This window comes from Punica granatum, chromosome 1 (genome assembly GCF_007655135.1).
Source record: "Punica granatum isolate Tunisia-2019 chromosome 1, ASM765513v2, whole genome shotgun sequence".
Lineage (NCBI taxonomy): Eukaryota > Viridiplantae > Streptophyta > Magnoliopsida > Myrtales > Lythraceae > Punica > Punica granatum.
Window position 1 is genome coordinate 13,507,129 of NC_045127.1, and position 68,404 is coordinate 13,575,532.

At 36.7% G+C, this 68,404-nt stretch overlaps 5 protein-coding genes across 5 annotated transcripts; 2 read left to right on the plus strand and 3 right to left on the minus strand.

Annotated features, from left to right (window-relative positions):
* The first annotated feature begins 4,035 nt into the window (after nucleotides 1-4,035).
* On the plus strand, nucleotides 4,036-5,442 carry LOC116192278 (transcriptional regulator TAC1-like). The gene is made up of 2 exons (XM_031520781.1): nucleotides 4,036-4,496; nucleotides 4,602-5,442. Exons 1-2 carry the CDS (start codon nucleotides 4,242-4,244, stop codon nucleotides 4,884-4,886), a joined length of 540 nt encoding a protein of 179 aa, XP_031376641.1. The 5' UTR covers nucleotides 4,036-4,241; the 3' UTR covers nucleotides 4,887-5,442.
* Nucleotides 5,443-21,855: 16,413 nt separating this feature from the next.
* LOC116195619 (ethylene receptor 2-like) lies at nucleotides 21,856-24,963 on the plus strand. The gene is made up of 2 exons (XM_031524912.1): nucleotides 21,856-23,965; nucleotides 24,114-24,963. Exons 1-2 carry the CDS (start codon nucleotides 22,160-22,162, stop codon nucleotides 24,633-24,635), a joined length of 2,328 nt encoding a protein of 775 aa, XP_031380772.1. The 5' UTR covers nucleotides 21,856-22,159; the 3' UTR covers nucleotides 24,636-24,963.
* Nucleotides 24,964-28,626: 3,663 nt separating this feature from the next.
* Nucleotides 28,627-31,882, minus strand: LOC116187302 (bet1-like SNARE 1-2). Its single transcript, XM_031515958.1, has 6 exons — nucleotides 31,679-31,882; nucleotides 30,040-30,190; nucleotides 29,375-29,431; nucleotides 29,238-29,297; nucleotides 29,069-29,154; nucleotides 28,627-28,957 (listed from the first exon to the last, which is right to left on the minus strand). The coding sequence occupies exons 1-6, from the start codon at nucleotides 31,690-31,692 to the stop codon at nucleotides 28,936-28,938; spliced, it is 390 nt and encodes a 129-aa protein (XP_031371818.1). The 5' UTR covers nucleotides 31,693-31,882; the 3' UTR covers nucleotides 28,627-28,935.
* Nucleotides 31,883-33,264: 1,382 nt separating this feature from the next.
* Nucleotides 33,265-36,710, minus strand: LOC116187291 (bet1-like SNARE 1-2). The gene is made up of 6 exons (XM_031515948.1): nucleotides 36,486-36,710; nucleotides 34,908-35,061; nucleotides 34,404-34,460; nucleotides 34,268-34,327; nucleotides 34,075-34,160; nucleotides 33,265-33,966 (listed from the first exon to the last, which is right to left on the minus strand). Exons 1-6 carry the CDS (start codon nucleotides 36,497-36,499, stop codon nucleotides 33,939-33,941), a joined length of 399 nt encoding a protein of 132 aa, XP_031371808.1. The 5' UTR covers nucleotides 36,500-36,710; the 3' UTR covers nucleotides 33,265-33,938.
* Nucleotides 36,711-44,634: 7,924 nt separating this feature from the next.
* LOC116192157 (uncharacterized protein At4g14450, chloroplastic-like) lies at nucleotides 44,635-45,218 on the minus strand. The gene has a single exon (XM_031520617.1). It carries the CDS (start codon nucleotides 45,151-45,153, stop codon nucleotides 44,809-44,811), a length of 345 nt encoding a protein of 114 aa, XP_031376477.1. The 5' UTR covers nucleotides 45,154-45,218; the 3' UTR covers nucleotides 44,635-44,808.
* Between the last annotated feature and the right edge of the window lie 23,186 nt (nucleotides 45,219-68,404).

Consider the following 68,404-nt stretch of genomic DNA (forward strand, 5'->3'; position numbering starts at 1 on the left):
CAGGTGTCTATGGCATGCAATACGCATGAAGTCACGTCAACCCTAGGGATTAGTATTCCCCATGGTCAATCAAACCGTGAATTTCTATGTATACAGCTGCTATTTGCACGTTTCCATGCCATATAGATCATTCCTTTTATTTTCATGCGAAGGAAAGTGCTTACTGTTAATATCATGACACATTGAGATACTTTGTGAGAAAGTTCTCGCTCGCAATTTGGGAGTTGTAAAATTTTATCATTAACAGATTCAAAGACAGTTGTAACATAGAAAAATAGTTTTACACAGTAACAGAGTAAATAGAAAGATGTGGTATACACGACCGATTGCACTTCCCTAGTACATGTGGAGCACATATACATATGCGTGCACGCTAATATCCGAAAGCCTAATAGACTCCCAACTAATCCAATCGAATCAGGTCGGTCCATTAAGAGGTGAAACTCTTCCACCGTACATTTTTTCAATTCAAAAAACTCGAACTCAAGACCTTGTTTGAGGGGAACGAGTGCCAGATTGCTTGAAACAATCTATATTGGTATAGGCATATATATGATTATTTGATATATATGAATAATCAATCCAAGATGAATATCAAAAAGAAAAAAAAAAAGAAATTAACACTTGCTAGTTACTTTGCAAGATATGTTGGGGGAATGGCCTTGGGAATGACAACTGAAAGAGGGGATATTTCACTCATTGCATTCCACTTTATATACAAAGTAGAGCCATCCACATAATTTGTAGTACCCTAGCTGCAGTATGCATGCTTCGTGCTAAAAAGAGAGTTATTTCCTTCTACTGACCAAAAAACCATCTTTTAATTGAAATCCATTTTTCTCACTACCTAACAAAACAGTGAAAATGAAACAAAAAGGAAATAAGATAATAAGAATGAGGAAAAAGAAATTTTGGAGTTATTTCAGTCTATAAGACTATAAGTGGAAAGGAATTCCTAGATGGGGTAGACTCATGAGTCATGGCAACAATTTCAGATGCATTCTATTGACATTGCATTGTCCATATCATACCGTGTGTATGGTTGCAGCCGCATGGTTGTTAGGAAATTGACAATGATGTTCCTGTCCCATCCTCATCACATGGCCCGATCTCTTCTCGAATCCTATATACCTCGTATATATATTTTTCTAATGGAGATTATCATGGCCGTTGATTCTATCTGGATATTACGCGTTCGTTCTTCAACAACCTAATAGCATGTGGTAGTGAGGAGTACTATGGATATGGCTAGCCTGAAAAGACTAGACCGGTATGCACATCAAAGCCTAATATACATGGGTAGCGATGGGTTGTGATGACTTGTATTTGATGTAGTATATAACTCTTGGTTCTTTAGTTTTGGAAAATGAAAAATATGATCCTCCATTGGATGTTCAACTCCAAAGACTTTTACGTGCTCCATAAAAGTTACATGCCACTGGTTATACACTCGTAAATAGTCTTTGAATTACATAAATATGCCAGTGGTTATCACAGAGTTATCAGAATGAACATAATGGTTGAACCTCTTTAGTCAAACTTCTCAAGACATGTTAGTTTCTAATACTTGTAAATTTACCAATAACAACCATTGCAATCAAATAGGATAGTATTCACAGAGAGGAGAGGTAATGGAGTTTTAATTTGCCAATGGGAGAAGTCTTTGTTCTCTTGAAAAGAAGGAATACCTTCAAGGCTGTTATGATTTGTAAAGTTTGGCCCATCTGGGTCCAGCCCAAGGCCACTTTGACTGCCTGAACGATGAAGTCCCCATATTTTGATTTGAAATTGCCCTTAGTACGTATGAACTTTATCCATTTCAAATTAGACCTCGAAAATAACTGGTTCCCGTCATGAGTTTCAGAATTCGTAAGTCATATTCCCTAAGGACGGGGGTACCACATCATCGGATTTGAAATGTTCTTGAAATCAGTTTTCTGTAACCAAGAGCTACGATATGACATATGCTCGAGGACCCGCAACGAATTATCATTGAATATATATGAACTGGCACGTTAAGGATCAGCAAACAGCACTTATGTTACTGTCAATGATACCTCAGCTTCTTCCACTTGTCTAATTAAGAAACAACTCCAGTGAACGACATTAATTAATTAAATTAATTAATTCTTTCGGTCTCGTTCTTTTCTCTTTTTATTTTCTTCAGGACAGTCAAAGTATGAAAAGGGAGCCGTCTAATTGTCCTTGAAATGTCTTAATTATTGTGATGAATCGGGAAGACTTGGTCAAAACAACATAGCAACTCTTTCCTTTTATTCTCTTAAAACGCGTTTTCATGGCCGTCTTCTGATTTTGCCATATATGAAGAACTAGTAAAAGAAGGAACTAAATAAGGACAAGAAGCTAGCTACCTAGCGCACCTTAATCTTTTATACCTATATGTATTATACATCACATATTATATATGTGTATATGTATGTATGATGTCTTGTATAGATATATTCATATATATGGAGTGTGCGTCCGTGTGCAATTAACAAATCAAGAAGTGTTACGTCCATCCGTTATTTTAGTTTTGAAGGTTATATTGTTTATGTGGTAGGTTCTACTATCATAGCCTATTAAATTCGTAATGTGTGTAATATATATGTTAATGTAATATGACATCATACCTTAATCTAGTGAATATATTATGATCGATGATCAAATAAAGCATCGGGTTAAAAGAATGGTACAGCGCAGTAGCGCATGCTCTCACCTGGTAATTAAAATGTTCTATGTTCGATATTAAGTGAGCCTAATCATATCCTCTTTTAGCTATTATGATTTCTATTTTATTATATTAGGCCATGGGCCTCCCTTGTAATCAGAGAAAAAAACATCGATTTTATGGAAGTATGTAAATGGTAATTGTATAGTTTGGAGAGTGCCTGCCTCGAGTATTTAATATAATGAGAGGGATATGTCTTATTCAAATTACATATATACCTTTGACCAGATAATATACCACGATTACATTTCGTGATAAAATTGGACAATAAAACAAGAATATTATCTTTTTTCATACAAGATTAATTCGGTCGAGTCAGTGATCGTCATGGGCTTGGTTTCATTGTAAGTACTGCTTTGCGTTTACTAGCTAGTCAAAAAATAGAAGGATCGATATACATAATATCCTTGAATTAAGATGCTGTTTAGAGAAAGTAATTTGACTACATCCAAATTGATTGACATGCAATTATGATTAATTAAAACTCAATTAGAGTGGATATAAAATAAGGACTTGTTATATATCAACGTGTGTGAACACATTTTTATTCCACACTTGACATGTGGAATTCTAGCTAAGAAGACCATCAATTACTTGATACTATATACATACTAAATTTGTTGATGCTATCTCCCTCTAACTTAAATTAGGGCTTGTGATGAAACAAAAAGAATAACCCTAGTTAAGGATCACTCGTTGTACTGTGCTAAATTTGCATCCCCCTATGAAACAGAAAAGATAGCAAATTTGTTGCCTAATGGCAACACACCAAAGCAAAAAAAATTGACTGAAAGCTACGTGAGAAACCAATCACTACAGCAATCAAGCCCGATCACAATCAGTCGACGGGAGAGTGTTAAGGCATGTTTGGAGGATGCGATGTCGTTACGCGTACAGAGAAATAGTTAAACCGTAACCGTATCACACGCGCTGCTCCTCCAAAGATAATAGAAATCATTAAAAAAAAAAACTGATTATGTAACTTCGGCGTTTTTTCTATGTGATTGGACTTGTCAAAACGCTCCTGTTATCGTCTAGTGTGCACCAGATTGTGTTGTAGCATGACCTTTTGTGCATCTGATGGCCGAGATTTATCTGTAAAATCAACATTCGAATTTTTTTTTTTATATTCCGAGATATACGGCAAAGACCGCAATAATTAATTAATAATAATTAGATAGTACTCACTCCCCCAAACTAGGGGTCATGAAAATAATTATGCAATCTCAGCAATGAGAAAGGTGCCTGAGAGCCGGCCAAACGAATAGCCTCTCCCAGCAACAGCCAAAGTCCTGTCCCTATTTTATAACCTCACCAACGCCACGCTGAATTGCAAATTCTTTTCTTTGTCATTTGCCTTATAAATAAATCAAAACCAAAGCCATCCTTCTTCTTCTTCTCCTCCTCGCCCTCCTCCCTTCTCCTTCGGCTTCTTCTTAGCAATTAAGCAGCACCACCCACTGAGCTCGGTTTGGGGTATTAAGGTGTTAATTTGATCGATTTTGTGGTTATGTATATGGCGGAGTCCGAGAATCCCGGGGGTTCTGATTCCTCGAGTGGCCAGAAGGATCAGAATCATGGGAAGGGTGAGGACATGATTGTCAAGGAGGCTGAAGCAACTGGCAAACGGTCCTATGAATGCGTGTATTGCAAGAGGGGGTTCACCAACGCGCAAGCCCTAGGTGGCCACATGAACATCCACCGCAAGGACCGAGCTAATAAGTCATTCTTGTCATCATCTTCCCCGCCCAAGAACATTCCAGCAGTAAGCATATTGACTTGTTTTATTAGTCCCAGTAATATTATCCCCGATGCTCCCGTTGCTTCTGCCTCCCCTTCCATCGGCCTGATCCCAAGTGAATTGGAAAAGTTTGAAAGCAGGCCGAGCTTGGAAGCCCTATGGAGCAAGCTGTCCTCGCATTCCTCCACTGCATGTCCGAGTCTTGTGAGCCCGACTAATTACCTCGAGAGTTACCTGCAAGTTGCTATGAGCTCCACTTCTTCGAGCAGGGGTATTGATCATGAAGAGGCTCTTGGGTCGAATTTGAGCTTGCAAGTTGGTTCTCCCGATCATGTTGAAGATACAGATGAGAAAGGCGATGATAGGATGGAGGAAATTGATCTGGAGCTACGACTTGGTCGTCGCGATCCCTAAGTTGGTATTATCCGATTACAAGCTCTATATTATAAGCTTGTTTTTTTTTTTTGTCATAAGAAAGAATTAGATACTGAGTTTTGTGTACAGGGTGGAATTTTTTTTGATGGGTGATTAATTGCTATTATTGATCAATATGAAGGTGGAAATATATGGTCGAATATTCATGAACTATTGCTTTATTCTTCATTTTGGTGATCACCAGTGCTTATGTAGCAGTAACTTTACTGCTATACATCAATGAAGAAAATTTATTTAGAGATGCATCAAAACCGTCCGAAGAGCATATACATCAATGGGTATCGTCAAAGAATCCTAGGGGCTGGGGAAGAGAGTTAATGTAAGTGAACAAGCATGACATGTGCCTCATTGGCCGGATAATTAATGGTCGATCTGATTGATGAATATCATTTCGTACAGTCTATTGAGGTGATTACAGATGGATCATCTATTGCCCTATGAATGTATGTTAAAAGTAGAGATTTAGTTAGCTTAGTAATGCAGTCTTTCTATATATACTGCAAGCACTAGCACATGAAGCACATGATGTCCATTTGTTGCTTAAGTTTATCCTATGAAACCCATCAGTCAGATTACAGATTTGTAGTTTTATGATGAGGACAAATTTTGGTGCAATTGCTTATTTTTCTTCATTAATTTCATATTTCTCAGCGATGCTCCTTTTTTTTCTTCTTAATTTTGCATTTAATCGTGGAAGAAAAAATTTTCCTAAGCTTGTTTTTTTTAATAGATTTCTTTAGAACTTAGAAATCGAGGTACTAATTCCCTTCAAGACAGCTCATTTTCTAAAACGTTTCGTTAGAACTTAGAAGAGGTATCTGAGTTTCTTAGAGGAACATGACCGACTTGGTAGTGATATATATATACACACGTATGTATACCGATCACATAATTTTTGCTCTTTACTTGCCCCTTTTTTTTTTGCGGTGAAACTTGCCCCCTTTTTTTTCGGTAGATAACTTACCCCTTTTTATTATTATTATAAGAGATCAGGCTTAAGTTTAAGATAAAGAAATGGAAAATCTAATAAAGGGCATCAAATAATCCTAACTATTGGTTTCTTCAATTAAATTTATTCATTTATCAGAAAAAAAGAATCTCATAGCACACTCCCGACTTCTTAACACATCCATAGTTCTCTTCTTATCAAGGAATCGTACATTGGTCATGACTCGAATTTTTGGATTTATTAAATTTTAAAAGGAAAAAAATGGATTTACTACTTCTTAACCATATAGAATGAAGAATACATAACAGCTATGCTTCTAAAATAAGAAAAAAAGTAAATAAATAGATATTTGAAAATTGTTGAGCACTATATTTACATTTGGAAGAATTTTAATGTGAATTACTTCTTTTTTTTTTTTTGTCAAAGGAGAAAAAAGAGAAAGCTGTAAGAGTTCTAGTTAACAAATCCGTGGGGAGAAGCACAGGGCATAAACAGTGTGTTTGTGTCACTTGAATGATTGAAAGATGTACTTCCGTTTTAGCTTAGGAAATTTCCCAGTAAATTCTAAACCGCGAACGAGAAGCAACATATATATATATATATATATATATATGTAAACATATATGTGTGTATGTGTGTCCGTATGATAAAGTACATAGATTACTCTCAGTCTATACTAATACGTTCATCAAGTACAGTACTGGAATTGAACCGGATTTGTTTCATAGAGCCAAGATTAATTGATTCTTGAGAAAGGAGGATTGATTTTGGGAGGACGATGTTGATGTTGAAAATGGATCGATACTGTAAATTAGAAGCCATTGAGACATTCAGAAAGTTCAAACTGATACTTTATTTGTCTATTTGATAGTTTAAGCTCTGATGCTTTGAGAAGATCACAATCAACCAATCTCAAAGTTCAAGTTTTATCGCATGAAGAGGTAACTCTATGATTATCTGCTCACTGCTAGCTATAATACTTTCTGAAGGACATCTCATATCAAAACTGATGATGATGCTGATTAAGTAAATTTTCATGAAGTCCTACCGTTTGAGTGCACATCCATAATAAAAGATCGTTATATGGTTGTGTCAAATAGATTCAACTGAAAATGACACGACACGTGTATCATATATAGCATATTTCTTATTACAGGCTTGATGTTTAGGCGTCCATTCCAAGAAACATTCTCGTACAAGCAGAATGCGTCATAGGATCGGTCGGTGATGTTCTTTAGTTTTGCCCTAAGTGGTTAATGCAGTTAGAACAAATAGCTTTGGGCTCAACAGGCTGAATTGAACTGTATACACTTGGGCTTATTGGCCCACTCGTCGCTCTCACATAGGCCCAGTAAGGTCATTTTCTTCTTCCTCTTCTCTAATTCTTTTTTGATACATTCTAACAAATGAAAAAAAATCCCACCCGAAATAATAATAATAATAATAATAATAATCTCACCCGTTAATAGTGTCTCGTTCTCCTGGAGTTATTTTATCGTAACCAATTTTTTGTTTCATTTTAGAGCAATTAATATATAAGAGATATCTTATGAGTTTTGACAGATGAAACTAAGAAATTACTGTAATATTATCAATCGATACCGACTCAGCGATCCTTCAGATCCTTGACTACCCGCTGGGAGATCATCATTATTTCCAAGTACAATAACTTTTAACTTTGGAGACACCCACGATCTAAAGCCGCTTAGTGATTATTTTCTAAATTTGGTAACATTTTTTTATTTCTTCTTAAGGTAGTCGTAGGTGTCCAATGCCTATATAGATGCCAAAATCCTAATGCAAAATCAGTGTCGCATTGCCTCCTATGGGCCCATGAGTTATATCAAAGAGGCCGCCAGGCAAAGGATCCAATTTTTTGTCACTACTACAAATTAGAGAACATCCACATCGGAAAGAACATGTCAAAATTGAGAATATGGCATCAGTAGTATGGAAATTGCCTCTCTATCAAATAAATAAATAAATAAATAAAATGCAAGGGGAAAAAAAATAATCGAGTTTCATTGCTGCTTGGAAGTGCTTCTAGCCTACCATGTGATCCAAGAATTTACTACAACATAACATTTGTTAAACCGTTGAAAAGGGCAAACCAATTTATTTATTTATTAAATTGGCAGGTTGATTGATCCCAGTCACATCATTAATTATGCATCTTAAATTTGAAGCTATCTGGGGAAGGCGTGTTTTGATGTTTCCTCGTTGTAGCTTTACTTTTTGTCAAATCAACTCTCTAATAATAACTGTTACATCAAAAAAAAAAAAAACTCTAATAACTGAGAAGCGTTTGATTTGAAATAAGTATAAATCCAACATCAGGGGCCCCCACAAACATATTTTTGTTCGCAAATAGACGCACAGGTAATTTCCAAAAGGTGGCGCGGGTGGTGGAGTACGTCTTACACTCTCCTACATAGCATAAGAGAGCTCACCCACTTGATTCTATTCTATTGGAAAAACCCTTTGGAGGCTACTCCTTACGTGCACTAGCACCGAGGATTGTATTAAAATGCATACTGCTAGAAGTGACTAGAGCGAATGTTTATATTAATATCCATATCCTCCAAAAAATTACTATTATTATTATTATTATAATAAAAGTTTATTTTCAATTGACCATTATCATTTTTTCATCCAAAGTATTGATTATGGAATCTCGAGATGTTATCTAAACTTACTATAGATCACAACATTTTGTGTACGGAATCCCAAGTTTTAGGGAACGATCTAAAGTTTAATATAAGGCGGGTGAAAATTTAATAGAAGAGAGATATTACAATTTTCAAGTCAACGGGGTTAAATACAGTAATTTCATGGAAAGAAATTGAAAACTCGATAAAATTTGTGATTTTTCTTGAATCCAATGGACGGCACCGAGTATGGCTTCAAATTCTTAGCTTGCTCGATGGATTGGAAGATTTTTTTTTAAAAATCATGGTATATGATTGGTAGGTTCAATGAGCATGACCATTAATATATGTTGTCATTTACATCTCGTCCGCCGACTTTTTTTTTCCAATTATATGGAGTGATGAGATTTCACCATAAAATAAAAAGTCTAATAATTAATAAAGAAATATATAAATAATTCTATTACGAAAACAAACTCAAAATTTTTTAATTATCAAATAAGAGTCTAATGACTTGGGCCCACTTTTCTGGTTCCGCCAGCCTTTTGTTCATGCGTGAGATATCCTCTCTATCTTCTTTCCATCTCCCCTCGCTTTTGTTTCCTGTCCTCAGAACGTGCAGCATTTCCCTTCCCCTAATATATATATATATATATATATATCGAAAAATATAAATATCAGTGAAAAATACAATATAAAAATTATGTATAATCTATAGTAATTGCGTGAAACATAATATATTCCCAACATAAAACTTACCTTAAATCATGTCCAGCACTTAATTAAAGTCCTAATTTTACCCACCAAAATTGAATTGAATCGGACGAATTGTCGAAAGAAACCTCAAAAACAGCCATAAAATCTCATTGATTGTGTCTTTTTTTGATAAGTCATTGATCATGTCGTTTCTCTGGTTACCGTTGACCTACCACAGAGTTGCAAGGAAACGGTGTCTGTACAAAGTAATGATAGAAATATATATTTGAGCCCTGGTTCAATTAATTATTGGTTACTTCGTGGATGCATATTTTTCTATTTTTTCATACCATACATAATTAATTTGGGCCCTTAAATTTTCCTCAATCTAATCTGAATCTCATTTTTATAAGTTTTAAAATTTCAAAACACCCCTGAAAAATTACGATATGATCCATTTATTATATGAAATGTGATATAGTCTACGATAACGGAGTGTTCTGGAATAGAGCGGTTCATTAGATTAGCTCGTCAAGGTCCTCCCTTTACTTTGATGTTGACAAGGAATAACTCGGGGCAATGCCAAGAATTGCCGTTTCACATAAAAATATATATATATATATATGTAAAATGGACAGTACATATTAAATGAAATGGGATCTAAGAGCTCATATTGATTTTGTAAAGTGTGAAAAAATCAAAATTATACACCGTAGAATTTGGGTTAGTCAAAATGTATATTGTAGCTAATCAAATTTCTGTGGAAAAAAAAATTCACGCTATGAACAAACAGAAATGTATAGTAAAATATAAACTGCAATTCACCATAAAAAAATTATATAAACTTACAATAGTTTTTTAGTTTTTTTACCGAAAATTCTTAAATATGTATAAGTAGGTTGTTCTATGCAACCATTTTTTTCAGTATGAACCCTGGTATGCGGAAGCCCAATTGGGTCATGACGAATTCAATCAAGTCAGGTCAGCCCACTAAGAGGTAAAGCTCTCATAGCGTGGATTTTCTGCATTCACAAAAATTCGAATCCGAGACTTTACTCAAGCGGAATAAGCGCCGAACCGCTTGAACCAACCAACTCACTTTGGTTTCTATGCAACCATTTTTGTTCATTGCACAATAAAAATTTCCATCTAAAAATGTAGTACAAGTAAATAAATATTCGCTTCCTACCGAAGAAAATTAATATACGCTAAATGGTCAGTAAAATCATCGTGTATGGAGCTTTTTCAAATAAAATTAAACATTTTTTCAGTAAGATAAAATTAAACATTTCAATTTTGATTTTAAAAATCATAGCGTTACGTTGAACCATGGTTATCAAAACTGGACCGGGAAGGCCAGCTTGACCAGTGGACCGAGAATCGATACCATGTCCAATTCGATCTGCCTAAAAATCCAAATTGCATATTTGAACCGGCAAACCCATTGAACCGGTCAATTTTTTAGCAAAATTTCATTGAACCGGACGATTCTATGGGTTTCCTATTTATTGTAAAATTTGTTAAGTTGTGCAAGGATTTGAACTCATGAGCTGTTACTTTCCATATTAGCATGCTACCAACCAAGCCACCACTACTTTCTTGCTCTACTATACTTTTAAGCACTTATTAAAATCTAATATTTATTTTGGAGTAAGAAATATTAAATATAGATATTTTCTTACACTATTCTTATATTTCTTTGAAATCATCATACTTATATTTTAATTATCATAATTTTTTAATAATATAATTATTTGTTTTATTTTAATTAAACGTGCGGTCCGACCCATCGAATCCCCGGTTGGACCCACAAACCCATGAATCCATACCCATTCCGGTTCACCATCCGGTCCGGTTCTGATAACATTGCGTTGAACCATTAAATGTTGACGTGTCATTCCACTAGGTTTGCTGATGTGGAACCTATAAAGCTTCAAAGTTAAATATTATATATATTAATAAAATGGATAAAAAACTGCCATTTAATTTAAATATGTTAGAAAGAATTAATTTTTATATCCATATTTTATCTCAATATAACTAAATCAATTCTTCTCATGAATATTAAGGACATCTAGAAAAATAGATAATTGATTGTAAACAGTAAAGGTACTTAAAAGAATAAATAAACAAAGACGAAAAAGAAGAACTTAAATATGATTATAAGTACTCTACGGAAAAAAAAACTCTATGAAAAAAGACTTTACTGAAAAATATAATTATAAGTAAATAGATAAGAAAAGAAATATAGTAATTTGAATGTGGAAAAATACAACGCTCGATTGTCCTAAAAATTTGACATTATTTGAATGTGAGCTCTAAAAGTTTTATTTTGCAAAATGAATCCTAAATATTTGCTAAATGAGACACTTATAGTCAATTCCATATCTGCCCGTTACAGTCCTGTTGATGTTGACTTCACACCTTAAAATATCTTCCAGCTGACCATTAATTATCTAAGCGGTGATACTTTGTAGATAGAAAAATAAAAAATAAAAATAAAAAAATCGAAGAACCCCCAGCCTTTTGGTTCGTCGGCAACCTCATCCTGGGAGTAGGGGTCATTGACGGGCCCCCATCCCTAGCAACCACCCAGATTGATTCGATTTTTGAAAATAGAAGGGAAAAAAAAGAAAATACAATGGCAAGGACGGGGCTGTATGGCCTTGTCGATGGCCACCACCCCTCAACCGGGGTCGCCAACTACCATTTGAGGGTGCCAAAGACCTCGGATGAGGGGGTGTGGAAAAAACGTAATTTTTATAACTTGTCCTTGACCTCACAGTTCATTCAGCTATTAATATGAAGTCTCGGTTGACTAGCTTCGATGTGGTCTAATTTAATCTCCATACGTGTCTTGGTTTATAAAATTTCTAGAGAGTATATTTCGTTCAATACAATTCTATTTGAAAAAAGTAAATTACGTTTCGAGCTCTATTTCAAATTCCTCTTGGAATACAGTGTATATGTTCTAGCGTGTATTGATATAGCTAAAATTGTGACTTTAATTTTTCTGCTTTTCTTTATGTTTATGCAGCCGATGATAAGTAATTGCACTACTCGAGCGAAAAAAAAAATGAGTAATTTTGTAATGACAAAAGTGAAAGAAGGGGCCACTTGATTGAGAGAAAAGGCAAAGACGACATAGGATTGGTAGAATATATGATTAAATTTTGAACTATGTTTAAAGTTGTCTACGCGGCCCACTTAGAATACTAGCGCAATTTTCATCAAAAAGAATAATACTGCATTCTACCGAAAAAAAAAAAGAACATTACTGCATGAAACATAAATCCGAATAAGTGTTAAAGGGGCACAAATGGTCCCACCATGAAAATTGAACTTATAATCTATAACCTCTTCAATGATAAATGAATGCCTCTGTCACTGCGCTACGCCAAGATTAAAGAACCACGTGTGTAAGTTGAGCTATTTTTTTTAATAATAAAAGAGGCTCATGAAACATATTACAAGAAAATGGAAAATGGAAAATGGAAAATCTAATAAAGACATACTACCAACAAGGGTGGATTCAACCGGTTCAGCGGTTGTTCCTCTTAAACAATGTCTTGGATTCAATCTTATAAATGAAAAAAAATTCTTGATAGAGAGAGCTTTAACCCTGACTTTAGCGGACTAATCCTGCTCAAATTAGATTAGTTGGGACCCGTTGAATTTTCGGATTCTAAGATACAAAAAAAGAAGAAGAAAAAACACAGGTAATCTCACTATGACATACGTCATTGCATTATACATTTTCTCTAGTCAAGCTGCTTTTAATTATTCAAAAATCAGACGGAATAACTATTTAATTTAATTATATGCAAGTAACATGTTACGTATACATATATTATATTTAAATGTAAAAGCCGAAAATTGATATCAGAATGCACCATCATTCACTTATTTCGAACTCTCAGCTCATGATTGATCGTTTTTTAAACTGCTCGGATAATTTGATCTTTTCAACATAGTCGTGTATTTGCCCATTTGCACCATCGATATTTGAAAAATACATAGGTGTTTGGTGCATTGAATTCTTCAAAAGAGATTCAAGATGGCCTCTTCAAAGGAATACTAGGTTTGATCGAGTTTGGAGCAAGAGAGACATCATGGTTAGTCCTTTCATTTGAATTTCCGTATTATTCCAAATAAGAATTTCACGAAAATTTATTACTAATTAAGAGGATACTAAGCCACCGCATTCACTATTTTTGTGGGTCTTTGCAAAGTAAATGATGCATTTTCCTTTGTGCAGTGCGAACTATCATCACCCCTTCCCATCCGATTGTGCAGCGTCTGTCGTTATCACCATCTCCATCGTGTAATTATTGATGTCATCCGAGAAGTAGAGGCTCGAGTGGCTCCTCTTCCTCGATAAGCTCCACAATGCCATTGACCATGTCGGCCGATGTTATGCTCGACAATACTAGATACATATCAATTATTTGATAATAAGTCAATAATATTACTTCATCTTATGTGTGTGTGTGTATATATATATGTATAGTTTGTACTGGGTCTTCTTCGCTTCTCCAAGCCGATCTAATCTCCAAATACTCTACACCGGTCGATTGAGGTTTATGGACATAGATCAGTTAGGAGACTTTCTGTAGTCGACTAAGGTATGTCGTTTGTTTTATTGAGTTTTGTTGTCTTAATTCCGGTTTAAGAACAATTTTTGGGGAATTGATTAACTGCTCAATAGTTTTTCCGATTCAATCATCAACTTAAACCGACAAGTATTGAATTTCTATTGATACTCATATAAACTCATAGTTATTCTTTTAACATGTGGTCCCGCCCTCAACAACTGACCTCGAGCATAGCTCATCTTCCGTGCTTGGGTGAGAGGGACTAATACGAGGCGCTCTTTTTGGAGCAGGGCTCATCTTCCGTACTTTGGGTAAGGGGGACTAATACGATGTGCTCTTTTGCCTGCTCTCGGACATATTAGGCTTGATGTGGTGTTGGTGTGCTTGCGCTCGTACGCGTAACTTAAGCTCTGATATCATATTGAATTTTCAATGAGCTCATACGGGTTTTGGCTCATTTTCACTTAAAAGATTAAGCTTATAAACAGTGGTACTCGATTCTTATATAAACACATGATTATTCTTTTATTTTTTCCATATAGGATTAACATTCTCAACAAGAAGTTGATATTTTGAAGTATAGTAATTTTCTTATTTCATTTGTCATCTGACTAATTGTCAAAAGTAAACAACTCCTAACTTATTCCCAAAAAAATCAAAAAGATCTACTAACTTATATTTTATCGATCATCTTCCAAGTATAAAGAGCACACGTTGAATTTATTAGACAAAATTAATGGCATAGCTTCAGTTTCTTGACATTTCTTTCATACCTTTTCTAATAATAAATACAAAGTCAAAGTCAACAATTTTTCCAAGAAAAGAAAAAAATAAAAATAAAAATTCTTTTTGATAATTTTTAGCAGTGAAAATATAAAAAATATATTTTCTAAATTATTCTGCAATGTTTAAACTGTTGCTATTACGAAATAGAGATATTTTTGTGATTAATACAGCACGACTGACATTTCAGTAAACTATATAACAAATTCTTTGACCTTCATAAATTTAATTTCTAGAAAAATAGAGTTGAGAGAGCAAACAATCCCTTTACCTTTTGTTGAATTTTACGGAATTGTTTCATTATCTTTCATATAAAAAAGAAATAGTAAAACTAGGGCATTATTATATTATTCAAATGGTAAACACACACTTCTTTCGTCCCCCGAATCACACGTGTTCCTCCCTGCATTTTCAATTTAAAAAATTTGATATCATTAAAATCTTTGTAGTAAAGCGGATGCTGACGTATCTATCTATATCTATATATAAATATTAATCCGGGAACATCGACGGGAGCTTTCTATTTGTTTATTAAGAAGCATCCACGTAGATATTTTGGGTAAAATCCTCGTTTTGCGGTTGACAATGAGCTAATTAAGTACAGATAATACTTATATGAAAGGCTCTTGTTGCGGGACAAAAACTCCTCAATGATAGGATCCAACTTTAATTAATTTAATAATCTATACATGTATATGTGTGTTTTTTCTTTTAATCTTGTCATAAAAAATTTATATCACTTATTTAGAATAAATAATTTCTTTTGTGTCAAGTAATTTTTATTACAGACTTGATCCCACTAGAAAAAATCTATTGAGAATTTTGAAAAAGGTAAAACCATTATAAGGTAATTAAATAAAAGTGTGTGTGTATATATATATATATATATAATTAGGTGACTGGAAAAGACGATGGACTACGAGTAAAGAATTTTCGTAAGACATTTACTTGAAAACTTCTCATTAGCCAAAGCTCACGTTAGAGGAAACTAAGATTAATATAGCCATAGATGGGGCTCCCCTTGAATATTCTCCTTACATTAATATTCCTTCAAATCCCTTTACAGTGTGTTTGGGAGTTTTTTAGGGAGGGAGAGGAGTGGAGAGTGAAGGAGAGCAGAGGAGAGGAAATAGAGGGGAATGAACTCTCTTATTTGAGAGTAATTAGTAAGGAAGATGAGATGAGATAAGTGAAAATTATAAAAGTTTTAAAAAATATATCATAAAAGTTTTAGAAAAAAATATTATAAAGAAAGTTGTGTAGATGAGGAATAAAAAATATATGAGTTCCTCCAAATTTCTCTAATTTGAAGGGTTAGTAGATTCTTAACAATGGAGGGAGTGTTTCCCTCCAAATCACTCCTTCTTCCTTCCTTCTCCCTCAAATATATCTCCCAAATAATGAAAACACTCTCTCCAAATCCTTTCCCTCCCCCTCCCTCCAAATCCAACGCCCAAACACACCCTTAAAAAAACAAAAGAGGAGTAGAATGTAGCGCAATATAGGGGTACAACTCTTGCCTATGATAAGGCTATGTTTAGTTGCCGGGTTGCGATAGGATTTAGAAGTGGGATGGGATTGAAACTAGTCTTTTTTGCATGCTCATTGTGCGGCCATGGTGAGGGAAAAAAAAGAATGAAAATGAGATAATTTAAGTTCTTTAAAACATGTGAGAAAAAAGAGATGAAATAAATGGGAAAAAATATAATTTGACTTGAGATTCGAGCATATGTGTTAATATAGATCGTGAATGGACGCTTTACCATGAACTAGGGGTTTACGAAAAACGCCTATATGGAAGGATCTCGTAAGAGTAACTTGAATTACATTATATATAGATATATATTCTAATGACATTGGATATTTCAATTGTGTATTTGTTGTAGAACAAAGCTTAGGATTAGGATATTCGAGTGAAATGACCCAACACGTCCTAAATTAATATTTTATTAAAAATGTAAAATTTAAAATTATTAAAAAATATAGAAAAGGAAGGCAAAAGTATCGCAGCTAGGATTGGAGGGAGTGACGGTATGGTCCGACCCATCCACCACCGCCCCAAGCTAAGTCACCTGCGACCCTAAAGATTGCCATTAACCTCACCTTGGCGGTGGTGGTTTGTGTCGGGCCCCCACCGCCCCCCTCTCTCTCTCTCTCTCTTTGTCTCATCTTTCTCCTCTCTCTCTTCAGTAAGAGGGAGTGGAGACAAAACTATGGTAGTGCAAGCTTGGTGTTGGCCACCATCATCCAAACAACGTCCTAGACAACCTTCATAGATGCCAACGATTTTGCTGGTGTGGTGGTGGCCGACGTTGGGCCACCGCCGATACTCTCCCTGCAGCAAAATTTTGATCGACTTTTTGGCAAATTAGAGTGGATATCAGGGGCATTTTTGTCTTTATAAGTACAGTACTATTCTAAATGTAATCTCTCCCCGGGATAATCTTCCATTCATAAGTAAAATTTACTTGAAATCAATTAATGTACTTAAATTTAAACTTCATTTGAAGTCATTAAATGCTCCTCAAAACACTTTTCAATTTCATTAATTTTAATTTTAAATTTAAATTTTTATTAGAAAAATAAGTTTTTAAATTATAAAATATGAAAAAATAAAAAAGAATATAGTTGTTCCCGGTGCTATCTCTAGAAAAGAAGAATATAAATTGGAATATTAATATAAAAAGGAAAAGAACAATAAGAAAGACATGTGGTAATTAATAAATTTGATTTATAACAATAATACTCACATTTGTTATATCTATTTCCCGCGCGTAGCACAGATGATGCTCTAGTGATAAATAAATGTGAAAATAAATATTGGATAGGTTAATATATAAAGTAAATTGGCCACATTTTGCAATAATTGTTATAAATAAGTTTCCTAATTAGAGTAAAAATAATACATAAATAAAATACAATAGATTAATGTGAAATTGGATATTAAATACTTTGCAATAATCATTTAAGCATTTATATGATTCATCGCAAACCGCTAAATTATATAATATATGTTCATATTAAAAAGAGTAGAAATTTAACACTTGAATTAAGAATTGATTTGCATCGCAATATATTGAGGAAAGGGTGCTAGATGACATTTGTATATGTGAACTGAATATTTATAATTTATTTGTGTGATATAATTAATATGCAATGCATATCAAACTAATTAAATGTTAGAAAATTATTGAGAATTTTCATTAGAAAATAGTTATTATAAGTTTTTTTAAGAGAATTATATAACAAGTATTAATTCTACAATTTAAATAAGAATTTTAACATATGATGTCAGAAATATTAGAAAACTTTATTTAAACAAATTGCAAATTCAAGATTCTATATTTTTTTCGGTTACAAAGGAGGCCGAATATCTAATGCAATGAAAGATAAATCCTAAATAACTAATCAAATGGCACGGATAGTCTCATTAGGTATTGAACTTGCGACATTTATATCAATAGGTGAGGGCGTGCGCCTCTACGTTACACCATCCTTTGAACTTAACATATATATGGATTTCGCATTACATACAAAAATGATTAAATAAATACGAAATACACTTTAAATATAGAAATCAGTTGCAAAATTGTCACTATTACATATTAGAAATTAACTGTTGAAAATTCTTATGACTCATAAGAAGTAAATTCATCTTTAGATATCGTGAATAATTATTTTATGTAAAGAAACCTTTGCAACACACGTAGAATTCTTGCAATTATTATTTCAAATTCTTTGTTATTATTGAAAAAAAATTACTGTTCAGAACAAGTAAATTTAATTTTAAAAATATCCATTAATTATTATCAAAAATAAACTCTTACAATACACGAATTAAAACTTTACTGTCCTTCATAATTATATCAAGTTAAATACCAAAACCGATCTCAATTATGGAGTGTCAAAATACTAGATGAGAATTGTCAAAAATCCGGTTACACTTTTTATCCCGACCAGCATCCAAGGCCTACGAGACTTGGTATTTGATTTACGCTGGGTAATCATAAATATGAAACGGATATGAAACATGACCACCGTACACTTTCTATCCCACCTCCCACCTCCTCCCCCCCCCCCCGGGGGGAACTTTCACAAGAATGGGAAGAAGAGCGTCCATGTGCCATTCATTTGCTCCCCGGGCCCCACTTTTCCCTCTCCTCTGTATGAGTCTCTTTTCTTCATTCCAATTTTAGGTTTCCTTTCTTCTTTTGTATTAATCTTTTCTTTTTCGTTTTTGCCTTTTTCTTCCCTATAATAAAATATACTTGCTCCTTTTAATTCATTATTATGACCTATCTCCATAAATATATATATATATATATATATCTTACTAAAATTTGTTACGCTCAGATGTCCTTCTTTATCTTCTTATTTATTTATTTTAATTTGGATAAAGTTGTGCACGGTCATGGAAAAAATGCACTAGTTTTCTCCTAGGAAAAATGAGAAAACAATTTCTTGCTTTTTGAGGGGAAAAAATATAGAACGTTTTAGAAAACAACGTATGTCCCCTAAAAGATGTGTTCTAAATATCATCCCATTTGTATATTGTATAGACTGAATGCCCATCATTAAATTAATTTGCTGAAACTATATTAACTAAAACCTTTTCTTTAACTTTTAGAATGAGTGAAAAAGAATTTCAGTATGTTCGGATATCAAAGAATTCTTGAAAATCTATGCCCACTTGACTACCACGAGCAAAAGCTTCTGTATATCTTCTTTTGCTTTTGACATAAAGGTTATCCTATAATCTTTTGGACGTAGATGGAACTCGTACAATTTCTTATCCATCTTTTCCGATTTCGCGGTAAAAGAAAGGAGAGTATTCTTCTTTTCTTTTCATTTTTGTCAGCCGAAGAAAATTTTTATACTTGAAAATGGCTTATATAGTGAAATTTCAGTTTTATTCATCCTTTGTTGCAACAGCATATCATTTCTTGTACGTATATATAGCGAACGAATATAGACTATTATGGCAAAAGAGAGAAATATTACTATTATATTTTGGAAGAAAATTAAAATAAATAAATAAATAAAATAAAATAAAGATATCGTCAGTGGCCAATATGAATTGGTTCAAAATGATTCGGTGTATATTCTTCTTAAATATGGTGTTGGGTTCGAGTCTTATGAATATTTACATTGTGAGAATTTTATTTTTTAATTGACCGTCGTGATAGTAGATTAATTAGACATCCAGTGTTCTGAATACTAAGTGGTTCACATCAGAAAAGCAAAAGACATTGTCTCTCTCTTTCTCCTTCTCTTTTTTTGGGTGTATATCCTGATATTCAGAAGCTAAATGGACTCCAACTAATCCTGTTGAGGCGGATCGGTCCACTTAAGAAATAAAGTTCTTCAAGCGTGGATTTTCTCTCCCTCCCTCTCTTTTCTTTTTTCTCTGTCAGCCGAAGAAAATTTTCACTCTCGAAAATGGCTTATATAGTGCACATTCAGTTATTCATCTTTTGTGCAACAGCATATCATTTCTTGTATGCATATAGCAAAAAAATATAGACTTGCAGGATTAGTTGCAATTTTAAGTTGTTCACTAGTAAGTTATGTGCATCGGGCCTGTGCCATGCACGGTTGACCCCGCGGCTTAGATCGGACAACTAAAAATCAATGGCAGCTGATGTTGCGATTGCATATGATGGTGTGTGGTGCTGCTGATGACAAACCTATCCGTAAGATAGATAAAATATAAAATCAGTCTAAATATAACGGAAGTATATGAGAGCGGATTCCAACTAAATAAAAGAGGAAAAGAAACTATTTATAGATAAGGGTTAATTACCTAGAAAAGTACAGCATTTGTATTTTTTTTCCTAAATATAGCACGATCTTTAAAAAGTAGTACAAAGAGGCACAACATTTATATTTCCTAAATATAATACGACTTTTAGAGAGTAATATAGAAAGACAGGACCTTTGCACTTTTTTCAAAATATAGCACGATCTTTAAAAAAATATTATAGAAAAACACGATTTTCAGGTACAATCTTTTTTTTAACGTGCTAGAATCGTAATTAAACTTGAAAGTCGTGCCTTTCTGTGTTATTTTTTAAAGGTCGTGCCTTTCTATATTATTTTTTAAAAGTTGTGCTATATTAACAGTGCAAAAAGTCATGCCTTTATGTGTTACTCTCCAAAGATCGTGTTATATTTAGAAAAAAATATAAATGCGGTGTTTTTTTCTGCTATTTTTTAAAGATCATGCTATATCTAGAAAAAGTGCAAAGATCATGCTTTTTATAGGTAATTAATCATTTAGAAAAAGATTGGTTTTCCCCTGATTATTTGAGGCCAAGGTAGGTGCGATCCCTGCCATTTAGGTACATTTCTGATATATATAAGAAGTTTTCTTTCTTTTTCTTTTTTTGGGTAAACTCCTAATACAAAGAAAGTCATATAATAGACTTTTCCAAGGCCAGCCGATTGACGAAGACGAGGATTTGTTACTGTAACACTCACTCTCTCGAATTAAAATTAAAGATGTTTCAAGAAAATGAGTTTGGAGCACCAACGTGGATTGGTATAAGCGATTCGACACATTTTCTCCTTAAGCAAAATCTTGAAGTCTCGAGTTCGAGTCTTGTAAAACGAAGAAAATCCACATTGGAAGAGTTTTACTCCATATGGGGCCGATCCGATTTGACTGGATTGAGAGTTTGATGTAGTGATACAAGTTACCAATTCAAAATTATAAAGTTCTTGGTTTGACACTTGGTTTCGAACAAAGGCGGCCTCCTAATTGATAAAACTCTCCCAATTATAAATTTTTACTCAAACTAGACTACACTATAAACCTCCCTATAATCGGAAAATTAGATTTTACCGTAGCAATTTTCATCGCCGGAACTGTCTCTATCTGTTTATTTTCTCATCCCTTTCTTTGTTTTTTAATTAGCCTCGATTATAACAAGGAAGGGACAAAAAAAAAAACACGCAAACACGGATCAATCCTCTTCCTATTTTGAGGTTCACAAAAGTTCACTTGGTTTTATATACTTTTTTATCAGTATTCAATAAAAAAAATATAGTTTATATCAGCTATCTCAAAGCTTAATGAACGTAATCCATGTTCAAGTTGCATCAGCCCGCCAAAGTTAAATCCATTCCAATTGTAGATTTTCTCTATTCAGAATACTCGAATCCAAGACTGAAGATACCTGAATCACTTTAATCAAGGTTGTTTATTGGAATATTATTTTATTTATATTTGTACTTATATTGCAACCATGCGGGTGGATTAGTTTCCTGAACATTATTTTACTTGCAAAACACATCAAAATCAATGTCCATACATTGTACTTGAACCTGATAGCTTTTGAAATTAAATCATTTGAAAAGAAAAAGGAAGGAAACATAGACTTTTGTGATGATTCCTTGTTGGTTGTTCTTATGGCACCAAACCTCGGACCTGTCAAAGGTAGAATTTAAGACAACGCTGCATTACTTTTGCGCAAGTGGGTCTTGTTTTTCTTCTGATTTTTACATTCTGTGTGGGAAATTATTGATGGAAGAATTTGGGTGTTCAGAATTTTCAAGAGTTTCTCTTCGCAACTAAATGCAATGGTAATGACAGAAACTCGTAATATTCGATCTTCCTTTGGCCTCCTGTTGATCCTTTCTCGGCTTGTGGCTATCTCTGCTGCCGATAAATGCAGCTGCGACGATGAAGGGAGCCTGTGGACGCTGGAGGCTATATTCATGTACCAGCGGACAAGCGACTTCCTGATTGCAGTCGCCTACTTCTCCATCCCAGTCGAGCTGCTCTGGTTCGTGAGCTGCTCTAACATCCCGTTTAAGTGGGTCCTGTTCGAGTTCATCGCCTTCATAGTCCTCTGCGGCCTAACCCACCTCCTCAGCGGGCTTGCCTATGGTCCCCACTCCTTCGAGCTAATGATGGCCCTCACGGTGTCCAAGATCCTGACCGCCCTTGTTTCCTCTGCGACTGCGATAACACTCGTAACCTTAATCCCTCTGCTTCTCAAGGTGAAGGTGAGGGAGCTGATGCTGCGGAAGAAGGCATGGGACCTCGGGCGCGAGGTCGGGATCATAATGAAGCAGAGAGAGGCAGGGCTGCACGTGAGGATGCTCACCAGGGAGATCCGCAAGTCACTTGATCGCCACACAATCCTTTACACCACCCTGATCGAGCTGTCCCGGATTCTTGGGCTCTGGAACTGTGCTATCTGGATGCCGGACGAGGAGCAGGCAAACACGATGAACCTCACTCACGAGCTCAGGAATAGAAATGATCCATCGGAAACCCCAATTAGAATCTCGATCTCCATGGACGATCCTGACATTGCCGAGATAGTTGAAGTCTCCGATGGAATGAAGATCCTGGGCCCTGATCGACCACTCACAGTTTTAAGTAGCGGAGGATTGTCCGGGGAAGAGGACGGCCAGGGGCCAGGCCAAGTGGCGGCAATTCGAATGCCGATGCTTCGGGTGTCCAACTTTAAAGGCGGGACCCCGGAGCTCGTCCCTTCTTGTTATGCAATACTAGTTTTGGTTCTTCCCTGGCAGGTAAGTGAACATAATAAACCTCGGACCTGGACTGCACCAGAGATCGAGATTGTCAAAGTCGTTGCTGATCAAGTGGCTGTTGCACTTTCTCATGCTTCGGTCCTTGAGGAGTCCCAGCTCATGAGGGAGAAGCTCGAGGAGCAGAACCTGGCCCTGCAACAGGCCAGAAAGAATGCTGTGCTGGCAAACCAGGCCCGGAGTTCATTCCATGAGGTCATGAACGAACGGATGAGGAGGCCAATGCACGCGGTCTTGGGCCTGCTCTCAATCTTGCAGCATGAAGAAAATTTGATGAACAATCAGAAGCTGATTGTCGATACAATGGCAAGGACCGGCAACAACCTATCGATCCCTATGGATGATGAAGCGGAAATCTCACTGAGGAGGAGCAGCGGCAGATTATCACCCCTGGAAATAAAGCCTTTCCATTTACATTCATTGATAAGAGAGATGGCTTGTCTAATAAAGTGCTTGTGTAATTCTAGAGGATTCGGATTCTCGGTTGAGGTTGAGAGGTCTCTTCCTGATCATGTGATGGGAGACGAGAGGAGGGTCTTTCAAGTTATCTTGCATACTGTCATGATTCTTTTGGACGTGAACAGTCTCGGCGGCCTTGTTAAGCTTCGGGTCTTGTCAGTAAATAGAAGTTTAAAAGCGAGTGATCAACAGGGACCTCAAAGGAATTGGAAAACGAGGTCAACTAGTGAATATGTTTTTACCAAGTTTGAGTTCGAGATCAAGAATGATCATGAGACTGGCAAGGCGAGCTCGGTTTCAGGGGATCAGCTCTGTGAAGGGGTCAAGAAGGACTTGAGCTTTAGCATTTGCAAAAGGCTTGTGCAGGTAATTTAGCATTTCTGCCCTCCTCATGCTAGGATTTGTCAATCGGACTCAGTGTACATCGGATCATAAACATGAATAGCCATTGAGATCTTGTTTTCCTCGTTCGATTCTCTTTCTCATAATCTGGTGATGATCAATTTATTTGCAGATGATGCAAGGTGACATTTGGATTGCGCCAAACTCTAGGAGTTCTGCTAGGACTGCTGGATTGATTCTCGGGTTCCAACTCCGACCTTCAATACCGCCAGTTGACTTCATACTTCGCGAGAAAGATCCCCTTTTCCAGGGCACGACAATATTGGTTGCCGATAGTGATGACACGAACAGAGCTGTTACTCGAAAGCTTCTCGAGAAGCTAGGCTGCGCAGTCTCCACAGTAGGATCTGGGTTTGAGTGCCTCACTACCATAAGCTCTGTTGGACGCTCTTCCTTCATGGTTGTCGTTCTTGAACTTCGGTTGCCGGGACTGGACGGATTTGAAGTAGCAACTAGGATCCGTAAAGTCTGGAGCCATAACTGGCCACTGATCCTCGCATTAACAGCTAGCAGCGATAAAGGCTTGCAGGAGAGGTGTCTGGAAATCGGGATGAACGGGTTTATCAGGAAACCAGTCACGCTGCAAGGGATCACAGAGGAGCTCCAAAGAGTAATGTCGCAAGCCAATTTATAACAGAATCTTATGATCATGATCAGAACCGTGTAGAAGTGGATCGTAATAGTCTCATCCAAATTTACGAGTTTTAGGATGATATCGCAGCATTATTCCTGCGAAGTGGAAGCCGGATCCCAATTGTCATATATATTCCCAACCTGTGTAGTACAGTGAGCACATTAGATAATCTTACATATATATGTAGAAAATAGTCTAGATAGATATGTAGATCTGATAGATACTTCATCGTCCATTCAAATTACAATAGGGATCAAGAGAAAGAGTTTAATGCAACGGTATTTGCTCATGATTTGAAACCAAGAGATCCTTAGTTTTTTTTTTTTTTGCTAACTGGGGGTGTTCGGGCTTCGCCCGACTAATTCGCGCACGGAGCGAGTAATTACGCCAAAGGCGCTCCGGTGGCCCCAAGGGGATTCGAACCCAAGTCTCGGTGCAAACTTGGGTGCACATTAACCACTAGACCGAATCCATTGGGATTAAGAGATCCTTAGTTTGATTCTCATAAGTGGAGCTCTTTGTCCTTTATTTCTTCTCTAACTCTAATTTTCTTTTAGGCCCATGAATTCTGATTATAATCGAAAAGAATACTAGCCATAAAGAACTACAAGAAAGAATTACTTTTTCTACTACAAGAAGATACATGCGAGAAAGAAAGCGTAGTACAGTGGCACCGCCCTCATTGTAAGTTCAATTTTCGCCAAAACAACTAAATGTGTCTCTTTATTCTCATTTCCATTTTCACTTATTAGGCCCATGAGCCTTCATTCTTTGTAATCGAGAAGGGGAAAAAAAAAGTCAGTCGTGTATTTCAATTCCGCCAATAAATCTTGATTTTGGGAACCTCTCATCGGTTACATTGCATTGACTATTTTTATGAATACTTCTAGGATTTTTATTTTGTCGTTAAAATTGGTTTTTTACGAGTGGATCCTCTAATTGCGCCGCGTGTTCTGTCTAATTTCAAAGATTAATACCTTTGATTCTCAACTTAATTTTATCATATTTTTAATAATTACCTTACATATACAGCATAGAGTTTCTAATTCAAGTACAACATACTATAGGAAACGATCGCCATCAATATGTTCAAAATATACAAAAGTGATTTATTGAGTTTCTTGTACAACTTACTATAGGAAACGATCACTATCAATATGTTCAGAATTTACAAAAGTGATTTATTGAGTTTCTTGCACGTTCATCTTTTCATCTTCTTCATTTTCCCATGGATTTTGAATTGGAAAAGAATTAAATTGATGAAACTGGTATTGATGGGGAAGCACTGCTTGAAGAGGATTATGTGATTACCGATGCCGCTGACTCTAGTAAAGAAGCGGCAATGATCAAGATTTGAATAGAGCTATTTATCAGGATGGAGTTGCAATCTCTAGAAGAGCCTCATAACTCATAAGTACAAAGACGACTATCCTTCTGAGAATTTTTTAATGTATATCCTCGATCATCCTTTCATATTTATACATCCTAAACAATAAATTCTCATTAAATTTTAAACTTAGCATGTGTCAGTTTATGTTTGTTGCCTTGATATTAACATATCGATTAAATTACACTAGGAATAAACGAATTTAGAAAACTCAGAGATTTATACTAGATTAACAAAATTAATTAGAGATACGATCTATCATATCATAAATTGTAAGGCTATACAATTCAAAGTAAGGAAATTTTAATTTAAATAAACCACTCTTCATCTTGGTCATCTTTCAACCATCAAAAAGCTTATATTCCTGGGGAATTCAAAATGCATGGAAACATGAAGAAGATGAAAGGATGAACATGTAAGAAACTTAAGTAATACCACTTTTCTATATTTTTGTGCATATTGATGGTGGTTGTTTTCTATGATATGTTGTAATTGAATTGCAAACTCTATGTTGTATGTAAGGTAATTTGTAAACTTTTAACTAAAAATGATAAAATCAAAAATTGAGAACTACATATGTTGATCTTTGGAGTTAAATAGGACATGTCGCGCAATTAGAGGTGCCGCTTCTAAAAAAATCGATTTTCGAGTGGTGGACGATATAAAAAATCTATATTTTGTGGGTAATGATTTTCATTAATTTTCTGAATATGGGATGCGGTTGAATGATTAGGTAGCTTTACCGTATGGTATATGTCCTATTTTCGAAAGCCATGCATGAATATGAAACGATGGATGAACCTTGCGGGTAACTATGTACATAGACTCTTTATTTCAACGTCTTATTCCACTTGGGGGTCCCCCTTTCTCTTTCACCCCCTAAAATAATATTGGAAGCATTCTATCTTTCTTAATTAAAGTCCGGGGTCAATGGAGCTTTCGCGAACTTAAACGAAAATTCTTAATTATCGTGGATGGTTCAGAATATAGGGGGAAAGCACGGAACTTTCGACGTGATTATACAATGGTATAGATATTTTTCACAAAATAGCAGGTGGCACCAGCTAACCAACCATATGATATGTGATGATGTATGCGGTGGGAATGATGAATTGAATCTGGATATGAATGGGACTATCAGGAGAATTGACGTTAGATCTCTTTTGAGGGTATTTTAATGATTAGATGTTGACTCATAATAATAACCATTAGATCATGGGCATCTTAAAGCTTTTTTTATTCCTTTAACAACATGTCCCTAGTGTTATTCAGTTTTGAGACCTGTGACCTTCTCTAGTTTATGACGGAAGGATGTCCACAAGAATAAACTTTTTTGCGATGGGAATCGTATTATAGAAATATTGATATAACAATATAGAGATATAATAAATCTCAAAGAGGTTAGTCTAGTGGTACGAAAGAGCTCCCATATCTATCCGATCCCGCATTTGATCTCCCTTGACGCCAGCAACAGTTACATTTATGGGGCATTTACTTGACCCGAGCGTCATTGCAAGTTTCCGCTTCTCAGAGATTAATTGGATGAAACCTGAATACTCTCAATCATTAAAAAGAAAAACATAGAAACATAACAAGTCGTTATTTAGATGGATCAAATAATTTTCCCTCTCGGTCTAGTAAGAATTAAGTACTTAATTAGTTAAAGAAAGAAATGTATAGGAAGAAAGTAGAAATGATAACGGTGAGAAAATATTTTACAAGGAGTTGAGAGTATCAAATGAGTGAAAAATAACTTACTTCATTAAGTTAAAATTTTTTACTTATTCATTAAGTGATTTTTGACTGAATCATTAAGTAAATAAAACCATTATCTTTCATTTTTCATCTTTCTCTTTCTCTTCTATTCATTTTTCTTTGTAACTAACTTTGAAACACTAATTTAATTAAGCGGTAACCAAACACATTTGATGATTCAATTAAGGTTCATGTGTGAAAATTGAAACCGGCGGTTGACCTAACGGCTCAAAATATATTGCACACCAAATTATATTTTGGACCCTAAGGTTCAAATTCTATCAGTTTACAACCCCCCCCCCCCCCCCCCCCCCCCCCCCCCCCCCCCCCCCGGTATTTTCAAGTTTAAGACTATGTTAGTGCAGTGGTTTAAAGGGTCGATCGAAACCAAAGAGGTCCAAGCGTCGATTCTCACATATAAAACTTTTGTACTCCTTTATTTCGCTTTATTTTTTATTTTATATTAGGCTCATGGACTTCCATTATGATTTTTTAAAAAAATATCCCTATCAGAGAAGCGTGAAGAATTTTCTAATGTAATTCAAAAAATCTAGAAAGCACTAACGTTGCTTTCATTAAAGAACCTAACTTGAACGCCATTGTTCTACCGCGTAATCTTTTTCCCGAGTTATCCGTAAATTCCCATTTGATCGCATATTTGAGGTATCAGGTCCAAGTTTAGTTACTTATCATGAACAGGATAGACTCAACATAGAAAGTCTATTTGAACTGTCAATCGGAACAATTAATTATGTGCATGCGTTCACGTTAGATTTCCTTGCATGAGACACGTGCTCGACACAGACGGAGGTTCCTTCAATTACTCGAACTAGAGGTAGCACCTTGTCGTTAAAGGTTTAAAATAAGAAACTGCATTCAACGGGCAACGTAGTACAGCCTATAAAGCTCGGACAATTCATAGAAATAACGAGACATGCTAATGTCATTTACATGACCATACTGGACCGGCACAGATGGACAACGAATGTACTTTTACACTGCTTCGGGATCTTTAAGCGCATTTTCTCTGAAACCATCAGTGGCTTTTCGCAAGATAATCTCTGTTCAGGATTCGACTAAGACTCACAAAGAGCATTGCGACGGATGAAAACCTCAATGTACAAGGTCAGCTAAGGGTGTAGACACCTTTTTTTATCTTCACATGAAGTATCCAGTGAACCTGAAAAACAATACGAGAATATTGAATTATCAGCATCAAGAGACGTATCGAGCTTATTATGGAATAGATGAACTAATTAATATAAATGGCGGCAGTTTTTCATTTGCTTACTTTATGAGGTAGTATACTGTAATGAAGGAGACCACAAAATATGCAGCAACTTTACATATCTTCTGGTTTGATTTCTTGTCAAACACCTGTACCGAGATAGAGTTCGATTAAAGTCCCAAAACACCAAAAGGTTTTAATGAAAGAGGACATTTATAGGAAAAAACAGAACCTTCTTAAAACGATCCATAGTCCCCGACAGTAAACCCCTCGATGCATCCATGCCGCTCCCCTGTTATTGCAAGAGGTTCTGTCGTAATGGAGAATGTGATTTCAATGCACAAGTAAAATTTAGATAACAAAGCTTACCATTATATCGAGCATACGGTTATGACTTTCCACCTCCTCGTGTATGTCACCGGTCAGCTGAGATAATTAAAGCAATGGGCAAAAGGTAGACTGAGAATGACTCGAAAAGGAAGTGATCAGAAATTAGGAATTACAGTACTATGTTGTGTTTCGTTAGCAGTCTCTGGATTACTAAAAAGCCACTTCCTAATTTTATGTCAGAAATGGCTCTTGCATCTCCTGTATATGAAAGTAAAATATGCAGAAGACTGCACTGAACAACCACAAACCTTTATTTATTCGCATGGCTATGCACTTTCGGATGTGGGGTTTTCCAACTGACCTTCTTAACGTATTGACCATATAACTCACATTACCAAGCAAATTCAGTCCAATTTAAGCAAGCATTTACCAGACAATTGCTTAACGAAAATAGATGCCCCGGAGAATCTATCTTCAGGAATTTCTGACTTCTCTTGTTGCACATGAAGCTTTATAAGGGGAAAAAAAATACAGAAAATATCTCAGAACCCGCCCACTATGAATTATGCATTTGTGTGAGTTGAATGTGTATAAGAAGCCCATTGAACAAGAAAGTTCAAAAGTTCACCACTGGCCAATAGTATAGCATTAGCTCAAGAAATTGTGCGTAAATAGACACATAAAGGATCTTAAGCACAACTTACTCTCTTCAGGAACATGACTCTTTCCTGCAAATTCTCCACTGCTTGGTCATTGTCATGCTCATTAATTTCTCGGTGTGAAGAGGAGGTTCCACGCCCTTCCTCAATGCCTCCATAACTGTCAAAAAGACCAGCCTTCGAGGCATGAGAGTCCCTGCATTTAGTCAACCAAAGAATGCATTTCAAAATTAAAACGAAAAAAGAAACAACTGTAGAACCCTGTAAAAATAAGAGGAATTAAAACCAGGGGACATTTTGATGATATACTGGTAATTGTTAGGTCAAGAAACACATCAAAATAAAAATGAAGAACTGATTAGATTTCGGCTTATGACATTTTTAGCCATTAACTTCAATGAAATTCTTAATTGAACTTCCTCATCTCTTTCCCTCTTTCATCTCTGTATTTCAGATAAATTTAGAAGCTGCATCTTTCAAGCGTCACGAGCTCAAAGTAAAACAGAGGCCACCTAAGGTGGGTGATCAAACGTGTTCCATGAAATAAGAAGCAAGCAGGATGTGTTTCACTTCCTATATCAAGAGTATAAGCAAGAAAACAGAAAAATCAGAAAGCAATGAATTACCCTAGCCACCTAGTTAGAAGCATTAACATTAAAATATCCAAAAAGATTTATCGAAATGAAATTTGGTCTAATTGGAGGAAGTAAAAGTTGAGAAGGAAAGCTTCCTACTAAAGATGGAGCAACATTCAACTGGAGTACACTATCAATCCTGCTGAAGAGAGATATTAAGGCACTGATCTCAACTCTTATCTTCTTGAATATAACAACTTATTATGATTAAACGAACTCATGACCAAGTAAATCTCAAATTTTGAACTATTTTTAGTGACAACTTAATGTTCAATGACACACTTTAGTGCCTGTTTTCAACAAATATCAAGGCCGAGAAAATTTTTCACCTTTCTATCTCAATAAGATTTCCGAACATCTGCTGTTCCCCCAATGTTTAAACTTCAATCTCTATCCAATAAGCGACCAAAGAAAGAATCTATGCCTAATATCAGCACAATAACTCCAGTCCCAGAATCATCCGTCAAAATCATTAATCATAATCTCTTCCAAATACCACGGCCGATTCATCAACAATCTTAAGCGGAACTCAACAAGATCTGGCAGTACATGTAGTCAAACCACCCCAAACCTCAATCATATCCAACCTGCCCCGTGAAGGATCTAATTTGAGGTAAACTCAAAGCACCGTATGGGAAGAAAAAACGGAGTCCATGTACCAACTCACTACCGTTATTCGCGTCTCCAACCACAATTATACAGAAAAAGGGCGCATTTTACAAAATCACAACAACCGAAAATAAAAAAATAATAATAATAAAAGAAATTCAAGCTACTGCAAATAATCAAAACATGAACAAATCTTGGCATCCTATCGAGCGGTAAATTTCCTTCAACATCCTATTCCAGCAAAGCAAGGCGCAAGCTTGAGCTCGGTGCTGATCCTCAAGATAATCAATCACCCGATTCATATACTCTACAGACTAAACGAGACAGCGCGAGAATCAAAATCCAGCATCAGAAAGGCTTAATCCGCCTCCAATCATGTTAATTCTTGATCAGAAACAGCTGAGAACAAGCGACTTTCACAGCAGCGAAGGAGTACGAACCTTTTGTAACTCATCGCGTTCACCGGAGAAGGCGTCGATCGGAAGATTCTTCCCCGACGACAAGGGCTCGAGCGGTATATTGCTTTTGGAGAAAGTTAAGGAAAGGGAAAATGGCCAGTCCGATTTCGGATTCTTCGATCAGTTCATTAGATCTGACATCTGAGGAGCTCCGAAGCTCCTACCAGCACAAAACACAAGTTTAAGTGAAATTCGGTTTTGCACCCTCAACTTTGATCTTTAGCCTATTATTCATCCCAAAGATCCTATTAACTTTATTCCACTATTGAATCTCCAAACGTGATGGTCTAGTAGTTATAAGCTTACTCCCATATGATTTAGTAAGTTCACAATCCTAGTTCGAATCCCCTTACGCATTTATGTCAAAATATTTGCTAAAAATGTGCTCTTCATTTAAGCTTGGGGACACCGACTTTTGTTAATTATACTAGGCATTCGGTAGTGCTATGCTGACGAAGTCAATGCTTGCGTTGCTTATTACATTATGTAGCAGGGGTGATAAAGTTATCATTACTGATGCCCATCATTTTACCTATTAAAAGAAAAACTTTGTACCACTATTGTAATATCGTCACGGGCTCAAACTCAACAGCTCGTGCAGGCACAGAGATTTTACATCTCTACCATCACACTTGAGGAGGTTTACACCACCATTGTAATACTGTCACGGGCTTAAACTCAGCAGCTCGTGCAGGGACAGAGATTTTAGCTCATGCACAATGAAGACGACATATATACGGATAGCAAGATCTCCACTGTCGCACTTGAGGAGGAATAAAAATTTCAACTAGTGACATTCTCCCCCACCCAATTTGCAAACGCCCTCGCTGTGATCTGTTCACATAGCGGCCCAACATTTCGACGTCATATTCACCCCATACTACATCCCTGTGGGCTATAACTCAACCGACATAAACATGCATCGTACATGGACACGAGTACAGATCAAGCTACCCCGCACTTTACACACTTCCGTTGAGTATCGTCTCATGTGTTTTTTTTATTATCCTGACAAGACACCATGACCGACACCTTATTGAACAAGTAACAACTACTCTTGAGACTCGAACTTGGAGTTCTCGCCTTCCCCACCCAGGAAAGCAATCCCTTAGCTAAGCCGTAACGTCCCCACGCATTTACTATGCCTCGCTAATGGAAGTTGTCATGGATTCCTTCCACTAGTAGGCTCTGATACCAATTTTCACCAGCTCAAACTCACCAGCTCATGGATTGGCTCTAGTGCTCCGATGCCTGTTCCCCATAAATAAATTCTCGAACGAACTGGGAGAGCTTTTTCACTTAATGAACCCATTCAGTTCGAATTGAATTAGTCAAAGACCCATTGAATTTCCAAATATCACAATATACACAAAACATTCACTTCCTTCTTTTTTTTCCCCACCTCTTTCTAAACTCAACTTTCCAGTTCTCAACATCCGCGCTCATCTAAACCTTGGTTTGTCAATGCGATCCAAAGTTAATGTTGCCAGATCTATCAAAGATTTAACAAAATATCAACACCTCATCCTAGAGGCACCATCCAAGAGTAAAATTAAGGGCTTCGCAAATTGATCGGAAAATAAAATAAAAAAATTTCAGGTAAGAGAGAATTCTCCAATATGTTCTCCCCATGAAATCACTTGAACGCGTTAGGGAGCTGATTCCTCCTATAAACAGTTAGCTGTTTGAGCCAAATTGAAAGAACTTCAAAGACTACAGAAGGCAACCTCAAGACAACTCTAACTACAAGGACCATTCTGAGACTGCTAGCAAATTATAGAATTTGGGATTGAACTTTAAACCACATGCTCGGATGGAGGGACTTACGGAGGGGGAGTTTTACTCCTCCAAACTCTCTCGTTCTGTTAACTCCATCCAAACAAAGCCTAATATTCCAAACCAAAAACACAAATTTGATGAACATTTCTATGCAAACAATAAACCAGATCAATCATGCTGCTCTTTCGAAATTGCAGTGAACTAGGACATTTAACGAATTTGAACAACTTTTGGAATGAACGCCAGAATTCCAGCATGAACTGCATTAACCTGAAAATACTGGGGTCAATGCAAGCAATTCTGTATTTGATGGGGCCTTGGAGATGCCTCTCTGCATTTCCTCCACAACGATCACTAGCTTCACAAAAGACTCTGATTCCGGGATATGACTTACACCCATGATAGAGCATGCAAGAGACGGATCCCTCAATGTACAAGATCAGCCAAGCATTTAAACACTCCTTTATCTCCACATGAAGTATCCAACGAACCTGAAAAAAGAAAGAAGAATTGGAAGGACTCATACTTCAAGCTATTATAATTTCAAGCTATCAAAAATCAACTTGATATAGATGGGAGTAGGCTTTGATGAAACTTACTTGATGAGGAAGTATACTGAAATGAATAAGACTACAAAATATGCAGCAAGTTTACATACTTGCCGGTTTGATTTTTTATCAAAAACCTGCAATTAGATTAACTCTATTCAATTAAACAGGTCCCCAGCAGCTTAAGAAATGAATGCACAATGTAAATTGGACAAATTAGCAGAGAAAATGTGGGTTCTGACACCTTTTTGAAACGATCTACAGTGCGAGACATGGTACCTCTTGATGCATCCATGCTCTTTCCCTACTATCACAAGAAGCTCCATCATGATCAAGGTTATATCGAGTGAATAAAGGAAGAACAAGGAAAGGATTTATACCATTTTGTCGAGGAGATGATTATGATTTTCCACCTCATTGTGTATGTCACCAGTTAACTGTGAAAATTAAATGAGCGAAAAAATATTAGACTGGCCAAGTTATTATTAAGCTATCAAATACAGGCTAATCTAACAACTAACATGTGCACATGAGGGTCATCCCTGGCAAATTCAATCCAGTGTAAGCAACCAAACACTAGAAAACTGCAGGGTAAGTGCACTCGAGTACATTTCTTTACAAATTTCTTAGCTCTTCTGTTTTTGAACATAAAAGTTTTACCGGGATAGAAGTATAGAATAATTTTTCCAGGCCCAATTGCCACTAGTCATAGGATATGTATGAGAAGTTGTTTGCAGAAGTCCCAAATAATATAAATAATGCCCTCAATGGGAAAAAATCTCCTGATAAATGAGAAAGTTTCTTAAAAGTCAACTAAAAGAAGTGGCAAATGAATAGAAAGATCCCCTCAATGATTTCCTCAAGGATTTTAAGCAAGAACTTACCCTCTTCAGGAACGTCACTCTGTCATGCAAACTGTCCACAGCTTTGTCATTGTCATGCTCATTAATTTCATGGGAGCGTGAAGAGGAGCTTCCACGCCCTTCCTCGATATTACTGTAATTATCAAAAAGAGAGGCCCTAGAGGCACGAGAGTCCCTGCATTTAGTCCACCAAAAAGAATGCATTTCAAAATTAAAACAAAAGAAGAAACGGCTGTAGATAAATAGATAGACTATAAAAATAAGAGGAATTAAAACCAGATGATATTTTGATGATATACTGGTAATTGTTAGGTCAAGAACACTGCAAAATAATAATGCAGAACGGATAGATGACGGCCTATGACATTTTTAGCCATTAACTGCTATGAACTTATTCATTGAACTTCCTCTCACTCTTCCCCTCTTTCATCTTGTATTCAGATAAAGAACGCGCCCTAAGTAAAACAGAGGCCACCTAAGGTGGGCGATCAAACGTGTTCCTTGAAATAAGAAGCAAGCAGGATGTGTTTCACTTTCTACATAGTCACCCAGTCAGACGAATCAAAAAGCAATGAATTACCCCTAGCCAACTAGTCAGAAGTATTACCAATCAAATATGCAAGATACATCGAAAAGAAATTTGGTCTAATTAGAGGAAGTAAAAATTGAGAAGGAAAGCTTCCTTCTAAAGATGGAGCGACATTCAACTGGAGTACACTATCAATCCTGCTGAAGAGAGATATAAGGCACCGATCTCAACTCTTATCTTCTTGTGGAGTGTAACAACTTATTATGTTTAAACGAACTCATGACCAAGTAAATCTCAAATTTTGAACTATTTTTAATGTTCAATGACATGCTTAATTGCCCGTTTTCAGAAAATATAAAGGCTGAGAAGTTTGTTTACCTTTCTATCTCATTAGGATTTCCAAACAACTGTTGTTCACCTAATGTTTAAACTTCAACTATATCCAATGAGCGACCAAAGAAGGAAAGAATCTAGGCCTAATATAGGCACCAGAACTCCAACCCCAGAAAATTCATTGATCATAATCTCTTTCAATGCCACAGCAGATTCATTAACAATCTTAAGCGAAACTCAACAAGATGTGGCAGTACATGTAGTCCAACCAACCCAACCCCGATCATATCCAACCTGACCCCTGAAGGATCTAATTTGATGTAAACTCAAAGCACCATATGTGAACAAAATACGGCGTCCATGAACCAACTCGCTGGCGATTTTCGCATCTCCACAATTATACAGAAAAAGTATGCATTTTACTAAATCACGACAACCGAAAATCAAATAAAAAAAGAAATTCAAGCTACTGCAAAGAGAATCAGAACATGAACAATTATCTGCAGCCTATCGAGCGGTAAATTTCTTTCAATATCCTATCCCCACAAAGCAAGGTTGAGCTCAGTGTTTCTCGTCAAGATCATCAATCACCGGGTCCTATACTCTACAGACTAAACGAGACAGCGCGAGAATCAAAATCCAGCACCCGAAGGGCCAAATCCGCCTCCAATCATGTTAATTCTTGATCAGAAACAGCTGAGCACAAGCGATTTTCACAGCAGCGAAGGAACACGAACCTTTTGTAACTCATCGCGTTCACCGGAAAAGGCGTCGATCGGAAGATTCTTCCCCGACGACAAGGGCTCGAGCGTTATATTGCTTCCCGAGAAAGTTAAGGAAAGGCAAATGGCCAGTCCGATTTCGGATTCTTCGATCGGTTCATTAGATCTGAGGAGCTTCGAAGCCCCTACCCGCAAAAAACACAAATTTCAGGGAAATTCGATTTTGCATCCTCAACTTTGATCTTTAGTCTATTAATTTATCCCCAAAGGTCCTTTCTAGGGGTTGTACAAAAAATTCCGACAATCGAACCATCTCGCAAAACCGTTCCGTTTCCGAGCTGAAAACTGAATTAATTGGTATAGGAGATATTTGGTTCGGAATTTCAAAACTAAAATCGCTTATGGAGCGGTTACGATTTTTAAAATTATAAAATCGCATTTAACCGCCTGTCCTGAGTGTATATATTTATAACATTATTATATATATTATTTATGAAATTTGAAAGTTTTAATTTAATAAAAGGTTAAAAAAGAATAAAATTCCTAATTCTAGTCTTAGATGAATTATTTTTTAACTTCCTCTATTTAGATATATGAATGAATGTGGTATATGGATGAATAGAAGTCAAAATAAAATCATAATTTTAGATTTTTCTAAAAAAGATTTTATAATAGCGGTTCTCTTCGGTTAACCGATTCATAAAACCAATTATTTTTCGAGACGATTTTACTCCTTCAACTCGATTTCAATTACGGTCACGGTTCATAAAGTTTTTGTCCAAAAAATTTAAAACAGTTACAATTCATGCTATAAACCGTACCGAACCATCCCGCGTCCAATCCTACATTTCACTTTATACCACTATTGTAATACTGTCATAGGCTCAGATTCAGCAGCTCATGCAAGCACGGATATTTTAGAGTCCATTACTTGGAATATGCACCGATAATATTGCAGAACATATCAACTCATGCAAGATGAAAACAACACATAAACAGATAGTAAGATCTCCATTATCGCACTTGGGGAGGGATGGAAATGTCAACTCGTGACATTCTCCCCACTCAATCTGCAAACGCCTTTATTGTGATTTGTCCTCGTAGCGACCCAACGTTTCGATGTCATATTTACACCACATCCCAATGGGGTCAGTCCCTCTATAACTCAGGGTTCGCTAGCATAAACAAAATTCATGAAAACATGAAAAGACACCCAACCCATAATCAACTAGACATTAGACCCGCGCATTGCGCGAGTTTATTACAAGGTCTTCACTAATGAAAAAAACCAAATCTTTTGGATATGCACAACAGTAATTTCAATGACGAATACGGATATGAGAAATCACATTAAAAAAAAGCAAGATTTTTTATTATGATGACAAGCTAATTCTACCAATTCCATTTGGTAAGATCCAGATAATGTTTTAATATGATATTAGTACGTCTTACAATTCATATTAAAACAGTAACCTATATTTCAAATTTCAAAATTTATTATTATTAAATAATATACCAATTCTACCAAATCGAATGGGTAAAATTCAGTGTAATGTTTTATTAATGCGGCTCTGTAATTCTATCAATTTTTAATATATTTTCTTTTGTGAACCCTGGTACGAAAGCCCAATGAGTCCCGACTAATTCAACAAAACTAGGCGGTTCACTAAGGAGTAAAGCTCTCCCAACGTAAATTTTGTCATTTTAATACATGTTTTTTTTATTAATATAACATTGTAATTCTACCAATTCGAATTGGCAAAATCCGTGTAATGTTTTTTATTTAATTATAGATTTTCACTAACACGATAATATAATTCTATATAGGTTATTAATACATCTTTTTTTTATTTAATTGGTGTAGTATTAAAAAATAATATGTTTTTATTATTAATTTTTTCTTATTGAAATAGTAATTATTTAATTAAGAAATATCATATGGTGACACGTGGCGAAAATCACATGAGAACTCTCATATGCAACAACATATAGCAAAAGCTAAAGAGACAAAAATCACACGTGTCATCACTTGATTAAGTGTTCTAGGCATTATATATTATATTTTGATATTTTGATTCGAAAATCCATATAATGCTTTTTATTTAAATTATATATTCTTAATAACACGACGATATAATTATATATTGTTTATTAATACATCTTGTTTTTTACTTAATTGGTGTAGTATTACATAATAATATGTTTTTTATTATTAATTTTTTTTATTAGGAAACATTACATGGTGACACGTGGCGAAAATCATATGGGAACATCCATATGCGATGACACATGGTGAAAGCTACAGAGGCCAAAGATCAAGCGTGTTGTTACCTAGTTAAGTGTTCCAAATATTATACATTATATATTAATTCTTAATACAATTTCTTTTTGTGAACCCTGATATGAAAGCCCAATAGACCCTGACTAATTCAATCAAGCTTGGCGGCCTACAAATGGATAAAACTCTCTTAACGTGAATTTTATCCTTTTAATACATGTTTTTTCTATTAATATGACATTGTAATTCTGCCAATTCGAATTGCTAAAATTTGTGTAATGTTTTTTTATTTAAATTATAGATTTTTATTAACATGGTGATCTATTCTATATAGATTACTAATACATCTTTTTTATTTAATCGCTATAGTATTAAAATAATATGTTTATTATTATCTTTTTTGAAATAGTAATTATGTAATTAAGAAACATTATATGGCGACGAGTGGTGAAAATCACATGGGAACTTGCTTGCATACGCGACAACACACAACAGGAGCTAAAGAGGTAAAGATCACTCTTGTCGTTACCTAGTTAAGTGTTCCATACATTATATTTTATCTATTGATATATTGATTCGAATTGGTAAAATCCATATAATGTTTTTTTATTTTAATTATAGAGTTTTACTAACATGACGATATAATTCTATATAGATTATTAATACATCTTTTTTTACTTCATTGGTGCAGTATGACAAAATAATTTTTTTTTACTATTAATTTTATTTTTCTTTTTGAAATAGTATTATGTAATCGAGAAACATTACAAGGCTATACATGGTGGAAATCACATGGGAACTTGCATATGCAACGACACATGGCAGAAGCTAAAGAGGTCAAAGATCAAGCATGTCGTTACCTGGTTAAGTATTCTAGGCATTATATACTATATATTGATTCTACCAGTTCTCAATACATTTTTTTTATGTAAATCTTGGTACGGAAGTCCAATCCCAACTAATCCAGTCGAGTTGAGCGGTCCACAAAGAGATAAAGTTCTCTCAACGAGAGTTTTGTCAGCTTAATACATGTTTTTTTTAAAATATGACATTGTAGTTCTACCAATTCGAATTGGTAAAATCCTTGTAATATTTTTTATTCAAATTATAGTTTTTTACTAACATGATGATATAATTCTATATAGATTATTAATACATCTTTTTATTTAATTGGTGTAATATTAAAAAATAATATGTTTTTTTTTTTATTTTTTGAAATATAATTATGTAATTAAGAAACATGGCATGGCGACACGTGGCGAAAATCACATGGAAACTTGCATACATGATGACACGTGGCGGAAACTAAAGAGGCAAAGATCGCACGTATTGTCACATGATTTCAGGGATTATATGTTATATATTAATTAACTATATAAATGAAAGTTGCCCTTTCTATAGAACTTCAAAATCCTAAGAGCTTCTCTAGATAAGGAAGGGCAGAAGGAGGGGAAGGGAAGAAAGAAGAGTGTCTGGTAAGGGGAGGAGAGGGATAATATATTCCTTGTTTGGATGGGTAAAGATGTGATAACTTCTTCCATCCCATGTTTGGATAGAAATTTAAAATATTGTGATAGAGAGGGGTTATTTAAATGAAAATGATTTTTTGCCGTTATATTTTTACTATGTCAGTAGAATAGTGAATAAATAAGCCTTTTCACATTCATATCCCTCCTTAATGAACTTTTTTAGGGTTTGAAAGGATAACTAATCCCTCCTGACCCTTCTCCTTCCAAAAAATACCCAAACATGGGGTGGTATAATTTACCCCTCGACACCCCTCCCTCTCCCTCTCAATTCCTCTATCCAAACATATTGTAAGGCTTCAACAAAAACTAAATGGTTAATAGCCTAAAAAAACACATATTTTTCAAAAGTTCCTAAATCTAGCACAAACTTTAAAAATTTTCTGTAAAAGCACAACGTTTCAAAACTGATCAAAATCTAGCCCGCCGTTAACATCCGTCCATAGAATACTGTGAAATGCTTACGTGGTCGTTAATTGCTGTCCAGCTGGCTGTTATCTTCCACGTGTATGCATCCCATTGGTGGGCCTATTTTCCTTTTCCCTTCAACCCATCCCCTGTTCTTCCTCTTCCCCTATCCCGTTCTTTCTCGTCCCCCATCATCGCCGCCAATACCATTGCCACAACCACTCCCCCATCCCTTGGGACGTCGAAGAAACTTCTCCCTTATGCTTCCCCTTCTTCTAGATGCCACCTCCTGCAGCTCCCATCTGCCCCGACATCATCCAATTCCATCCCTTGTTCCTTACACGGCTTGTTCTTATCCGATTTTCCGTGAACTCAATGACCCCAACAAGAAATGTGAACCGGGGACCTCGTATTTCGGTTCAACTGTCTCGGACTTCTCCAAGATGGTCGAGATTGTCTCGAAGGATTCTTCATCTTCATTCATCCTCTGCTTCTTTCTCTCGAGACCATAAACACCACTTCAGCTCTCTCTCGTCCTCTCTTAACCACCATTATCATTTTCGTTTTCCTTCCTTGCTCTTCCCTTGTTCCAAGCGGCTTCTTTCCCTACCTCTTAAGCCTCTCCTGCCTATATTTCCTTCCATCACCACCACCTCCATCCATCATTTCTTTCCATCCTTCTCCTTCTTCCACTTCCATGGCCCCTCCTTGAACTACCATCAAATCGACTTCTCTCCTTCCTTCCATGTTCCTGCTGATGTGTTGTCCCTCCTCCTTCCCTAATTGCTAATGCTCGCCCTTCAGAGTTGTTGCTGCTTTGCGGCCCCTCCCTGAGCTCCTGGAGTCATAGTCGTTGTTGTTCGCTTCTCTTATACTCCCTACTACTGTGTTGTTGTTGTTGTTGTTGTTGTTGTTGTTCCGTGTTGTTGTTGGTGCCAGTGCTCCAGGCCCCTTCTTACTCTCTGCTGTTGTTGCTGGTGCTAGTTCAAACTTCTCTCCTTGCTGTTGTCCAGCCCCTTGCGAGCTTCCCCTAAACTAGTGCAACTGTTGCTCGAGTCTTCTCCATGAACTCGAGTTCATTGTAGTTGCTATCCCGAAATTGCTCAAGCCTACGGTGGTAGTGATTTGGCGAAGGATGCCGGAGTGATGGTGGTGGTGGTGTTGGCAGCGACAATGGGGGATGAGAACAAACACGAGAGTGGAAGTGAAAAAACAAGGGATGAGTTGAAGGGAAAATGAAAATAAGCCCGCTAATAGGGTGCATACACGTGGAAGATAACGGTTAGTTGGACAGCAATTAATGGCCACATAAGCATTTCACGGCATTCCATGGACGAATGTTAACGGCATGCTAATTTTTTATCAGTTTTGAAACGTTGTGCTTTCACAGAAAATTTTTGAAGTTCGTGCTAGATTTGGGAACTTTTGAAAAGTATGTATTTTTTTATACTATTTACCCAAAACTAAATTACTACTTTGTAGTCTAGCCTAGGTTTCGAGAGGACTTGAAGCTAGCTTGACCATTTGAAGGAATCTCCCATTAAAAATTCAGATCCTAAAATCCCTCAAATCACACATTCTAAATTTTTAAATCAACAGCATAATCAAAAGATTACCTGAATGTCTTGCGGAACTCGATAATTAGATCTTCCAGGTCAATATATGGTAACTGTAATTTTTAATTTCTCTATTTGAGTAATAGGGTCTCAAAAGATTGTCCCTTTAACTTATGATTTGGGGACCATAATCCATTAATTGTAATCAATTATCGTAATTTCTAATTTTGTCCATCATAAGATTAGATATTGCTCTTTTGGTGTCTGCACATTATGTCTCACGCTCTTATGAGATGTCGTTAAGGCCAATTACTCAAATCTTAATTAGATCATTTTATTAAACAATGCAAAATTTCCACTAAAGTTATAAATTATTGGGTTCATCTCTAATCAGATGCTCGAACTGATAGATTATAGTACTCAATCTCTTGGAATTAACCATCCTCAACACTTGCTCTCACACGTCTAAACCACAAGTTCCTAAACCAATCTTAACACTCATGGCCTCATGTGTCAAAGGATACATGGACCTAAAACCACATCCAACATTCACTCTCGTATTGGACACACAACCCTAAATGCAGGTTTGGCTTGGTGTGAACACACACGTACACATGAAAACATAACTCGTTTTGATACCATATAAAATTTTCACTAGAAGTGATTCAGTCCATCTCAAATTCAAAAACTCGAGCTGATAGATCGTAATACCCCATTAATCTCTAATAAACCTAACGTTTTATTACTATTTTTTTTATGTGGAATTTACCATTCTCAACAGTTAATTAATTAGAGTGGGCATACTCCACAACTAATATATATCCAATAAAATTCAACATATGCTGCAGCATGCGTGCTACTTTGGAAGATCTCTGCAGACAGATACCTCATAATTCACTCTCTTCAGATATCATAGATGTAGCATGTCCATAGCAGCCTTACGCCCTTAATATGATTGCTTCCAACTTGCTTTCTTTAACAGATTGCCGCCAGCAAACCTCAGAATTCCAATGGGTTATCTTTTCGCGGACTCCTACCCTACCAACCAATATATATTTACGTTTTAACCTAAAGTACTTCTATAGATTCATGAGGTTTAATTTTTGCTATAATAATGGAGAGTATGATTAATTGCCTTTCAAGGCAATTAATTATGTAGATTTCGTCCAGATATATATTAGTTGAAAATTGAAATCAAGGAAGATTTAAAAACTCATATTTAATTACCTACTTGACAAGTGTCATGACTTCACCCTTCCGTTAATTAATTAATAGTCAGTAAATCTAAATTGCAAACTTAATTAACATCATTGACAAGGATGTTATGCATATTTAATGCTATTTACTCTGTTCTACGGTTTCTTTTTCTTATGAACTAATCGAGGATATACTGATGTAAACTCATAATGAGATGTTTATGTAGTCTTAATTTCCACATCTACGACTTTTTGGTTCATGATGTCGAGATGGGAGTTTGAATTTCAACCGAATGTAGATGATGGAATTGATCGTGATAGACGTGTTCGGCAGTCGGCCCATAGATGACCGAGGAAACTGAAATTTATACATCAATGAGAAATCAATAAATACATTAAAATCACTTCAAAGATTACTTAAGTAGCAAAATTAACTATTATCTCGTAACCCAAGCTATGAGTTTTCATGTTTGTTATTAGCAATAAATGTCACAATATTATTTTGGCTTTTAAATATGGATAAATTCGTAAAAATAAAACACCAAGAAAGAAGAATACAGCCTGTTTGATTTTGCAATCAAGTTTTTAAAATTTTAACTCTAACTTTAAATATGTTCACTACACAATAAAAATCAACAATACAATTATTACTTTTTCCTTTTTTCTTTAATTTTTTTAATCATTCAATTCAATTTTTAATACTAAATTCTCTCAACTATACATTTTTTTTTACAATTTAACCACGCAATCATTATTTTCTCTCAACTATTCATTACTTTTTCATACTTTTTCTCATAATTCAACAACACAATCATTATAACTCAATTAAAATAAAAAATCAACTCTACTTAACTCTAAAATCAAAATTTTTGTATCACCGATCAAAATTTTAATTCTAACCACTAAGATATCCGCTTTCTTACCAATAAGGCAACGATAATAGATCAATGAAATCGGATAACTGTAGGAAAGCCCATTTTTTATATTTTGATACTGATAAAAAAGAAAATAGAAAACCACAATTTGGACAAAAGAAAATTGAGGAAAGGGGAGTTAATTAATTTGCCCTTCCTTCATTGACCCAAAAATTTTTTTTCCCTTCCTTCAACAAAAATTAACGAAGGAAGTGGGGAGAGTTACAAAAATCAAAAAGAAAAAAAGATATAAAAAAAACAATCTGAATGCAATTATGAGCCAAGATGAACAATACTGTATTGTTCTCATTTATTCTAAAAAGAAAAAAATATTAAAAGAAAGAAAAGAAAAGAAAAATCAGTCATATATATAATTCCACTGCCGTTATATCTGCCTAATCATTTCCACATCGAACAGTTCCCCATTAACCCAACATTAGGGAAAACATATCTATAGATTCTATACTGGCACGAAGGAAGGCCGACGCGGGCCCGGTTCGTAGCTGAAGGGGGCAGCCGGGTGCTGCCACTTCTTGAACACCTCCGGCTGCTTGTTCTCCGACGGCTCGGCCCGAGACGGCTCTGCCGCCGCTGGCCGCTCGCAGGGCGCCACCCTGGGCGGGGAGGTGGGCGAGGTGGCCAGGGGGGACAGGAGGGGTATCGCCACGTTCCACTTCGGGGCCGCCGGGCTGATCTGGAGCGACGACGGCGCTCGCCTCTGGAGCCTACTGGGCGGCTTCGGCGGCGCTCCCCGGCCGCAGCTCGCCGCGTTTCTGGGAGTTTTGCCTGAAATTGCATCGGCCATTTTCTTCTTCTTGTGGTGGAAATGCGCGTGAGAGAGAGAGAGAGAGAGAGAGAGGAGATTTCTGTTTGGTGTGAACGGAGAAGGGAAGAGGGAAACGGTTATTTATAAATACGTCGTCGGAATTTTCGGGAAAAAATGGGAAATTCATAGGGCAGAATTCTCTCTGCTGCTGTGCCACAAACATATCGTGGACCCGAGCAATTAGAGCCGTTGATCACTAACATGGTCCCATCATAATTTGATCGATGGTGATTGTTAAACAATCAACGATTCGTGATTGGAGTCAACTCGCACCCGAACGCTATTAATCTCACAACATTATAAGAGAATACCCGTAATCTTACCCAATAAAAAAAAAGTTAATCAATGATTTTACACTCTTTTTGTTTATAATTACCCGTAGTCGGGGTTGAATTTTGTAAGACTTAATTTCCATAATGGAATTTTTTCTAATTTATAAGAATTAATTAATTTTTTTTGGTCGAGATTAGGAATTGTTGTTATTGATTACTATGTCCTGCAATAGTTAATGAAATCCGGCGCTGCGGTTTTATGCTTTTCTTATTTCCGGTCTCGGCTTGATCTGAAGTTTGACCAGAGATTCTCTACTTTCCATTTTCTTCGTGTTTGTTGTTTGACTGGGATTTTGTGGACTGTAGGTGTGTTATCAATTTAGGTTACCATCAATGATAGATTTAGGTTACCAAATTAAAGTAAGAATCAAGAATAATGCGCAAGATCGTCCCGTATAAAATGATTTTAGAGTCACCATTAATGAAAATGCAACAAATGATATAGAAGTGGTCTATACGATACGACTAGGCATGTCGGCAGCGTATAGTTAAGGAATTAAGATTTGTGCCCAAATTGGAATTTTAATCCGAGACAATATCACCCGATATTCGTTTCTCATATTTTCAGGTGCTCGACGTGGTATCTGTATTTGTTTTCATGATCTAATTAAGTATGTTGAAATCGATTGTTATTCCATGAGTGAAGATCTAAAAACCCCTGGATCTCCGGCCAAAATATGATTGGCGGACTTGTTTATGGAGCCTCCTGGTTGAGAAGAGTTTAAATTATATTTTGGCAATTACACATGTTTTAATCTATTCTCAGTGCCACCAAAAGGAAAATTCATGTAACTGTATTTTCGCTATAACAGGGGCTCATACTTCCCAAAAAAAAAAAGGGACTGAGGACATAAAGAAAGGTTATCAAAGACACCGTGAAATGTATTAATGATCCTCACGATTTTCTGATCAAATGTATATATATTCTGAATTTTTTGTTTTTTTATATCTACTAGTATCCAGAAGTCCAATTTGCCCAACTTATCCAATTTGAGCCGCTCAACCATTAAGGAATAAAACTCTTTCAATTAAAATTTATTTTCCATTTACAAGACTCGAAAGCGGGACATTGCTAAGGAAAATAAATGCCGAACCGTTTGAATTAACCATTATTATTGTTCAAAATTATCTTTTGTATTTAACTAGGGAATTTAAGACCCGCTACATGGTGTGGGCTAAAAAATTACATTGCAAAACGATTTCTTCAGATAAGTATATAGTCAATAATTATTTCTCATATTTGTTTATTTATATTATTAACAACGATATGTTTACGCCTTAAATGCTCTTATTAGATAAACTGTTCAATTGAAAAGTTCGAACATTACAAAACATAGAAGTTGGGATGCAAGCTGCATCTAACTACCCGTTAATCCGAAATATTCTATTTTCTTACTCTCATATTTTTACTCTCTCTTATCTCCTTCATTCATCACCCCTTTTTTCTTTTTCACAATGGTGTAATTTTTAGAATGGCTAACATGTATATGACATTCAATCTTTAATTCAATCGACTCTTTTAAAATTTTTTGAGCACTTATTTATCAGTACATATATACTGTGTCAACAATATATGTTCTATCAACATACATACATCTTACTAAATATTTTAGAATTGCAAGTATCGCGGTCATAGTGTAGGCACAAAGTATTATAACCTACAAAATATATATAGCTATAAGAATTAAAGAAATCCCAAAACATCTTAATTCTCTTCCGGTTCTCCTTCTTTAGCTTCACTCAACACTTAAATAGAGAATTTATAGCATTCCAACTCATCTCATTAATAGGATTTGTGAGAGAATAAGGTTTTCCCTAATACATTATGGTCCATTATCATTTAAAAGAGCATTTGGTTATTCAATAATAGTTTAACTTTTAAAAAAGCTTTTTTAGATGTGAATAAAATTTTCAAATGATAAAAAACCGAATTTACGATTTGTTTTTCATTTGAGTCAAACCAAAACAAATTGAAAGCGACCAACCCTACATGCCACTGCGGCGTCATCTCTTTTGAATAATCAAATGATATTTCAAAAATAAGACAAATGAATCAATCAAGTGATTTAGCGCTTGTTCTTTTTAAATAAGATTTCAGTTCGTGTCTTGTGTGGATGGAGAGTGTTCATGATTTGGAGAGCGCTCCCTTAGTATGCGGACTCGATTCGAACATAGATTGGTCAGAGTCCATTGGACTTCTAGATAATACGTGGCGTATGCAAAAATAAAACCTACTAGAAAAGACAAGAAAATGCAAAAAAGAAACTGAAAAAGAAATTTTTTTTTATCTAATATCAGTTAATTCAAGTGACTCAACCGTTTATTCCTCTTAGATAAAGTTTCGAGTTTGAGTCTTGTATGAATAGAAAGAACACACGATTTGGAGAGGTATGCCCCTGACTGACTTGAGCCTTAATTGGTCGGGTTTATTGGGTTCTAGATAATAGTTGGTATACACTAAAAATAAGATCTATTGCCAAACTAGAAAGTGCAAAATAAAAAAAAAGAAAAACAGGCGCTACTCGCCCTCTCATTCTGATGGAGGAGCTTTCATTGCTGACAGGGTCTATTGGGTTTTTAGAAAATAGTTAGTATACACTGAAAATAAAATATACTGCAAAAATCGAAAATTGCAAAAAAAAAAAAAGCCATGTGTTTGGAAAGGGCAGCACTCCCCTCTGATTCCGATGGATAAGCTTTCACTGTTGTATATATAAAAATTAAATATAAATATATAAATAAATGTAAATATATAATATAATATCATATAACAATATCATAATATAATAATATAATATAACAATATCATAATATAATAATATAATAATTATGTTTGTTTTTAATTCGCGTGAACCAATGACTAATTGCTATTTTTAGATCTCACAATGATGCAGATCATCTCTGCAACCATGTTACATGTCTCGAGTCAATGGAAGGAATGCTCAGAAAACTAGGAATAGAGTGTCCTCACGAACGTGACAATTAACAATATTGAAAGGTTCAGACTGGGAGAGGTTAAATCGTAGCCTAGCTTCTATAATATTATTAAGCAGTCCATGTCGTGCCTGCTTAGTATGTTTGTGCGAATTACTTATGACGACCTTCCGATAATATTAGAATTGGTAAAAATTTCCTTATTAGCTGAGACAACAGGAAGACCGAATTTAATTTTTTATTGCTTTTAATCTTTTGATATAGAAAATTGGAATAGAATAAGCCATTGAAAATCTCTAATCAGGGAGACTAGGCACTGATCCCCAACTTCCAAGATAAATCTCCATACATTGTACCTAAAAGTTCGGGTTAATCACACGAGAATTTACACCAAATGGCTAAATTTAGCGCCGATCGTTCATCAACCATCAAATTCATACACTGAAATCTCAATCCACAGTAAATAAACTAATTGGACCAAAAGCAAAAAAGGACTTGTTATAAGTATTACTTTCTACATTAATTACTGGTTTGTAGAGAAGCATATACAGCTCGAACATAAATCATGCATGATGCACAATTTACTCTTTTCATGTTTAGCTGCTCCTAAAACTTATGATTGCCTTTTCAATCACGTCTTTCATGTGTCATGAGCAACGAAGCTAAAGACTATATGAGCTATTATTCCAAGAAAGCATGTTTCTTTCCGTTGATAGATCATGTGGTGTTTTCGATTTATTGGTTGACACTGATTTGAATTCAGGCATTGGCTTAACCCTGACCATGAAATGTTTCGAGTGACAGTCATATAAAATCTATATCCACTAATTACGTTGAATTACATCCCCGTAGTTATTCTAAAATAACATTTTCGTAGGATGTTCGATAATAAAACTAAACAAAGATATTTAATTTGTTATTATTTTTTAGATGGGGAACTGCAAACAGTGTCGTCAAGAATAAGAAATCGGTGAGGGTTCTAATGATTGACGCTCTCCGAAGCAAACACTGCCCGCACTTTTCCAACCGATCAACTAACCAACCGAAATCGACGTCGGAAGTCTCTTTCGTGACCAACAGACTTTGACCGACAACTCTAATTTCAATGATATAAATTGTTTGCATTCCAAGATCGAAAGATGAAGCAGAAACTAGCTATGACCATGAGAATTAGTTGTTTAATAGTTGGCATGTTGAATTGTAGACATGCATAATGAATGTAATTTACTTCGATGGTATCAAAGCTAACATTATAGATCTTGCGACAACTATGGAAGTCGATTTAATTAATTCGTCATCGCAAGGGGGTCGATAATATATATATAATATCTATATTGATCTTCTGATAACCTTTATAGAGCCCATCTTGGCTAGGTCCATAAATATATATATCATTCATGTGATTTATGTAGATTTGTGTTTGTAATAAAATTGTATCACTTCTAAAATTTATCAGAAACACGTTGGAGGGGGACAAGAGAGAAATAAGGAGAAGGAAAGATTAGGAAGTAGTGGATATATAATTTAGTAGTTTAATTTATTTGGCAGTTATTTTATGAAATTTACAGATTATCTTTTATCTAATAATGGCCCTTATGTTCACCCAGAAAAACAATGGTCCTTGTCATTTTAGAAGCATGTGGTACATTGGCATTTTGGGAAAACAAAAGTGAGTTGAAAAGGGTTTTCGAGTTTAACACTGAGAAAAGAAGAGATGAGATAACCTATGACAAGAAAATTAAAGTGCATTTAATATTAAATTATGTTAAACATAGTGTATCGTTCCTCTTCCCGTGCACATCGGAGCCCAATTAATGTTGTTTCATCCTATCGATATTTCCTCAACAAATTTGTTTATGCGCGTGTACAAGGACAGATCAAGATTTTCTCGGCACCAAGACAGGATTATATTTAACACGGGGCACCACGCGAAGCGTTCTCATATCTAATGATAAGATAAGAATCATAGATGATCTCTATGACCGAACACCGTTTGATATAATTTGTATGGTCTTTCTTTTGGTCAAGGATTCCGAGGGAAAATTTAAGTTTGTGCGGTTCAGAATTGTTGTCCCGTTGATGTATTTTTGTAAACCACGAGAAACGAACACATAATAAGACATTGAAGATGCGGTTTGTTTGTCATGGGGAACGTGGTCAAAGTTCGGTGGTCAAAGGACCAAACTGTCATTTCAGGAATATTCTTATTTTTTTTTTACGTGCACTTTGTATAAAAAATCGTATGATTTCTGAATAATTTAGTTCGAGTCGGATCGACTAATTGAGAAGTAAAGATCTCCCAACGTGTATTTTCTTCATTTTATAATATTCGAACTTTAAACTTTAGTTAAGGAAAACAAAGTCGAATAAGTTAAACCTATCTACGTTATGAAATATTCTTATTCAGGATAATCAATTTGCTGCCTACCGTTGCTTATTCATTTTTCTTAGAAAAAAGAGAGAGATATACGTACAGATAGTATCTTTTTATAGAATATGTAATGGTTAAGAAAGAGGGGAGAAGGAAGAAGAAAGAAGATATTCGTCAAGTAACGCATCACGAACTTGTAAGAAAAGGCTAAAGAGACTATCAGATTTGTTCTTCAACAAGTTCTCAAAATTAAGCTCTGTCTCCCTTTTGACTGTGTGATTCTTAGTTTTGATATGCTTTTGAAAAATAGAAATATCCTATAATCTAATGCCTCTTTAGGAAATAAAAATGCCCAAATTCCGGCTTGGTCTGGAAAGTGTTACTGCTTATATATAGAAAACTAGACGATTGGTGCGCACGATGCGCGGGCCAGCTGACAATAGTATCGTAATAAAGTAGTAAATATAAATCGAATGAAGAGTTTTGAACAAAATTCTAACAATTAAAGACATCATAACTCTTCATCATTAAGGTACCGCAATTTTCAGTATCATTAATCTCCCTTAGTTGTATTTCTGACACTAATATTTTGTGATCGTCTCTTCTTCTTCATATATTATCCAACTCAGTTCTAAAATAAGACATCGAATAGAATTTGAGATGAAAGTGACTACAATGCACTTTCTTGTATATTTTCAAGATGCCCGTTTATATTCCTTAACTGATATGAGTAATGGTAGATCTAATTTGAACTTCACGATTAGATTGGTAAAAGAAGAGGACGTTTTGTTTTCTATAATAATGTGAGACCATGACTTTTTGCAGTTTTTTGCATTTTCATGGCTTGCAATCAAAAAGTCACTCAATGAGATGTTTGCTTAGACCTATGTGGCACCTTCTGAATATTGTATATAGATTGCAGAGTAAAATTATTAGATAGTAATTATCTATATCGTAAAAGAAGTAATATATTACGATCAATTTATGAAATATAACAAATTAAAATAATGTAAATATTTAAACAATTAATTCATATAAACATATTTACATCTATTTCAATATGTAACTAGTTATGTAACTCACGCATTCCACGAGCGTTTGCATTTTATATTTTTAAATAAATATTTAAAAAAGTGAAATTCATAAAAAATAAGATAAAAATTTAGAACTAAAATTGATGAGTCGTGGGAAGATAAGAAGTTGCATGACTCGAAATACTTATAGTTGTCATTGTCATTTGTGTGAAAACATAAAAAATTTCGACCCTTGTAGGAAATTAAAATAAAGGATCATTACAGCTGAGGAGAAGTCAAATTACAGGATAAAAATTTCCCAATTTGCTCTTGAGCGACATCAAGGTGAGAGATGGGCAGTGAGAGCAATCTATAATCTAGTCTAGTCTAGTACATATAATAAAGTAGAATTAGTGCATTTATTATGCATTAAATATATCAAAGTAAATCATTAGTTTTATTATTTAACAAAAGCTAATCATTTATAATTTTTTCATTATAAAATATTCATATAAAAAAAATCTTGAAAATTTTCGACAGCCAAGTAAATGTAAGCTTTTATAAGTAGAAGTTTATAGACATTTTTTATTATCTCTCCTCTGTTGAGAGCTTCTCCTTTTTCCCTTCGTTGGAAGCTCCCTTCTTATTCATTCTTATTCATTCTTCTTCATTCTTCTTAACTCCCCTGCTCATCACTCTTTAATGGCGCCACCTACACTCCATCTACCTCGCAAAGAACTCACCATCCTTAATGTTTTGAGCTGTCCCGTCCTATCCTCAGCATGGTTGTTAGAATCATGATTCGAGTCGTAGAATCATACAATTCTACGATTCAAGGGGGGCTAGCCGATTCCGATTGTACCTGGTGGATCGGAGAAGTAGAATCAGACTGGAATCGCATGTTGAATCGTGAAATCGTGTGACTCAGCCGATTCTACAATGTGCTGGCACTGCCAGCCCAAACATGGCCCAAGTGTTGCCAAGCAACCCAAGCCCACCTGATTTTTTTTTAATTCCCTTCTTCTCGGCTTTACACTTATAGAGAACAAGGTCAGACTTCTCGAGGAACTAAGCTTTCTTTGCCCTTCTTCTCCGAATCTCCGACGCCTCTGTCTATGCGTCCGCCTTAATCTACAGCTCGAGCTCGCTCCCTGTCCCGGCCTTGATCTCTGCTTCTTCGATTGAAGCCTCCGCCTTCGCCTTTGCCTCAATCTCAGCTCGAGCTCGCTCCCTCTCCCAGTCATTGTCTCTGCTTCTTTGATTGAAGCCTCCGCCTCAATCTCAGCTCGAGCTCGCTCTCCCTACTGATCTCCATCTCCACTTGTCTCAGCTCAAGCTTTTCTTTCTTGGAGCTCTCTCGGTCTTGATCAATTTCAAGGTGAGGCTTTGACTCTTTGAGCTCTCTTTGCCCACTGAATCGGAAAATGTTGTTTGGCTGTTTAACGCCCATATGTCAATGGCCCCAAAAGCTGAGGTACTTGACCTACTTGCCAATGAAGAAGAAACGCTCGATTCCACCCCTCTCACTCCTCCTCGTCAAGCCTTCCCCCCCCCCCCCCCCCCCCCCCCCCCCCAACCCAAACTCATCATCCCACGCCTCATCCAAGCATGGGCTACAAAGAAAAGAGTCTTGATAATCCCTGACTGCTGCGATAAGGAAATTCTGGTGTGACTAGAAGGATCTTATCTCAGTCGAGAGGGGAGAAGCATATCACGTTCAAGGAGCCCACATGATGCTGGCAAGGTGGGATCGAGGCCTTCCACTTGAGGAAATCAAGTTCTCTACGGTCTCTTTCTGGATTCAACTTCGGGGCATCCTACCGAAGATGTTATCAAAGCATAACATTACACAGCTCACTAAACAAGCTGGTACTGTGGTTCAAATTGATTGGAAAAATAAAGGCAGCATTCCCAAATGATTTGTCACACCAACAACTCTGGTGAAAGTCTCAACAACAAAGCTGCTATGCCCTCATCGCCAGGAAAAACAACACGGCATCTTGGGTTCACTTCAAATACGAAAACCTTGCGACTTTCTGTTACGATTGCGGTATCCTCAGCCATGAACAGGGAAATTGTACCTCAGACCAGACTATTATCCCTGACCAATACGGGCCATGGCTCCGATTCGACCCCAAGAACGACCTACTACCACCTTAAGTGGTTGTCGTCCCCGATGTTTCCCCATCGAACAGCCTCATCGGCGACATTCGTTCGTCCACCACTGATCCCAATAGCTCTTCGCACACCCCTAACTTTTCGCCCAATTCTCCGACCCACCAAGGCGACACTACTCTCAAGAAACTAAAGTACAAGGTTATATTCAATATCCCTGACAATCTAGCAGCTTTAGCTCCCCGATTTTGACTTTTTATCAGAGCTATCTCCAACTAACGGACTATCCTTTACCACCAAAGAAGGAGACGTTGTTGCCGCCCCTTCGAGAGACCCACCGCGTGGCTTCAAGACAAAAGGAAAGGAGTCGCTCCTTACCTCCCCACCTGGTCAAAGAGGGCCCCACCTCCTTAAAGAAAACTCAAAGGCAAATGGACATGAAGAAAGCCCAACTCAGACGAATCAGATATGGGATCTTTCCCACCACCAGAATTACCCATTGGACTCTCTCTATGCAGGCTTCATTCCTACCTAGGCCCACGCCCCTTCCTTAACTTCGAATTTATCCCTCAACTCAACAGCGCCCGCCTACCAAGCCAATTTCTGTCATCAACCAGAGACACCATCTCAATACCTACTGCCACATCTGGTTATGGCTTCCCATCTATCAGGAAAAGGAAACTCGAGCTATCTATGGAAGACTTTATCAAGCGTGCAGCTCCCTACACTGCCATCCTCAACAAAATGGCAAGAACTCTTGAAGATGCAATGCAAGAGGACCTTCAGTTTCGAGCAGCCATCCCGGGCCACCACTTATCCAAGGTAACTATCCGGTATCCCCCTGGCAGCGCCCGGAAAAACCCTACTATCTAGAGGAAATGGAATATGGAGATACCTCCATGGATATCCAAATGGTCGATGAGGCGGGCCCAAACATGCCCATGACTTATCCATGAGCCTACTAGCTTGGAACTATCAGGGAATGGCAAGAGACCCAACAGTTTGTGCACTACAACTCCTCCAAAAAAAACACCAGCCTAGCATTATATTCCTTTCTGAAATAAAAATCGACTCTGAATGATGCATTAAGATGGCTCATCGATGCAAGTTACATGGGATTTTCTTCGTGGATGCTTCAAACTCAGTAGGGGGCCTCTGCCTTTTATGGAGCATAGAGCTCAAGGTACAAATTCTAAGACACTCTCTTTACTACATACATGCTATCATAGATCATGCTATATTGTCAGCTTCTTGGTGCATAACTTGTGTTTATGGCCCTCCATACGCCCACTTGAAACGCACGTGGTCTGAATTAGCTGATCTTACTGTTTCGACTAGTCGTCCATGGCTACTTATCAGAGACTTTAATGAAATCTACTCTAGTAATGATAAAAGGGGCAGTAAACCTTTTGCTTCCTCAAGCTGCTCTTTTCTTGATGATTTCATAAATCACTTGGGTTGCATAGACTTGGGGTTTTCCAGAAATCCTTTCACCTGGAGAAATAAACGCTCTAGACTTGCCCATATCAAACAAAGGCTTGACCGTGTTATCGCAAATGATGAATGGCGTCTTTTATTTCCAAAAGCTAGTGTGAAACATCTTCCTTGTCTCAAATCCAATCATAACCCCATTTTGGTCTAGCTTTGGATGGACTCCACCAAATGGCCTAGAACTTTCCAACTTGAGGAAGCCTGGACCCGCGATCCAAGCAGTAAAGACGTGGTCGAGAATGCCTGGCAGATTGCAACAAAAGGGTCTATGGCTTATCAATTTTCTCGCAAGATAAAAAACGTGAAAAGAGACTTGAAAAAATGGAACAAAAATTGTTTTGGAAATTGTGATACTAAGATTGCAAGTATTATAGAAGACCTTGATGAGTTGTAACGTACCGATTAGACCCCTGAAACAAAAGAAAAGGAAAACCTCTTCATTGTTAAACTTGACGAAATTTTGCTAAGGAAAGACCTTATATGGCGTCAAAAATCACGGGAACTATGGCTAAAAGATGGAGATAGGAACTCCAAATTCTTTCATCTTTCCACCATCATCAAGCGAAGAACAAATCACATTGTTGCTGTTAAAGGAGATGGAGGTCAATGGATCGAAGATCCCGAAGGCATTGGCGACTACTTCCTCTGGATCTTCAAAGACCTCTTCACCTCGACAACTCCTACCTTTCTGGATTACTTGGAGGGATTAATTCAACCTGTAATCACAGAAGAAGAGAACACCCTCCTTGTCTCCTCCCCAACCCAAGAAAAGATCATCAGTCTTAAACTCCATTCCTAACCTCAAGGCGCTCGAACCCGACGACATCCCCTCTTTATTCTACAAGCACTATGGCCACATAATCAAACCACTCCTCATTTCGGCAGTCCAAACCTTCTTCATCTAGGGAAAAATCCTCAAGAAATGGAACAACACCTTCATCACTCTCATCCTAAAATCTCAGAAGGCTTCCACTTTCAAGGACTTCCGACCTATAAGCCTTTGCAACGTCTGCAACAAAGTAATATCTAAAATCCTTGCAAAAAGGTTCAAACCCCTCATTTAAAGACTAATCTCCTCGAACTAAACTGCCTTTATTGAAGGAAGGTGGATCAACGAAAACGTTCTCCTTGTACAAGAAATCATCCACACGATGAAGACAACAAAAGCTCGAAAGGGTTAGGTCAGTATGAAGATTGAGTTTACGAAAGCTTTTGACAAGCTTGAGTGGAATTTCATCCTCACAACCCTTAGAAAGTTTGGCTTCCATGAGAAATTCATCGCATGGATACAACAATGCATCTCTACCTCCACAATGTCTATCCTCATAAATGACTCACCTCATGGGCACTTCTCCCAAAAAAAAAAGGCCTAAGACAAGGTGACCCAGTCTCCATATATTTTTATCATTTCCATGGAAATAGTGTCTCGTCTCTTCTATAGGGTTGAAGCACAAGGAGCCATCAAAGGAATCCAAGTCAGTAGAGGTGCCTGCAAAATCTCACACCTCATGTTCGCAGACGACTTGATCATCCTCACAAGAGCAACCACCTCGGAGACTAACAACATTAAGAATATTCTAGACAAATTCTGCTTGTGGTCGGGACAAGAGGTTAACTTATCCAAATCGGGGATCTACTTCTCAAAGAATACACCAGCCACCTTCCGGAGAGATATCAAAGATGCAATGGGAATGAAAAAAAAACTCTCGCTATCTTGATAACCCATTCCTTGGTAAGAAAAAAAGAAAAGATTCTTTCCAATTCATCATTGATAAAATAAAGAACAAACTTTCATCTTTGAAAGTAAAATCTCTATCTTGGGCAGGTCGGGCAACTTTAGTAAGCTCAGTAATCTCCACTATCCCCATCTATACCATGTCTTTATTTCGACTCCCCAAATCCACGCTCAAAGCAATTGACCGTGCTGCAAGTCGCTTATGGGGAGCAAGCTGGGTCTCATTGTGCCAACCCAAAGCTTTCAGGGAGCTTGGGCTTTAGGAGAGCGGAAGACTCCAATCGTGCCATGCTTTCCAAAAAAACTTGGGCCCTCACTTCTAAGTCTAATAGCCTAGCCACCCGAGTCATGAAAACCAAATATGGAGGTTTCATCTTGCCCCTCCAACAATCAGCCGCAACTGCCTCAAGCATTTGGAAAAAGGCTACTTTGGTGCAAAAATACACTACAAACTGGTACGTGTTTCTCCATAGGGGATGTCGCCTCTGTACGGACCCGAATGTGGAGTCTCGTCGGGGCCCGCATGCGCGCTTTTGGATCGCGCGGCTTGGGAGTGTCCACCTTCCCGTGGGGACGCGTGACAGACACGCGTGAGAGAAGGAGTCACCACTTATCATTTTACGACCCGAAGGTCGAGGGCGGATAAGTTACCCGGGGTCTAGGGGTATGGAACACCTAGTTGTTGTTAAGGCATTGATCTGTGCGGAACCGGAAAGTCCGAGTTCGGGGGTTCATGTTACATGCGGGCCTATATCCCGCACGCCCTTTCGGTACTCTTGTTTGCTAGGCTTGCATGTTTTATTATTTACCGCATGAATTAAGCTGTGCTTGGCTCACACACTTTGACACCGTAAATTCGATGAATTAAACGATGTCGGTTGAGAAGCCGGGAGAGAAGTAAATCTATATGTCGGGGAATTGGTTCACAATCTTGCGATACAGTTCATCAAACCATGAAGGTTGAATCCCTGCGTGAACCAGAACCTCGAGATCTTGGATTTACTTTCCTTTAGGCAAGCATGAAACCGATTCGAATGATTCGACTCTCGGACCGTTTGCTCGCCAACTGAGATTCTTACATATTGAATGTACAAAACAAAAATCCTTACAATGAACTCTCAAAAATACATCAAATCATAATTACAAATAGGTGAATCTCAGTCAGTTTGCATTCGGTTATTATTCCGCTCTAACTCACCGTGAGTTTAGGGAAACACCGAAAAACTGAAATTCAATGCACGCTCTCACTGAATAGGGTGTTGGACCCTGTGAGTGTTGATTAGGGCGTCGAGCCCTGTGATCGATGATTAAGGCGTTGAACCCGAATATTGTTCCGCCTAGGGATCAGGCTCGACCCGTATGGCAAACAGGTGCGGAAAGATAACAAGCAGCAGATAAATAACAGACAATGTGTTTGTATTCACCGAATGTACGTGGATTAGCAAGTTTATTAATCTGGGGTATTTTGGCATGCAAATCCTACCCTAGACAAACAAACGCGTGCCAATGTTTTAGCATTCGGCTTTGGTTTGAGAACCTGACATGTCGGGTGTCTGTAGTCAAGTTTCCTGTGTGTGGATTGCTTTTACAATTGTTTTGTATTGTGACACTGAATTTCCACTGAATTAGCCAAACTCGTGTTTTGACTCTAGATATGGAATCTAGAATTCCTCCTAACCATTATCTAGTGTTTGGTTAAGTCGAGTGAAAGGTTAATCAGCATTTTGCATGTTTTCTGACAGAGATAACCGTTCTAGTTACCCGAGTCTATGTTAGGATGACAGAAACTCATCAGTTAGATAAGAAAAGGCTATGCAGATGAACCTGCACCTGAACAGGTAGCCCGTTCTTATCCCGTACTGTAGTGTTTCTGTCATGCTAACCCTAGGGATGTCGCTGAATTGTGAAAAGACGATTTTGCCCTTTATTTGAAAATTATTTTCAGAAAAGGGGAAACATCGTAGTGCGGGCCACCTCGGCCTGTAGCTGGTGTCGACTAATTCCCTGGATCGTCCAGGGTTGTGCAAGAACCCCGAAAAAGCCAAAGAACCGGTCGATCTGCCCGGAAGTGATCTAGAAAGATCTTCTGTATCATGACCCGAGTTACTTGGAATCAGGTAAAAACTCAAGTTGAGACACAGAAGCCCTTTTCAGACGTCCATGCTACATCGGACCGCGCGTTTCGGGTTTTGAAATTGATAAATTTGACAAGGGCACCAACGTCATTTGACAACTCATCGACGCGAGTTATCAGTTAATGGCCAATTCGTGTAAATTTTATCAGTGTGAAGTGGGTTTAATCATGTGAGCGTCCCGATTAACCCGTTCGTGAAATTAAAGCTTAAGGGTTGTGCCGAATGCATTAATTATGAAAACGATTCGTGACTCGGCGACCAAGACGATTCCATAAGGATCGAGGATAATTCGGTCAAATAACCGAAACTACCCTCGTAACCGAATGGACCCGAATGAGTCATCGATACCCGAATCCATGCATGCTTTGTTTTGAAAAGACATTTTCATGCGATATTGCGACAATAATGTAAATTGCAAATTACACGAAAGCCGAGAACGGACTCAAAACGGGAAGAGGGAGCCTCATACAACCCGTACGAGTCTAAGAGGCTCTCGGTTACTTCTCCTTGGAGATAGCCGAGAGGATCCCATGGCCCGAATGGGGTTCCACGAGGTTTCCCCGTCTTGTTTCGAATCATTTCTCGCATGCTTAAACGTCAAACATGATAAATGACACGATTAAACGAAAGTCGGTAATGCCATGATTTGAATAACGCATTCGAACATGCAAACATGCACAAACAAGTTATTTAGGAATCAATAAAACAATACCGACTTCATGCACGTGAGAAAATACGATGAAACTCGGGAATCGAACTTGGATCGGGTCAAGAAGATCGTTCTTTGCCCGGAAGGAACAAGAGAGCATTCAGTCACCTCCCTTGGAAGGAAACCTGTGAGCTCTTTGCCTTTTCCGGGTCGGGATGTTCTTCTCGACTACGATCCAAATGTTTCCCGACATGCTAGCATATAAATCAAGGATAAATATGCATGATATAACATGGAAAATGCATAAAGATTAAAACTTGAAAATAAAACATACATAAAACCCCTTATAACTCCATAAACGCAACGAGAATGTAAAAGTCCTAGCTCCTCTAAGTCGGGAATGGTCATACCTAGTCCTGAGATGCGGGATGGGACCTTCAAGAGTCGGGTTGGACCGTTGATGGGTCGGGTTTGAGCTGTTTTCCGTTGAACAGACCCGAATGGCACCACACAGACCGGCTGGAATACTGGACAGACCCGACTGGCACAAGTCGGGTCGGACGTCGCCACGGAGGCTCCCGATGGAATTTTGAGGCAAGGTCGACGGCCTTGGGTATCCAAGGGACCCCTCTAGGTGACCGTGGTGGTCGTTTGTTCCCAGAGTTGTCGGGTCGACCCGTACAGTCCTGCAAAAATCACCCAAAACAGAGCACGTCTGGAATTTCGGACCCGACTGGCACAAGTCGGGTCGGACGTCGCCACGGAGGCTCCCGATGGAATTTTTGAGCAAGGCCAACGGTTCCCGACTGCTAACTCACCTCCGGAGGTGGCTGTGGTGGTCGTTTTTCGAAAAGAGTCCTGGATCGACCCGATCAGCAAGAAAACCGTACAAACAGTCAGAAATTTCGACCCGACTGGGCAGTCGGGCTGTTTCTTCTTCCTGGGGTTAAACCGATGGGTTTTTCTTGGATTTCTTGACTCCTTGACACCCTAGGGTTGTGTGGGGAGGTGTTGGATGGGTTTTGGTAGCTCAAACCGACTTGGAAAGGCTTGAAACCCGGTTTGACATTTTTGACCCGAGAAGGACCAAATCTGTCCAGATTTTGTTCAAGGCTGGTTCTATGGCTTAGAGGCTTCAAACTTAAAATCTAAGCTCAGAAATGGATAGAGGGGGTCAAAAAAATGTGGGATATGAAGTTTGGTAAAGTTTGGATTCAAGCCGGGATGGATTCCGACTTAAGACTTTGCCCGCTTTTGCTTGGTTTTGCTCGTTCTTGCTGAGCTGCGATTTTGCTGAACTCCTTGAGAGTTTGAGAGCTTTTGTTTGAGTGAGAAATGCTAGAGAGAGAGTGCTTGAAGGTGTCTTTAAGTTAATGACATTTCGACAATATATAGGAAAGCTCAAAATGCAAGATTAGTGAAGAAAAGTGCAATTAGGGCCATGGATTAGCGGAATCCGAATTTCTTAAGGAAATATCAAGCTCAATCCTCATCCATTGCATTAATGGAGAAGAGATAAGAGCATTGATGGCTTGAATGGGAAGTTGGAGTGTTGAATTGAAACACTTAGATATTTTGCAAAAGGAAGACAAAGGCAAGTTGTCTTCTTGGCTTGAAGAAGATGATGACAAGAGAGGGGTGGTTCTTCTTGTCTTTGGCAAGGGGAAGAAGATCCCGCGGGTCCCACACAAGATTGGAAGTGAATCGGGAATGCTCGGACGTCGATCGGTTACATGTTCAAGTTCCGTGACTTGAAAGAACGTTGTATCGACAATGTGCGCGAGAAAATGATCCCGATAAGCCCAAGATTGTCAACTTTCGTGGAAGAATGCTTCGGGTGCGTATGAGGCTCGGAAGCCGGTTTTGCTCATTGCAGGTGACCAGAGCAAAGTTGTCCGCTTCTGACAGCATATCTTGTGTCTGCATCTCACGTTGGTCATTTTGACATGAATTGTCAGACAACGTGAACAATTGACCCTTAAGCCGGTAATGCAAACGTGGAGCCGGAGATGTCATAGGAGGTCGAAATTGGATTTCTCAGAATGATTTCTAAGTTGTTTGGGCACTCCGGAGATTACTGTAATCTCTGTTTGTCGAGATCAGACCTCCAAGGACTTGAAAAGTGTATCTGAGACCTCTAAACCACTGCTCGGGAGGTCTAGATGAGTCGTGTGATTTATTCCGACGATTCCACGTTGAGCCTTGAGAAGGCTAGTATGGTGTAGGGTAGACACTCGGCATCAAGTTTCCGTAAAAAGGACCTCCGGATATGCATTTCCACTGAAAATGACCATTTCCGCTCCTCGGAGGTTATTCGGGAAACTGAAAAGGATTTTGCTGTCTGTTTTGCCCAATTGTGAATGTCCGCTAGAGTTTTCAGGGCAATGCGGTATGAACTTCGTTTGCCGTAATTTCATCAGACTAATCTCCGGTTATGCTCTTTCGAAAAGGGGTATGCCCGTTTTGTCGCTCGGAAGTCATTCAGGGTATCTGTATGGCTTCCAAAAGACAATCTGAAGCACTGCACGTGTTATGTATGATTGTGGGGCATGGCCGCATCTGATATTTGGAATTAACTTTTCTCCGAGAAACCGGCATTTCTGGACTTCCACTGAAAAGTTGTTTGTATACAGAAAGTTGTTCTGTATAGAGTAGATGATTTGCAAAACGCCTTTGGGGACACTTTTCATCTGTTTGGCATTGGAGTGGATTTTTGGAGTCCAATATTGGCTATCTTCCGATGATCGAGCGAACTATCGAAAAATAGAACCGTCCATGTGACATACTGAAAATGCTGGTTTTGGACATTGTTGAGCTCTCTAGTCACTCTGTTGCTCCTTGATGACCCCTGGAGTCCTTCTATCACATCCATGGGTCATTTGCTCAATTTTACCGACTTGAGGATGAATAGTGATTTTCCGCTCTGTTGAGCCATTTTTCTGTACTCTGCTCAAGTCATAGCTTGGATCATTGCTGATAATGTAATTTGAATCGGTGAGCCAAAATGGGGTGCTGACAGCCTCCACCTCGGTCTGGCATGACCCATGGATTTCAGGTAACCCCCACTTTAAACCCATCCCAAGCTTAGGAATACATGCTGAACTGGACACTAAGGTACATGATCTAAGGCTCTTTAGCCCAAAAAGATGGAACATCTCCCTCTTGACGAACCTCTTCAATCAAGACACGGTGAGAAATATCTTGAAAGTCCACATCCCTCAAGAGGAATGTAAAGACTCTATTATCTGGACCCTAACCTCCTCGGGCTCACACAGTGTTAAATCCTTTTATCTTCTAGACCAACATCACAGGTTCAATATTGCCTAGGACGTGAATTGGAAGGGTCTTTGGCGTTTAAAGATCCACGAACGATTGAAAATCCACTTATGGAGAATTGCGAGTGAATGCCTCCCTTGGTTCTCCCAAAGCGGTACACGTTGCCCTCTTTATCGAATCAACTCCGATAACTTTGTACATCTCTTCCGAGAATGCATCTTCTATCGTGTTGCTTGGAGGAAATCACCATGGGATATATGCTCTAAAGCTATCCATTGTCTGTCACCAATAGATTTTGCGAATTTCATTGCAAATCCTCCTACCATTATCACCTGACTATTGGCTAATAATTTACTTTTCACCTTGTATGGATCCCTTATTTTATATCATTTGTGGTCACAAAGAAATGATGTCTTATTTGTAGGAAGCATTGTAGATTTTTCCGATTGCCTTCGTCATATCAAGTGTGCTTTCGCGGAACACAGCACTTGCCAGACATCCCTGCCACATTTTGAGTCTAGATTTGGACAATTTCAGCACATGGAGGAAACAAACAGTCTCACTGAAGATTGGACCTACATTTCCGCTGACGCTGCTTGGATGGCAGAGAAGTCCAGCCTTACAGGAACCAAAAACCAACCAAACATGCCCATCTCACACTCCTGGATCTCCAAAGCAGAAATGAGTTCGCCCCTGTAAGTTGAAGCCAAGGCAGTTCTGCTAGCAATCACTCTAGCACTTGAACACGGCTGGAGAAAGATTTGGATTAGACTCAATGCTTTACTGCTTGTTGATACTATCATCTATCCCCATCATTCCCCATGGGAAATTAGAAGCGTCATTTCAAATATCATTAGGTTACTAGCTCTACTTTTAGACTGGAAATGTACTTGGATTCCTCGATCGGATAACTTTCATGCACATAACTTAAGCCAATACGACAATAAGTCCAATTTTCTCTCCTTTTGTATGTTTGAGGGTTATAGTAATCTCGATGTACCGCTGTCATCTTAGTAATATATTCTTAATCTTACTTATCAAAAAAAGTAGAAGTTTATGCTCTAAAATATTCTTAAAAGAAGTTGTATGTAGATTTTCTCCTCCTATTTGTACTGCAGCAATTTAAGTGTGTGTATATATATATATATATATATATATATAAAAATTTTTCCTTTGATGATTGAATAACTAAAAAATTTGTATGTCTTAATTTATTTAATTTTATTTTTAGCATTTTATGAATTTTAAACAATAATATTTCTTCAATAGCACATTTGCATGTGAAGGTTATTTAAATATTGAGTGTAATCTTCATTACAATTTCTCGTAAGTTATCTTTAAATTTCTAAACATACATATCTATTTATTTATTATGATATTTATTTAAGAATAAATAAAGTAATTTATATGATAATCGATTTAGTTATTCAAACATGTCTAATTTTCAATTAAAAATATTTTCATTTCATAAATTATTTAGTAAAAAAATTAAAAGTAATTTTACCATAATAGTATTTTTCATACTTATCTTTAGACCCTAATTGTGCATATAATTTTTAAAATTATTGAAACTATTCATGTACAAATTTATTAAAAAAATGCTTCAATTATATTATACATATTTTAAAAATATTTTAGTAGGCTAATTATTATCAATAATAAATTCATCCGAGATATTCACATAATGTATTAATACAATGCATATGAAGGGAAGATTCACCATCAGCTGAGGAATTGCTCAAAAAGCCTATGTAGTAGGCTCATATTGAACGAATGGAAGTCTTTCATTGCACGATACTAGGAAGCTTATATCAATAACCTACACTTTCTTATTCTAAACAATAAGTAGAATTATAAGTATCGGCTCTATTAATTAACATAAGCATATTTTATATTGATGATTTTCAAAATGATAAATAAATTCTTTAAAAAATTAACTACTAAATTCGTATAAATATAATTATATAAATATACAAATAACGAAAAATATGATAATTTTACAGGATAAGTAGAATTATATATATGTCTACACAATTAATTAGTATATATATATATATATATTTGCATAGATAATAATTTTCAATCTGATAAATTAATTCTTTTAGACAAAAACTATTACTAAATTTAAATGAAATGTATCATAAAAAACCATCTAAAATAAAAAGTCTTCATTATGTTATACATGTTAAATAATCTACTTTAGTAACTTAGTTATTCTTTTAATTTACTAAATTCACTAATATGAATACTTACATTGATGTGGACATAAATATATTTTTGTAAAATGAGAAACAAACCATAAAGTATAATGTGATTTTTTTTTGAGAATTTACATACCTCTAGAAACATATTCTTTTAACTTTCAATTCTAATAACTAATTTTAAATTGTAAACTCATAATTATTATTAAAACTTGTAATCTTACAATCAATCCTATTAATTAGAATTATTTTGCATATCCATTAAAATTAAACTATAGAAATTGCAACAAATATCTTTGAAAATAGCTTGTGCAAAGCGGGGCAAAAACTAGTCTATATACACTAGAGTGTTGCTATACCTTCTTAATAATCAACTTAATTGGACATTATTCTAATTCAGAAATCCCACAAAAATGACACGACTTGTAATTTACTCAATAACCAGAGGCAAGTTGATATATGTGAGTGTTAGGAGAATTATTAGGTACACTTTTAGGAGGATTTAACATTTTTGTCTATATATTCAGAAAAAAGAAAAAAAAACTTTTGTCTATAGTTATATACTATTACTGTTACAAAGAGAGATAATCCTTTTTTGTGTTAGCTTTTACTTCCCAAAACGATCCATATTAAATATTTTCCATGTAGGTTAACGACCCAAAAAATGATAAACTTTGCCCCTTTCTCATTTTTAGCACGAACTTTAATTTTTGGCCAAAAAAAATCATTGACTTTGATTCTCTTTCCAGGTTTATCATCTATGTCGTTTTTGTCCATTTTGCTAACGTGGTAATAAATGGTGCTTAGGTGACAACAGGTGTCACGTCGCGTCGGCAAAAATAATATAAAACAATTAAAAATAAAGAAATAAAAAAAGAAATTAAAGTGTTGATTGGAGAAGGGGTAAGAGCACCTCGCTGGCCACTCACCCCCATCAGAGGTTGTCAGCATAGTCAGAACTTGCCGGCATGTTCTCCCAAATTGGAAGGGTCGAGGCCACCCTACTGACCACCCACTCCCCACCCATGGAGATCGCCAATTGTTCTGACTTGCAACCTCCGTTGGGGGGTGGGTGGCTGGCGGGGTGCCCCCACCACTTCTCTGATCAACACTTCAATTTTATTTTCTTTTAATTTCTTTATTTTATATTATTTTTGTTGATGTGGCGTGACACCATTTTTCACCTAAGCACCGTTCGTTACAATGTCAGCAAAATGAACGAAAAATGGCACAGATGACAAACATGAGAAGAGAGTCAAGGTCCATGATTATTTTGCTCAAAAAATAAAGTTCGTGTTAAAAGTGAAAAAATGGCAAAGTTGATGATGTTTGGGTCATTAACCCATTCTAATTTGTGTAAGCTACCAAAATAAGGTTACATTTGTAAAGTTGCACCTTAACTAGCCACTGTTTTTGCACTCTTTATATATATATATATATATATATATTGTAAAGGAGATCCATGAGTCTAGTATTATGAAATATATATCATAATGACGTAGCGCGGATCACTGTTTCTCGCAACTAAATCTGAATTTAGACTCGAAGGGAATAGAATACGGCTAAACCCTAATAATATGCTGAAAACAAAGAGTTATGGCAAACTCAAAGTATCATTCATCAATAGGTGTTTTTTTGAGGTATGTAATTCTCTTACAATGAGGTGAATAGCCTATATATAGAGGGAATACACCTCCATTGACTATAGAATATGAAACTGACATCTATACTCCTCTAGATTACCTTCCTATAATGGAACAAAAAAATAATCTGAAATAGGAAATTTCAAACTCCTGACTAAAACTAAAATTGCAAGTAATATCCAATTCTAAATATATTTCTATCTAAATTAAATATACTACCTAATTAAGATAATAAAATTCTCAATCTATGGATCAAGATATCTCATCTTCCCCTTCCATATCACGAGAATATTTCATTGATATATCCAAGATATGTTTCTTTGGGCTTGGGCTTGTTGATGCATATATGGGCCGAAAATCCTCCGCGTCATTCTCCCCCACTTGTGAAAAGCCCGTCCTCGAGCTTTCGATGTGCTTTGAGTATTGTAGTCACCATGATGTTGAATCGCTCGTATGGATGAATCTTCATTCACCAAATCTTCAAATTCCATATGTGAAAATGTTAATACCGATGACACATTTGGGAACTTCTCTTCAATAGATAAATTCTTCACAATGAACATAGGCAACTCATGTGATTCTAGAGTTAACTCGTTCTTCACCTCGATATCATCTTCCTTTTTAGGACTCTGAACAATCTTGGAAACTTCCTTAATCTTCTCCTCCTTGCAGTCGATTGGCGTTGATCTCTCGTATTCCTTTTCGTTTTCATGGTTACTGTTTCGGAATTCTCTCTTCCATCGCTTGATGAATATTTGCCTTATCACTAAGATTTACCTTAGCCCTATTATGATGAAGTTTGGCAAAATTAGCAGAATTTGCTCGAGTTTTTTTTTTCTAATTTGTTCCTTGAATTGCAATTCGGCCTTAAAAGCTAAGTTGCAAGCTTCAGATAAAGTCGAAATCACCTTGTACCCCATTCTTTCTCGTATGTCGGGATTTAGGCCTTCAAGATAGCGATTGATTTTGACATCTTCACTTTCCACTAGTAAAATACATTCAGCCAAGTAAAAGAATTCCATGGTATATTCTTCAACCATCCGACTTCGTTGAGAACATTGCTGGTATAATTGAAACAAGTACTCTTCATACTCCAAGGATAGAAATCTAGCTTTTAGAAATCTCTTCATACGTCTCCATGTAAAAATTGGATCTTTGCCATCTTGGAAACTTCCTTAATCTTCTCCTCCTTGCAGTCGATTGGCGTTGGTCTCTCGTATTCCTTTTCGTTTCCATGGTTACTGTTTCGGAATTCTCTCTTCCATCGCTTGATGAATATTTGCCTTATCACTAAGATTTACCTTAGCCCTATTATGATGAAGTTTGGCAAAATTA

Coding starts and splice junctions, on each gene's coding strand:
- LOC116192157 (XM_031520617.1), bottom strand. CDS start 45,153: ATGGCCGATGCAATTTCAGGCAAAACTCCCAGAAACGCGGCGAGCTGC.
- LOC116187291 (XM_031515948.1), bottom strand. Junction 34,328..34,403: donor ATCATCTCCTCGACAAAATG/GTATAAATCCTT, acceptor TTGTGATAGTAG/GGAAAGAGCATGGATGCATC. Junction 33,967..34,074: donor TCAGTATACTTCCTCATCAA/GTAAGTTTCATC, acceptor TTCTTTTTTCAG/GTTCGTTGGATACTTCATGT.
- LOC116195619 (XM_031524912.1), top strand. CDS start 22,160: ATGGTAATGACAGAAACTCGTAATATTCGATCTTCCTTTGGCCTCCTG. Junction 23,966..24,113: donor TTTGCAAAAGGCTTGTGCAG/GTAATTTAGCAT, acceptor ATTTATTTGCAG/ATGATGCAAGGTGACATTTG.
- LOC116192278 (XM_031520781.1), top strand. CDS start 4,242: ATGTATATGGCGGAGTCCGAGAATCCCGGGGGTTCTGATTCCTCGAGT. Junction 4,497..4,601: donor CGCCCAAGAACATTCCAGCA/GTAAGCATATTG, acceptor GAATTGGAAAAG/TTTGAAAGCAGGCCGAGCTT.
- LOC116187302 (XM_031515958.1), bottom strand. Junction 29,298..29,374: donor ACCGTATGCTCGATATAATG/GTAAGCTTTGTT, acceptor TTGCAATAACAG/GGGAGCGGCATGGATGCATC. Junction 28,958..29,068: donor ACAGTATACTACCTCATAAA/GTAAGCAAATGA, acceptor ATTGTTTTTCAG/GTTCACTGGATACTTCATGT.